The sequence below is a fragment of the Erpetoichthys calabaricus genome, chromosome 3, assembly GCF_900747795.2.
Source record: "Erpetoichthys calabaricus chromosome 3, fErpCal1.3, whole genome shotgun sequence".
Lineage (NCBI taxonomy): Eukaryota > Metazoa > Chordata > Cladistia > Polypteriformes > Polypteridae > Erpetoichthys > Erpetoichthys calabaricus.
The window spans coordinates 84,556,396-84,628,484 of NC_041396.2; the positions used below are offsets into that span (position 1 = coordinate 84,556,396).

Consider the following 72,089-nt stretch of genomic DNA (forward strand, 5'->3'; position numbering starts at 1 on the left):
CATCACATTATTTTCAAGTGTCTTTTCATGTTTATTGTACATGAGTTATTAAGATCCTGACATGAAACATGCAGGCATATAGCATTCAAACTCATGGTTCATATTGTTAGTCAGAAAAAGAAAAATTGAATAACATTGTAGTTATGTTAAGTTGTATAGGCTAAGGATCTACACTGGTGTCTGGAAGGATGGCGGTTCAAATCCCATTACTGCCAGAAGAGGTCCTACTCTCAAATCATTGGCGTGACTATAATTTGAGGAACCCTAGTGCAAAAAATAAATTTGGGCCCCCCCCCCCCCCCATGTGAAATTAATTTAAATCCATTTTAAAATGACCACCATCAATGGAACATGTCAAGTATATAAACTGCATAATAAGTCAATAGTTATAAAATTTTATGGAGTTGTGGGAATGATAACTCCATTAACTCTCTCCTTCTAATTTCAAATAGACAAGCATGATAATACATTAAGGCTTAGAGAATAACAGCCATGCAGTCACCATGGGTCGCCTCAGCCTCCTGGGTCCCCCTGCTTAATAGGCCCCCAGCCTCCTCATAGGATCACAATACTGAGAAAATTGTTCCTGGGGTGCTGCACAATGGCTGACCTGGCACTCTGGCCCCCAAATGTCATACAATAAGACAATTTCCCCTCAGGGATTATTACAGTGCACCAAATACCAAAAAAAGTATTGACCAGGAGCAGGTGCCATTGCATAGTTGTGTTCCATTGAGAAGGTTCCTGCTCTACCATTTTCTGTCTGCACAGATCCTCACACGTTAACTCCGATAAAGGCATTTGGCCCTTTCAAAGCCGATTTCTGTGTCAGAGCAACACTAAAGTTTCTCCAATTTAAAAAGGCACAGCATCAGTCTAAAGGCAGAACGTAAACTTTATGAACTAAACAGATTTTAAAGTGCTGGCTACAAACAAAAGTGCTGCAAGGGCATATAAAAATTTGATCTTTTATCTCTTCTGGTACTTTGGATCTATTGTCTCTACTATGTTTGATCAGTGGGAAGGCTGTTGAAAAAGTCAGATAAGGATTTTTATGTTTAGAATTTGGACACCAAGAATACTACACAGGCTCTTCTTCTACGCTTCTATCATTGACTAGGTTAACTGGAAGAGAGTGTACTCGGTAATGACACCCTGAAGATAAAGTGTGGAAGTGTGAAAAGGCCAAATTCAGAAAGTATTCAGAGCTTTTCAAATTCTGCACACTTTATTGAGTTAGAGATTAAATTTAAATAGATACATTTTCCATTTTTGCCTAATTGTCTACATTCAATAATTCATAATGGCAAAGTGAAGACATGTTTTCTGAAAGTTTAGCAAATTTCTTTAAATTCAAAAACTGAAATCTCTCATTCCTGAAAGTATTCAGATCCTTAATTCAGTACTTTATAGAAGCTCCTTTGGCACCAATTACATCATTGAGTCTTCTTGGGTAAGTCTTTGCACATCTGGATTTGTGTAATTTATCCTGTTCTTCCTGGCAGATCCTCTGAAGCTCAATTAGACTGGAAGAGAATATTCAGGAGGCCCCATAGATGTTCTATGGGCTTTGACTGGGGAGTGTGAGAGTCTCATCTGTGATTATACTCCAGCTTTGTCTTGGCCGTATGCTTCGGGTCATTGTAATGAACTGTTGTCCCAGTCTGAGGTAGCATGCAATCTGGAGCAGGTTTTCTTCAAGGATCTTTCCGTATTTGGCTGCATTCATCTGTCACAGGTGTCTGGTCACACTTATAGGTAATCTAACTTAGACACCATTAAAATATCCGACTACGCCACCCAGTTTTATTAAGAGACTGGGAACTCCTGAAATTTACCAATAATAGCACACAGGTTTCTTTAAATTGGGCGGTGAGTAAACACACAATGAAAGACACAACAGTAATTTTAGAAAAAAAACAACAGTAAGTTCTATTACACAAGACAATATAAGGTACATTAAAAAGATAAACGAACATAACAAAAACTAAACATATCAGGAATCAATTTCCCTTTTTTTAAAAAAAGGAAAATACACAGTCCACCCACTAAAAGTCAGTTAAAAACAAGAATTTGAGGATACAACCTTTAGTGGTGCAGAGTCCAGTTTGTGCACTGTGTTACCCCAACACTTAATTGTTCAACTGTCCATGGATGCACTCTGTTCCCCCGGACACTCGTTCCCCTACAGAAGCTGTGTCAAATTGTTGAATCCCTGTCAGCGTCTCTTCGTTGTTCCTTTTTCTTCCACTCTGGGCTCCTTGTGTGGCTGAAAACCTAGGGACACCTCATTCCTCGTCTGTCAGCTTTGCTTGGTCCTTTCATGCGGATTCCCTCTCTCGCTGAACCCACATCCGGCGTCTCTTTGTGGAACTGTCTCTTCCTCCCTGGAAGTGTTTGCCGTCCTTGTACCTCACGTCGTGCCAGCCAGGTACCTTTGTCTGCCTGCAAGCCCCTGTGCTCTGTCCGAGTGCCTTGGTAGCGTTTTCTGTGGACTGTCCCCCTCTGACACATCCTTCCCTCAATTCTAACCATTCATCCTGTCCAAGCCACTGAGAACCATCCCCATGGCATGATGCTGCCATCACCATGCTTCGCCATGAAGAGTAGTACCTGGTCTTCACCAGACATGGTGCTTGGAGTTCTGCTCAAAGAATTCAATTATTTTTGTCTCATCAGACCAGAGAATCTTTTTCCCCATGCTCTCATATACAAATAAACTGTCGTGTGCCTTTTACTCAAGAGTGGCTTCTGTCTAAATGCCTGAGTGATGTAGTGCTGCTGAAATTGTTGTCCTTCTGACAGGTTCTCCAATTTCAGCAGAGGACTTCTGAAACTCTGTTAAGTCACCATTCGGTTCTTGGTCACTTCTCTGACCAAGGCCCTTCTTGCCTGGTTATTCAGTTTGGCTGGAGGGCCAACTTCAAGAAGAGATCTTTGTGGTTCCAAACTTCATATTTCAATTGAGGAGGTCTATAGAGAGTTCCTTGGACTTCATGACTTGGTTTTTGTCCCTGAAATGTGGCATTAATTGTGGGACATCATATACACAGGCATATGCCTTTCTAAACAATGGCATAACAATTGAATTTGGCACATGAGGACGCCAATCAAGATCTAGAAACATCTCAAGGACAATTAAAGCCAACAGGATGCCCTCTGACCACAATTTGGAGTGTCACAGCAAAGATTCTAATACTAATATAAATGAGAGTTTTTACTTTTTAATTAATTTGCAGACCTTTCAGAAAACATGTTTTCACTTTATTATTATGGGATATCGAGTGTAGATTGATAGGCATATAAGGTAAATTCATCCATTTAAAAATAAATCTACAACACAGTAAAACTGTGGAGGAAAGTGAAGAGATTTGAACACTTTCTGAACCCACTATTCTGAGGATGATGATAATGGCACTTTATGACTTCTTTGTCAGGACCACAGGGTATTAAAACTAGAACAAAGCCAGGACAGAAGGCCCAGACACATTCACCTTATTTATATGGCACCAGTTTAGAGTAATCAGTTTCCGAAATGTTACACATGAACCATAAAGGACATGGAAATAACATAGACAGTTTTTGACTTCCCTTATTGAATTATTTTATTTAATAAAGGATCATTTTTACCTTTCATCCTGCAATTCATTTTTCATTACAATGTCATAAAGTGTCACTGGATGGCCATGCTCACTTGTACAGAGTGCCACCTAACATGTACTGTACATTAGGGTGGAAAACCATTGCAGATAGGAAGATAATGAGCATATTGCACACAGAGAACATTTGGCCTGGATTTGAAGCCCACTTTGGAATCAGTTATTTTAACACCTGTAATTCAGAGTAAGTAATCTAGCCTGAAGCTATGCATATTTGGGCCTGACCAGTACTTGGATGTGAGACCATCTAGGAAAAGCTTAGGTTGCTGCTAAGATGTTGGTGAGGCCATCAGTGAGAGCTTACCCTGTGGTCTGAAAGAGGATTTCAATGCCCCAGTGAAGTGACAGGGACTCTGTGCTGTAAAAATGACGCTGTCCTTCAGATAAAATGTAAAACCAAGGTCCTGACTAAATGTGGTCATTAAAGATCCTGGGCATCTTTTGAAAACAATAATGTGTTTTCTGGTGTCCTAGCTAATTTGCCCACCATTGCTTGGTTATTCTGCCCCCCATAATCACCACCCTGTCCGTTACTAGCTAGCTATCTCTCTCACCCCTTCATCACTTGATGGTGTACTGGCGAATAAATGGCTGCCATCACATCATGGTGGTTGAAGTGGCTCTCCACTTCACTTGGAGTAGGTTAGAAATGTGCTATATACAGTAAATATAATTCATTATTTTTTATCTGTTTTTTTATGTTAAAGTTTTACCAGTTTTCTTTGCAATGATCAATGATTAAAAAAGAAGATACATGGATTAATTATTGTAACAATAATAAGTCCGTGATGGTTGAGTGATTTGTATAAGTAGAAAAGATTTGGTGGAAATGTGGACCTCTGTGGTTTAGTTATGTTTTATTTTATGTGTAATACAGTATTGGTTAAGCTTAGAAGTAACTGCATATAAATGCAAATAAAAACCATTACATCAAGAAAGAGATGCATTATGGTGTAGTTTTTCATTTCTAGAGTTCTTAACAGCCTTCTACTTTTGTCAGTCTGCACTGGTTCACCAGACTAGACTTTTTTTTACTTACGTTGAAGGTCTTGAGTACACTTCCTTAACATGTATACAGCCCTCATGTCATCTGTGCTGTCTTAAGATATTATTATTAAATGCTTTTTGAGAAAATGCTTCCATCAGAGCATGCTTCTCACTGTTGGTGACGCCTACTCTCTGTATATGCTTACTGTTGACCTCTTGGGTTTATTCCACTGCACCTCCTAATATTCTGCTTCCTAATTCCAAAATTCAAAAAGTGAAACACTTTTACACCATGTCTTATGTTGAGGGGGCTACTTGTGTTCCCACATATTCTCACACAGGTCCCCCTCTGACATACAATTTGTGTCTCTTTGGACCCCTGAACTTGCCAGTGGTGTTCAGGGAATGTTGGTCTGTTTTTGTGATGTTTCAGAGCTGTAGAAAAAGTGAAGCAAGTGAGTCATCCTTCTTCATGCACTACAGAAGACACGGGTGCACCATCTGTAACTTTGAAAGGCGTCTCCATGGCAGTGTACCCATTCACAGTGGTGGCATGCAGTCAGCAGACATTCTGACCATCCCCCTTGCTCCATTTCCTTTTTCTGTTTTTTTAAGTGTATTTATGCACAACACTATACTTGAAACAAACAATACATCCCTCTGGAGCCGAAAACACCAGGGGTAGGAGACAGATGAGGTAAAGCAAAGCAAAGAAATATAACAAAGACATTTTAGGCAGCAAAAAATTGTTCAATTTTTTTTCTCAAAAACTACAATGCATTTTCTTTTTTTTTTAAATATATACATTTTAACAAACAAAACAAAGATCACAACATTATAACAGGATTCATAAACCTTGAGTACAGGGCAGTGGAATCTTCATGGCAAACACTTCAATAATTGTACAAAATTCAGGCACACTTAATGTTAGAGGTCGTCTGTGGGGACTTGTTTTGAAGACGTTTAGACAGTTTAAGAGCAGACTGCAGTGGAGAAGACTTGGCAGTGACAGATGGCATAATGGCACATGATCGATAGGAAATGCTACCTGCTCTTCGAATGAGTGAGTTAGACCACCCCAATTTTCTCCTAGAGCGTCATTCATCATACGCACCACCACAAGGCCGCTACACTTGAAGAGGCCAACAGGGTTTACACATTCCCAGTTCCCCCAAAATCTACCACAGAATTGTAAGAGCTGAGAGTTCAAATTGTAACGATGACAGAAATGCCAGCATGCTGTTGTTTTAGTTGCTGCAGTAGATGGCAATGTTGAACTGATTTTTGATATTATGGCCCCGTAATGCACTTAAAAGATATTGTCTAGCTTGATCCAATTTCTGCTCTCATCAAAACTGACATATTCACTCATGATTCATTGAATGATTTTAAAGAACTAATTAACCAACACACGTCTTTAGAATTTGTGTGGAAACCAGAGAATTTGGGGAAAAAATCTACATTAACAGAGGAAGAACGCAGAAAACCTGACACAGACAGACCCGGCTGGATTGAAATCCTGAACATCAGATGACGCCATCCACATTTACTCTTGTTTGGGTATATTTATATTGTGATGATCCTTGGTCTTCTCATCAGATACAAATCACGAAGCAATGTTATCCATATTCGTTTTATGCTTTATTGGGCAAGGGTACTCGGAAGATAATTCTGTGTTTGGAACTGTTTGCTGATTGTGGTATGCAAGTTGTTTCCGTATTTTGTTTTATTATTCCTCTCTAATGTTAGTGTCAGGGAAAGCTGTTCAAAACAAAAAAAATGGTGGTGGGGAAGCTTTGTTCATTTTTGGCAATTTTTTCAGATTTATTTTACAAACAGGTACTGAAAGAAATATGAACTATGGGACACTTAGCTGATTTATTATTTCTGATTCAACATTCTTAAACACAACATTAATTGCAGCTAGTCTTAATTTAAATTTGAATTGCAATTTTTCTGTACAGTATTTTTGCAATTTAACACAGCCATGTACTGATAATTAAATTTCAGGGTTCGATGATAAGGGTCACGTTAGTTTTTGACCCATGCATTTGATTATGTCTTCCATTTTATGTGCTAGGGTTCTTTTTATGTTATGCCATTTCTTATCCCTGGTGGGTACATTTGGAAAAATTCGGAGCAGGTGCTTGAACTAATCTTGCAGGGTTACAAGAGTGAAGCAGGCTCACTTTAAGACCACTATGATCTGGCATTCATTTTTATATTTTTACAGTTTCTCCTTGCTCCCTTCATTTGCGGCGGGGGGGTTTAGAGGTCAATGAATCTGGTCTTAACATTGGTTATGGAATCAGAAGGATTTTTAATAGTGTTGCATGGTAAATACGTTCTTCTGCAGGGGCCATCTTGTTTCTATATAGTGTTTGTTATTTTGAGTACCTGTAATTTGGGACATGTTCACAAGCTGCCCAGTGACTTCTTACACAGACATCATCAGTGCAATGACTTACTAGAGGGATACCAAAAAATTCCCAGAATTGTTAAAAAATATATATATTCTACAACATACAGCATTCTATTTTAGTCAACGTCATCGTCAAAATACTCCCTTCAGATACAATACACTTTGTTCCGGTGCTTCTTCCATTCCTAGAAACATTTCCTGTACTCATCTTTTATTACTGTGTCTACAGTCCCTTGCGACTTTTTTCTACGGTAGCAAATTGTCTTCCCTCCAGTCTCAATTTAATTACAGGAACAAAAAGAGTGAAGTCCCGGTGAATGGGGTGTGGTTGCACATTGTTTTTGGTATTTGATTGACAGTGTGATGTGTGCTATCATGGTGCTGCGGAAGGTGAAGGTGCAGTTTTCCTCACATCACTGCTCCAGATAATATTTTCCTGATGCTTTCCCACAGACGCCTCAGCAGTTCAGTGTATTGTTGCTGATTAACAGTCTGTTCACAGGGAAACTCTTTATTGACAAATCTGTCAATTTGCAAATACATGATAATCAATGTTGTGATGACCCTGATGTGCTTTTTTTTGGCTTGGTGAAAAAAACCACAAAAGTCCCACACACGATTGCAGAATAAATGTCAGAGGTATGCAGGCACCAATGCCACTTGGAGAACTGATTAACAAGACTGTAGGTGTACGATACGTAGCAGCATAGTCGATGACAGCAGTATACTACTTATGTGCTATTGACCGATTGATCCCCCTCGTATAAAACACAAGTGCTCATCATCTAAGTTTGTGGATTACAAACTAATATGTTATTGTTGGAGCATTTAAAACAATCGATGGTTTTGAACTTTTTTCCACCCCTTGACTAAGCAGTTTTTTCATCGTTCTGGTTTCTGACATTCTTTGTAACAATTCTCTATGTACAATTCTAGTTTCTTGTTCTGGGCTGGGATTACTTAATCTTAACTGGTCTTTCCAGTTTTGACTTTTGGCTAGTTATTTTTTTTAATGATCTATCTTCTCATTCCATCTCTATCCAAAATGAATGCTTCACTGTGCAGTCGGCATAAAGATTGTTGGTTTGTCTCATTAGAGTTTTTCATACTGGTACTTGTTTGGTCACCCTCTCACTCCTAGAATTTCCACGGTAAGTTGCACATTCTGCCCGCCTTTTGTTTTTGCACCATACCTGCTGTGCATTCAAGCTGAGGAAGAAAATAGTGTTGAAACGTTTTGGGATGTGCATTGAGATAGTGAGACGATACAGTCAGATTATAAAGAGGATGAAAACATTCTGGCAGTGATGGCTCTTTTGGACACCACTTCTCCATCCTGAAATACTGTCCCAGTGCTATCAAACCACAAATTTAACAGTTCAGCCCTTACAAATGTGAAGCACATGAATCCTTCTATATGGCCAGACCAGTACTGTTTGGATTTGACGTATAAAAGTGTGTGATTGAGTTTGTGAACCTCACGTCCAGCATGTCAGCCACTTCCCCCTTCCTGTGCTATGCTGCATGAATGGGTTTTTCAGATGTTGACAATGACAGGCCACTATAAGAATAGCAACATCCTTCTTGTCCAAAGTCGCACCTCTGACTGTCGGGGCTGCTTTGAATAGACTGCCAGTTGAAACGTCAGTATGTTAGGCAGGCTGTACCCACACAACCCCAATAGGGCGGTCACACAAACTCTCAAGTTGTAGTGTTGGCAAAACAAGAAGACGGATTAAGTTCAATGAGTGCCGAGGGCTTGTTTTGCCATATTCCCCACACATAGTTAAAAGGACACTTCTGTTTATTTTAGCAAAGCTGTGTCTATTTCCAGCGTTAGCCAGTGAAAAGAAAACAAGTGCTGTCAAAAAAATCAAAACTAACAAAAACACAAACCTGGCCTGTTTTCTTTAAAGGTTGCCTACCGCTGAATAAAGTGCATGAAACCAAAAGCTGTATTTCTAATGTACTTTCACGCTTGAGTGAAAAGCCCCAAAGGCCCCCATTGTAACAAAATAGTGACAAGTCCCCACGGCCCGGGTCTCAGAAACACACGCTCCATTAAAGTCACTTGGGAAGAACTGGATGACGAGGTTCACTGGCCACCCTGTGGACTACGGGGGTCTTGTATACGACACAAGAGATCCAATTCCTTCATCTCAATGGAGACGCCTCTCCTATCCTTTCCTAAAGAGTTCCTTGAACATGAGTAAAGGGAGGAGTAGAGGATCAGGAGGCTGCATGGCAGGATTCAGCAAGCTTCTTCAGTTTCCACTTCTTGTCTCATCTTGTCTTTTGGTTTTAAAGACAGCCAAAGGAGCTTCAAAACTTCATTGGTAACAAAAAAGAAAACAGTCAACAAAACTGGCAGTAAAAAATTTGAAAATATTGAACAATACAAAAACAGTCATTTTTCCTGATGTTCCAAAACTTATACTGAAAAGTCTTGCTTTTGAGTTGGAATGGGGTTGGGGGGGTTTAACCCCTGGCTAGCTGAGAAGTTGTGGCAGTCTGTCACATTCTACCAGCCCTGCCTGGTCCATGTGCAGGGCATGCTCTCTTAGTTCCTATGCTTTCCCTGTGTTTTCATACGGGATGGACAGAACTGGTAGACCAGCCTCTGAGAGACATCGGGCTTGCGGATGATGCCCTTCTTATAGTACTGCCGGATGGAGCGGCTCAGCTTGTCATAGTTCATGGACGGACGGTTCTTACGGATCTCCCCAGAGACGGGCCACTTGAGCAGAGTCCTCAAATTTGAAGATTCCTGAAAAGAAGAGAATAATGAATGTGTGAGGGACAATATTTTGACTGGTTGCTAGTTTTCACTGATCACTGATAAAAAAAGATGGCAGCCTTAAACTCACTGCCCACTTACTAAGATATCAATGCAAGCAGTCATGCTGACATACAAGCAAACTGTAGTTTATACATTGCTTCCTCCTCAAGATTATTAGCAGGTGATTCAGAGTAGAGTTGTCTCCAGATGAGAGGTATCACTGGAACTTAACTGCCTAATTTGTGCTTTTCAGTTCACCACTGGCTGCAATGAATTTCACAAGAACTTCTACAGTATGTCATCCTACATGGTGTGGAGTCTCATTCTCTGTGGTAATTTTGACAGTTTGGTGCATGATACAAGCAAGCAATCAGTTTTTCAAGCAAGTTTGATATTATTTAGAACTTGTTTTGCCAATCTTACACTTGCACAAGTTTTTCCTGGAGGTACTTTGGTTTTCTTCTATCCTGAAGATGTGTGTGTTCAATAAACTGATGAGTCCAAACTGGACTTGTGTGAGTGTGTGCACCGAGGCGAGGAAACTGAGGGACTGGCACAAGGCTGGAACCAATCCTAGCTGGGACACGAGTCAAGTGCTTGGTCCTGTTGTCATCTGTACCTATATTAAATTTTTATGGGATTTCCTGGATGGATTTATCCAAACTACGTATCCACTGATCTAGGGGTTATACAGTTAGGTCCCATAAATATTTGGACAGAGACAACTTTTTTCTAATTTTGGTTCTGTACGTTACCACAATGAATTTTAATGAAACAACTCAGATGCTTACTCTCCAAGGATCATTTGTTCATTTTTTTTTCTGCAGCTCTAGGGATCTGTAGTACATATTATAATTGTTCCACCTTCAGGTGGGAAAAGTATCTTGAGGAGTGGTACGGCATCAGGTCTTGGGGGGGCTATCCACCAAATTTGTACAATTAGAAGCCATTACTGCTACCGAACAAATGATTGCTCAAACAACAGTTTTGTGCTTCATTTTACTTGAAGAAATACTTCACAGCAAATGATCATTTTTGCATCTATTACTCACCCCATGTCATTTATAGTGATGGCTGAGAAAAATGTTTAATCATGTCCTCATGGAGGACAGAGATGATAAAATTCCTGAAACAATGAGCTTGAACGGGGGACTCAGGTTAAAAAACTGTCTAAATGTAAATGAAAGTTGCTAGTATACCACAATTCAAATACCTGGTATCCAGTCATATGCTCAAATGTGTAACTTTGCTAAAGTATTATTAAATAAACCATTTCTGGAAAGCCCTTGAACTGAAGACCCTCCTCCCATCTCAATTATTGATCAAGAGGCTTATACATTGCCTCCTATCCCTGATTCTTCATGTGCTCCACAGTTTCTGGCTTTTTTCATCAGCAATTTGTGAAAACTGCAACAGTGACTTGGCCTTCTGCTTCTTGAGTCACCTTGGATGTGTTCAAATACAAGGAATTCCTTTTAACTTTTAATCTCTCCTCAGACGTCATTCAGTAATAATGATGTCATGTGGAGGGCGAATGAGTGAGCTGTTACTGAATGAGGGGGAGGCAGCTCATCAATTTAAAAGTTCAAGCCTGTGTGAATGTACTTTGTTGTGTATGACAGCATTTCCTGGAAGAGGTTTATCTCTGAAGAGGTTTATTTAACAATATCTTAGGTAAATACTGTATTTGCATACTTGGATACCTGACAATTGGGTTTCCCTGTTGTAATTTTAGATTTTAAGTACAGTTTTCAAAGTTTCAAGCTGGGTAATTATCTGACTGCATTGTATCAGCGACTTTGACCTCTCTGCTCTCCATGAAAACGCGAGATTAAAAAATTCTCTCCATTATCAGTAAAAATAACATGGAGTGAGGGGACCGATACAAGATTTATCACTTAGGGATGGGGGTTTATTTAACTCACTTCCTAAAATTCTGAACCTGTATTTGGTTCTTTTAGCTGTAAACATCTACACCCACATAAGGGTTTCTATTAATAAAATATTTGGAAAGAAATGAAAGAGAAAAAGTGAAGGACTGAGAATTACCAATCTGCTCAGTGCTCCACAAATCTTTTGGATGACATCCTCAGAAAGGGAAAATCTATAATATAAGAAAGTCCTGAGGTGGCAGAATGAAGACACTAACAAGCCATAAAATTAGCTAACAAGTTCTATTATTGGAAAGGATCGACTTCTAATAATGCAATTGGGCAGGGATTCAAACATGAAGCCACCATGGCCATCCAGAACTGAATTTGGGAACCCCGATTTAGAGTCACAATTTAACCTCAAAAGCATTTCCTTTCACTGTGGGAGACTGGAGTCACAGTTTTCACACGTGACATCTACTGACAAAATAAAGGAAATACCTGATTATACAAGGAATACAAGCTCTGCTTTAAAGCAGGTGTGTCTCCACTGGCATGGCCATTGGAATAATTAAGCAATGTCCTGTCATGCTTAATACTGGACTGACTCAGGTTTACATTAAGTTGGGCACCATGGTTTGACAAAGGAGTCTCAGTGACTGGTGCAGATACTTCATTAATGGAATTTGCACATCGGGGTAGAACAGATGCCAAAATTATGTTGATGTTGAAGTCAGGTAGGGGAAGTATAGACAAAAGAACTTGCTCCTAGAATGGGATGTCCATGTATCAACTTGTAGTTCAAGAAATTCTAGATCATTTACCTGAAACTGTCAATCTAAAGTGTAATCGGGAAGTTTCCATTAAGTAGTGGAAAAAACATCCCACCCAGGGTTTGTTATTGTCTTGTACCAGATGTCTCACAATTAAGCTGAGTGAAAGTCAGTCAGTCAGTCATTGTCCAACCCGCTATATCCTAACTCAGGGTCATGGGGGTCTGCTGGAGCCAATCCCAGCCAACACAGGGCACAAGGCAGGAACAAACCTGGGCAGGGCGCCAGCCCCACTGCAGGTTGCACACACCACACCAACACATCAAGCACACACTAGGGACAATTTAGGATCGCCAATGCACCCTAACCTGCATGTCTTTGGACTGTGGGAGGAAACCAGAGGAAACCCACGGTGACACGGGGGAGAACATGCAAACTCCAACGCAGGGAGGACCCGGGAAGCGAACCCAGGGTCTCCTAACTGCGAGGCAAGCAGTGCTACCACAGCGCCACCGTGCTGCCCGCTGAGTGACAGTGAGTATGCAAGATGCATGAATGAATCTTGCCTTAGTTGTTAGGTTTCTCCCCCCCCCCCCCCCACCAAAAAAGTAGTACAATGATTTGATGACCTTCACACTAAAGTCTTGCACCCTTAGCCATCCTACTATAAAGAGACATGAGTCATAACCAAAGACATAAAAAATGATTCATGTGTTTTAATTCAACTTTGATTGCCCTTACAGGCAATAACAATTTGATGTTTTAAGGACTAGCACAGCGTTGACCGTGATCCTGAAATTAGATTTGTAGAATGTACTGGGACTCACCTTTCTCCTTATTCAGCCAACGAATGCATCGGCCATAACTGTGTGGCTTCAAAAGCAGCTCCTTCAGGAACTGCCACAAGTGAATCGGCTGCCCCGAACAGGAGGAATCTGCTTCTGTTGATGCCCACACCTCATCAATAGCTGAAAAAGATCACAAGAATAGTCTGATGACCCTTTGTTACTTAAGTTTGTTTAGAGGAGTGTAAACCATGCTATTGTATGAGCAGAAGATTCCAATGCATTGCTTGTGCAAGAACTTCTGCATTTATGAGGCAAACAAAGAGTGAGTTGGGGGAATGTACGTGATGTGCCCTCTCCCCATAGATGGTTACTGCCCTCCACCAAGTATTGCCAGGATAGAGAATGGTTCTCCATAACTGATACGTGATACTGATAGTAGATGAGTGGATGGATGTAATTTCTTGTAGGAAACAGTGACTGCTGCAGGCAGAAAAATGTGCATAACAAGAACTTGCCACCCAGTTGGGGTTGGACAGACAAACCACATCAAGTAGCCACTTGTCCTTCAACTACACAACCATTATGTATCACATCTGGGCTTTCTTGTGTTTTTAAGTGCATTATTTTTAAATTAACATCACCACCTGCTGGCAACTTAAAGGAATGACATTTGAGGCCCAGAGACAGTTCCAAAACCCTCAACTCACCATTGTACTTGATGTCTCCTGGTGATGTCCTTTCTTTCATCCACGCAGCTGGAAGATAAATTTAAAAAACAAAAATGAAGTTGAGGAGAGAAGTAATTAGAGCATAGAGGCCTTCTGTATCTTCTTTGATCTCATCTTGTTTTACAAGACAGATGGGCACATCACATTTAAGCATACAAAATAGTCTAAATAGAGTTAAAATGTAGTCTGCTATTGGAATTTTAATGGTTTTACACAATTTTGTACTTTTATTTGTGCCTGCATAGTGCGTGAAGGTGACATGATATCATCACCACCTTCATGGTCACCTGCCAGGTGCTAGACCTGGTTGCTGTCTGAGTAGAATCTGCATGTTCTCCCCATGTCGCTGTGAGCTTCCCTTCTACTTCCACCAATTTCTGCAGACTAGGTTGATTGGCACCTCTAAACTACAGTAAACTCTGGAATGGAGTAGTATCCCATAGTATCCCATTGACAGTTAATTTCCAACTAGTTACCCAGTCTTGCAAGCATAGGCTATACTTCTTGTCAACCCTAAATTGCACTACAAGAGTTTCTGAATATTAGATTATTATCTTATGGACATACTTTGATAAAATCACTGTTAAAATCCATGCATGCCATAAAGTGATTTCATCTATCTATCTATCTATCTATCTATCTATCTATCTATCTATCTATCTATCTATCTATCTATCTATCTATCTATCTATCTATCTATACAGTATATATATATATATATATATATATATTTGAAATGCAAGTATTGTCAGTTGGAGAACCATGTCATTGAATGACCACTGTTAAAAACTGGGAACTCCTGATCATGCAAAATCAATTAGTTAAAAATTGCAGAGAGAGATGGAACCTTCTTTTAGGGTGTGAGTAGACTCTCTTATGATAATGGATGGGACCTGTCAGTGCCATGTAACAATTCTGAGATACTTGAGGGACCTCCTAGTATCACAAAGTCTACAAAGAGGAGAAGAGTCTTGTACACAAATTTCTATGATGGACAATGCTAAATTGCTTAAATCACAATGTGCCAAAAGCTTAATCTAAACACTAGGTGAGATGCCCCTAAGGTAGAGTAGTTCAAAGATCTGTATGCTTACCTGACTTCCATATGTCAAGATGGGCATACAACACATCTCCAGAGAGCAGGGACCTTTGTCTGAACTCATCCTCTGTCATGGCACAGATATCCTTGCCACTCAAATCCTGGAAGAACTTGCCCACCTGTGGAAGTCTATAGAGGTGCTCTGTCCACAGCACCCACTTCTGAACATTGCCAGGATTCCAGTCCATTGGATCTGGAGAGAGAGAGCGAGAGAGAGAAAAGGAGAGCTTGTGAGTACTTCTGGTATTACAAGAGTAGTCTGTACCATTTATGCATTTATTTGCAGTTGAACTAGACCAAGCAGCAAGGGCAGGGTACCCAATTGTATATGCGCCCATATTAATATTAATAGCCTCTGGCAAATCCCTATATAGACTCAGCAGAGAACAAAGTCATGTTAGGAACCAAAGATGTCAGCTGCCGATGCTACTAGTATAAGGTAGGTAGGTCATCCTTATTCTGAAATATGGCACCTTGTCTTACTTTCTCTTTGAGTAAGCAAATCATACAAGGTATGCTTTTCTAAATTTTTACACATGATGTTTCTTATTTATTAATTGCTGCAAGTCTTTCCTTCCAGGCCAGTGATGAATGGCTCTTTGGAAGCTGACAAAATAAAAGAAGAGCATTTCAATCTCTCTATTGTGCTACCACCCCAAGTAACTTGGTGTTAAATAAGCCCAACATTTTTAAAGCTCAGTTGACCCCATTGTTTTATTCTTACCTAGTTTTTCATTCATAGTCAAGAAGTTCTAATTATTTCAAATTCTTATATTAATGGTGATGAGTATCCCAATGTAAAGTTGGTAATTCTATTGTAACTGGCTTTTCAACATGTGGAAAAGTCACTACATAAAAATCCAGTACACTAAGGCATTTACTGTAGATGGAGCCTCTTCAGAAATAGTGTGATCACACCCATTGCGGTGTTCGTGTGTAACTTGTAAGTGTGCTCTATGATGGACCTGCATTGAGCCCCATGCAGCAGAGAACTGGCACCAGCCATCTGTGGCCTGAAGTGCACAGGCAGGTCAGAATATGAATGGGAGGGTTCACTTATGCTACAAAATGACATTCAGCTCCTTCCTCATCTTTCCAGGACCTGGAGTCTGTTTCCTGGTTAGGCTAGGACTGGCTTACTAAAATGATTTTCACATACAGTGCGTAGTTTCTATAAACATTTAGCCACCAGATGGAGCTGTTCTGCCAAGGAAGCTGCTCTTCACAGGGGCTTTGGAATGACGTGTCCTGGAAGGCGAAGCACACAACAGCATACTCTTACAAGTCAATGAGACTCTTGGATTTTTTTTCCAGTAAATACAGGAAAGTAATTCTTTTAAATAGGTGGGAAAAGTCCTTTCATGAAATGAGTGCCACAGTATACATTGACAAAAGGCACCTGTCATCTCTGTTGTTACTATGTGTCTAATGTATTCTGCACCCATGAAGTAAGGGCCTCTCACCTCCACCCCCTTCCCTTAGGACCTTTAAAATTATTTAAACAAACACTCCATATTTATGTGGAAAGAAGTCATTAAGTTTCTTTACTTAAGGTGGAGTGCTTCACTTGCTTTAAATACATGTTGTTTGAAAATATTCTCACACAGATATATGTAAGGTAGGAATTCCACAGAGAAAGCTATACAAATATATGCAAATATTGCTTTAATAAAACAAATGCAAGGAGGAGAGAAAGTAATGTGACAAACACATAAAGTATCAAAACAAAGTCACCATGTGTCACAATGCCAGGCTGTACAGTTAGTCCATTTCTAACTCAAATGACAGCATTGCTCCCTAAACACCACTTGCCTTCTGTCCTCTCCCCCCAGTTCACCGATTAACTCTGCTTTCTCTCTTTCACCCCTTGCTCCAGGTCACATTGTAACAGGAGGCACTCTTTAGACAACACCTCAGATTAATTAGCCATCCCCACAATTACATCCAAGATCAGAGACACGCTGCAAAATGTTAGAGCTTACCAGGTCACAGTACTCTCTGGTGGCTCCTGCAATCATTTCACCCAATTGCCTGCTCTGATTCTTAAATAGATGGGTCAACTGCCTTCCACTTAATTAAACTATCTTTGAACACAACAACTAGAATATTCAAACAATATTGACAAGGACATGCTATTTGGCCCGTAAAATCTTTTCAGTCCTATCCACCTAATTACTCCAAAACAACATCAAGTCAATTGTTGAAGATCCCCAGAGTCCTAATGTCTGCCACACTAATTTATTCCATTTGTCTATAGTTCTCTGACTAAAGAAGCACATTCTAACATTTGTGTGAAATCTACCCTTGACCAGTTTCCAACTTTATCCTTGCTTTCTTGTTGAAGAACGTAATTAATGAAATAACTGCTCATCTACTATGCTAATTCCCTTTATAATTTTAAAATCTTGACTCTTGTAATTTCTTTTTTTTCAATTTCTTTATCTCCATTTGCATAAACCTGAAATGTTTGGTTCCTTCAACCTTTCTTCCTAGCTCAAACCTTAGTCCATAGTGTCAGGTTGGGACCACTGCTGTAGCTTACTTCAAAGATTTACAGAAATGATGCAGTAGGGTCGTAGACTATTGGGAAGCTGGAAATTATGTCAAAGGGAATCAGTTAACCAGAGTTTTTGGGTGGACAAAGATTGTGAAGAGGAAGGAAAACAAGAAGAAAGGAAATCTAAACCCAGAGTCAAGGTAAGGTTGTTAATGAAAATAAGGAAGATTAAAGAATCATGCTGATTAGCACACACAAGTAAGAATTACACTGTAATCAGTACACATGACAATAATGACCCTATAAACCTTTAAATAAAACACAGCTGGCATATGCTAGAGTACATAAAGAACACAACTATTGAAAATTAAGATTCAAAATATGAGAGTTGCCAAAAGAGTCTGAAGATCACGTCAAAGCAGCGATGCATTCTGATGTTTCTTTCCTTTTACAATTGATTCTGATCTCACTAAATGGAATGGACCAAACATCCTAGGCAGTACCCATAAAAACTCATCTTGCTCAATGAACCTGCAAGCTGACATCAGGGGACTGACCACCCCAGTATGATACTGTAAAGGGACCCATCAATCCCACCTTTCTCTCGTCACGGTGCTCCCAGAGATTTCCCCTACAGGACTGACTTTACATTTCCCAAGCACAATGCCTGAGCCATGCTAGAATTTGACTAGGTTTGGACCTACCTTGTGGTTATCATTTTTCATTATTTTTATGCATTTATTATTTAATACAATTTCTATTTCAAGCTTTACAAATGATTGCCTATTGTTATTATGAGGGGTAGAGCACATAACAGTATGTGATGTTATAGTTCTTGTTTACCATCTCAACATTCTTTTGGATCAGAAAGGCTTTCAAATGAAATATAATAGCTAAATAGAGTTCCAAAAGAAATTAGCATTAGGGATTTTTCAAGAAGTGCCTGATAATGCTCAAACGCTCAGTATCATAACTGGTAGGACAAGAGGTTATCTGAAACCTTAATTAAAAATGGTGTTACCTGACTCGTTCAAGTGTTCATACTTGAGTTAGAGAAAGTTATTTCATCAGTGTGCGGTGACTGAATTTCTTGGAAGTATTTTGATTTATATTTTCCTTAATCTTATGAATTTTGTGAGTGTTTTCATTACTGTTTGGTATTTAATTATTTCCATGTATTTAATCAGTTAAAATATTTTCACATTCCTTCATGTCACCATATTGTTTTTTTAATGGGTGCCGCCACTTTGACTATGTAACCACAGCATTGCTGGTTAGGATGAGTGGCATGTGACATCATCAATGCGATGTGTCATCCATTTCCTGGTCATCTAAGATTATAGACAGAGTCTAAAAACTTTGTTGTCTCAGTTATTAATTCCTCAGTAATAAGACCATGAGGCAAAAATTATTGTTTGCCTTTGATTTTTGACTTCTATTTTAGGTTTAGTAAAACACGGATCTGACTTCCCATTAATGAACTTGGCATAAACGTTGACTAGCCTCATCTTCTGGTTCTCAATCATTAAAACGTTGTTTCCTTCTCTGAGTCAGAATGCAAAGTAAGAAAGCAGCATGACTGACATTCACACACAACTTCAACCGTATATGGAGATGCTTGTGTGTCAGAATCAAAAGAGAGGACCACCAACATCACCATTCAGCGATATACTGTTCACTCCGGAAATTAAAAATAAAAAATTGATGAGGTCATCAGAAGAACTGCCACGTAGCAATCAGACAAATGAGAGAGTCTACAGAGCAATCCATGGCAGTTTCCAGACAGTTAGTATGGAATTCAGCTACATGGAGAACCACCAAGCATGAGAAAACTGGCAAAATGCAACAATCAAGACTAAAATTTGGGAGAAAATGATTTTAAAAGTGCTTAGAATTGATTGTTATGTAATAATTTTCTTTTTGTATCTTTATTGATTTGCAAAATTAATATGTTCAATACTTTTGGTATAACTCTCAGTATAGGATTGACTTTTAAATTCAAATTAACTTCAAGATTTTTGTATCCTCTGTGTTATAACTGCACAGTTTTCTAATTCTCCACCTGTAGACTAAAGTCTGCTCTTTACAACACTATGTTTGCTCTGTGGTCTAAATGTTTGTTGCCACTCAAAACCAAAATGTCTACAATCTTTATGAACAGTTTGTGATATAAATGAACAGGAGATATCAAAGGTTTTGGGCAGCCACCTGAATATTATGTCCTGGCTGCAAATGGATAAATTTGTTTGAGTTGTTTTCAGCTCAGAGTCCAAAACAGAACTGTCTCATAGGGGTAAAGATGGTGGTTTTAAAGGTTGGAACCGGAAGTGATTTCATCATAGGTGTCGGAAAACGGAAGTGACCTCATCATGGGTGGGATTTCCCATGAATAGTCTGCAGAGGATTGAGAGAGAAAATCAGTGTACCTCGCCACCTGCTGGTCTGGCGTGGAACTATCACTATTCAGGCCCATTAGCTGCCTCCCATTCGCACGTGTGTGACAAGATGAATAAGACTATGACTGGCTGTGCCCATCCTCATGCACTGATATGTAAAGGGGCACACCCATTGCCAGTTTGGTCCTTCTTACCATATCTTGGCCTTCTAATCTCCTGTGCTAAATTAACTCCCCTTTTATCCCTAACTTTCCGTACCAGTCAAGACATGCCCACTGTGTATATGAGAGGCGGAAAAAACTCCTTTAGAATGACACAAGGCATTAAAATGAACTTTAGAAGTCTGCATTTAGAGAGTGGAGAGTCATTCTAGAGAGCATCTTCCTGAGGAGCTAACATAATTTGTAGAGACCCCAAAGGTGATTATATTCAGGTCTAGAAGTAAAGAGAGTAAGAATGCAGTGCTGCAAATGTGAAGGGAGGCTTTCGGCATGGTGTAATAAAGGCCAGGCTAGCATCATCTGGCAGGCTTCTGCCTTTTGATTAGCCATACATCCTCTCAAGAGTCAGGGTAGTGTGTGGCCAGCAAGTCACAGTAATTTATACGTGAGAAGGGCAACATTAGTTTGGAGCGGCTCTACAGCTAAATTGCCAGTGTTAAATAAACTCTTACAGTGTTAAAATATGTGCTGGCAAAAAAAGAAAAGAAATGCAGTGTCTTCATTGCTGAAGTAACAATAAACAAATGTGAATACTTGACAAATAAAAGAGTACAACAGGAAAACAATGTGAAATGTGAGCATTAAAAACACCTTGCAGTCCTTCTGTGTGACCACCTTTTGCAGCCACCACTGCTCAACATGTCTGCCATGCAGAGCCAATGAGCCTCTAAATCTGTAGTAGTCAGATATCATGACATTCCTACAAGGCTTGACAAATTTGATGGCTGTTGGCAGACAGAAGGTCACATCTGATACAATCAAGGGCACCCCAAAGGTGCTCTATGGAGTTAGGTAGGAGTGAGGAGAGCTTAGGAGAGGGAGAATGGACTGGCCATCCCTAATTCTGCAGTTCCTTTACTATTTTACATTTAATCCACTGGGGAAAGCTAAGTTTAAATTTTATCAAGTTCCTTTCATTCATTCTTGTCAGCTTCCGACCGCCTGTCATGTCTTTGTCCACCTGTACTATGCAGCTGTTGCAGGGAGTGCATTATAAAGTGAGCTATGAGGGAGTTTTGAGTGTTTTTGTAGATCCTGATGTTGCACATGTGAACTAACAGCTTAATTCTAGTGGTGCTTCTAGTCTTCCTGATATAGATATTGTTGTACAGTATATTGCGTATACAAAATATAGTTCTGCATGTTTTCTGCTCACTTTTGTTTAATGCGGTACATTGACTTAGTGGTATTATTTTTTAATGCACCTTTACAATGAAAATATCTCTCTGCTTTCCTCCCCAATATGCCAAGACTCTACTATTAAGAAAATAAAATTGATCTGTCACTAAATTTTTAGTTGAAAAAGCAAAAGAGACACTTAATATGAAGACTTCATACTGTAAGTGGTGTAAGTGTTTAAGATCCCAGCACTAACCTAAACAAAATGAACTAAATCAGTTGGCTTTTTGAAAATCCCACAAGGATTTGCTTCACTCACTAGTCTCTCTGTGCTTGTTGTGAGTACCTATTTACAAAACCAGGGAGAACAAAAGAATGCCACAATTCTAAAAAACAACAAAAAAAAAAAACATATATCATCAATTAAAGATAATTGTATTTTAATAAGTATTAGATGTCATGCAGTACAGTGATCCCTCGCTATATCGCGCTTCGCCTTTCGCGGCTTCGCTCTATCGCGGATTTTATATGTAAGCATATTTAAATATATATCGCGGATTTTTTGCTGGTTCGCGGATTTCTGCGGACAATGGGTCTTTTAATTTCTGGTACATGCTTCCTCAGTTGGTTTGCCCAGTTGATTTCATACAAGGGACGCTATTGGCAAATGGCTGAGAAGCTACCCAGCTTACTTTTCTCTCTCTCTCTCTCTCTTGCGCTGACTTTTTCTGATCCTGACGTAGGGGGATTGAGCAGGGGGGCTGTTCGCACACCTAGACGATACGGACGCTCGTCTAAAAATGCTGAAAGATTATCTTCACGTTGGCTACCTTCTGTGCAGCTGCTTCGTGAAGCGACATGCAGCAAGGTGCTTCGCATACTTAAAAGCACGAAGGGCACGTATTGATTTTTTTATCTCTCTCTCTCTCTGCTCCTGACGGCGGGGGTGTGAGCTGCCGCCTTCAACAGCTTTGTGCCGCGGTGCTTCGCATACTTAAAAGCAAAACAGCCCTATTGATTTGTTTGCTCCTTTGAAGAGGAAGATATGTTTGCATTCTTTTAATTGTGAGACTGAACTGTCATCCGGGATCTGTCTTGTCATGGAGCACAGTTTAAACTTTTGAAAAAGAGACAAATGTTTGTTTGCAGTGTTTGAATGACGTTCCTGTCTCTCTACAACCTCCTGTGTTTTTGCTCAAATCTGTGACCCAAGCATGACAATATAAAAATAACCATATAAACATATGGTTTCTACTTCGCGGATTTTCTTATTTCGCGGGTGGCTCTGGAACGCAACCCCCGCGAATGGAGGAGGGATTACTGTACTCCCTGGAAATATACTTGGAAATTATCTGCTATGAGTTTTATCAGTATATCAGTTATGGCCCTTTAAATTTTTTAATCACTACTATTATGTTAATCACTTTCAAAAATTTCATGACACACCTCACATAAATTAAAAAGAGGAAGAGCACAAAAACAAAACCCTGTCCAAAACGTATGCACAAAATGCTTAACCAAAGACACATTGTGAAATAAAAATATCTGGGAGAATGTCATGAAGATGCTGTCTGGTTCAGCAATGTAGATTAGAAAAGCTGATTTTGCAGAGTGTCGAGGAGGTGTAGTGGTTAGGGTCACTGCCTCACATTTCTAGAGCTTTCAGTTCCACACCCTGTCACTGACTGTGTCAAGCTTGCTTGTTCTCCTTATGTGTGTGTGTACACAAGTTTTTCACTGGCTATTTTGGCTTTCCCTCCCATATCCCAAAGTAGTGCATGTTATTTTAACTGGTGGTCTTAAATCAGTTGAATGTCAGTGTGTGCATGAAAATGAAAGAAGCTGCTGTGAGATTAGTGTTGAAGCCAAGAAGAAAACTTGCAGGTCAAAAGGCTTGAAAAAAGAATCAGCAAACAGATCAGGAGTTGAGAGGATAAAATGAGTAAGTTTACCTCACTCAACAAAAAGATTAAGATTACTACTCCAATCAAAATGCAAGGCAAAAAGTTGTAGCCAAAAGGTCAAAACAAAAATCTCACATTTCCTTTAACTAGTAAGCAGATCCTTCACAAAATAAATCACAAACAGGCAGCCTTATTGCATGTATCCAAAGGCCTGAATGCTGCCAGTAGTGTGCCGCCATCTTATATAGGAAATACACAATGAAGTCATGATCACAACTACATGATCACATGCTCGGTTATGAGAGCTGGAGCTGAAACAAGACTGATGCAGCCAGGAAAATCGCCATTACTGTGAGAGAAAAATGCAACATAAAATGTAATACTGAAAAATAACATTCGGAAATAGTCTCAAAAGTAGGCTCACAATAGTTTGTTTTATACACCTAACACTAACAGGAAGAGCTTAGATTGGATAAAATGTATAATGAGATTAAAATGTTTTGTGCTTGAGACTTACTTTACCTCAATAGCATCTTGAATTTTGATGGGATCGACTAGTTTGTGTTTCTTTAGTGTGTCGTTGCCATGACAGCTTCTTCTTGTTGTGTGATGTTTATTACACATGGTGGTCAGTATCCAGATATTGGGATAAAACCAACTGTTTCTTTGTCATTATTTTACTTATTCATTGAGCTTCAAACTTTTGCTGAGCCTTTGGAGTGTGATTTTTGACTCTCATCTTGGCTTGCTGTTTTGCTGCTATAGCCATTCCCGTATTTGACTATTCTTTTGTCTAGCCCGTTCATCTCCTGGTCATTTTTAACTGTCCTTTTAAGAGTATGATTTTTTTCCTTTCAAGCCCCGCACTGTTGATTAAGTGTCCTTCTGTTTATCCATCGCAGGACTAACAAAGTAAATGAATGGAAAGGTAAACAGTGTCACTCATTGTTTGTGAATGTGTTTAATTTCTTTGCATTTATAATGTGCATTATTGGCAGGAGTTTAAAATGTAACATCATGTAATTGAGTCACATCTGGTTTTAATTGCACTTCACTTCACATTCATTATGGTGATTGCAGTTACACCCTTATGAAGTGTTTTGTGTTATTGGTTGTTCTGTTAACATCCTCTGTACTCATTCTGCCATTTGGGGTTGGGCAACGAATTAACTTATTTACACCAAAACCTGACTTTGACTTTTTTACGGGCCCTCAGAGGTTTAGTTCTCTTAAAAATTGCAATTACTAGTATTGTATTTATTTGCCTTTGCTTTGTTAAAAACTCCATGTATTTTAAGAATTACTATACATCTACATTGCTATTAACAATCCATGTTGGGGTTTATTACAAAGGAGCAAGAACATTGTTTTTACTTAGATTTTTGCAGTCAAATGTCATGAAGTTATTATTTCATCCCTGCAACTCTAAACTTCAGGAAATAGGTCTGATAATTATATACTGCAGATGGATTATTTTTTCATGAAGATCAAATAGAGGTCAAGTTATGTGTCATCTTACAATGAAATAGTAAGTATTACCCTCCCCTAATTGCATAGTAAAACTATGGACCAGCAGTTTTAAGGGCTTACTACGGTGCATCCGTTAGTCACTTATTGCTGAGTAACACAAATACAGCCTTTGTTAAGCTCTTGTTACACAGCACTAAGTGACTCATAGATGCACTGTAGGTAGCCAATATTTTAAAGTCTCTTTATTGGTGCTTTGTAACTCTTATTAACAGCAAATCCGCATTTATTATGGTCTTGTTACAGTACATGCTAAGAACTGACTTATTGAGGCACTTATGTAGTCATTCATTCATCCATTTTCTAAGACTCAGGGTCACAATGAAGTTGGAGCCTATCCCAGCATACACCAGACACAAAGCATACACTTCAAAATAATGTTGCCAGAGTGGTTCTTCAGAGTGATACCATAGGGGAACCATTTTTGTTTCCCAAAACACCCCTTCACATGAAGGTTCCAGAAAGAACCTCTACTTATTTAGATCTGTAACCGGCTCCATACAGTGAATATCCATACATACTGTAGATGGTGTCCTGCAGCCCACCATACAATATTTTTTTTCCTACCTGTTAGGAAGTTTTTTAAAGCACAAAGAACCAACTTCATATACAAAGAACCCTTCCCAGAATGAAACAGTGCTTGGTCAGTCATTGAAGTTACGAGGAACCACACAACCCAGTAAAGAACCATATAGTGCCATTAAAGAAAACAGGAGCCATCCCTCTCATAGCACTCTCCTATTCTAAATGTTACTGATTATATTTGCTTTCGCTTATGTTTCATTTAGAATGACATGTGCACTTAAGGTTGGTTTTCTTTTAAACTGCCTTAGAATTTTGTTACAGCCTAACAGGCGATTCTAGGGGCCACCGTGTTTTTATGAATGATACATTTTTTCAGAAATGACAAATGTAAAATTTTAAACTATCAGGCTGTAACAAAAGTGAGAACGTTTGACTGTGAATTCAATGATTTTAAGTGTGCCCTTAGAAAGTGAAATAAAGATAAAATGCTGTAGGCTATTGCCGTCATTATTGAATGCTTATTTAATTGTTCCAACTTAAATTATCGAAAAAGGTATGGCATATCAGAATGTTAAACTCCACTTGTGTGGAGTTTGCATGTTCGTCTAGTGTCAGCTAGGCTTTTTTGTATGTTTGTCCTGTGCCAACTAGGCTTTTCCTATCCCCTCCCAGAGACATGTCATGTAGGCCAGTTGACAACTCTAAATTGTCCCTGTGTGAGTTTGTGCTGCTACGCTTTGATTCTGCATGCCTTGCAACTTGTTGGTTGCCTCATGCAGGATTTCCTACCTTGCCCCCAGTGATGATGGAATAGGCTCCTGTCTTACTGTGAGTCTACATGGGATAAGAAAGGAATAGATGGATGGAAATTGAGTGGGCAATTTCTTAGGCACACTTGCTCTTCTTATGTAACTGCTCAGTCAGTGGCAACTTCCTATGAGTACACAAACCTGCTTAAAGTACCAACAGATCAGATGTGGGGACAAAATTAAGAAGAAAAAAATGCTAAAGTTAGATGGCTCTGAACCCAAAACACCATGGGGTAAAAAGTCCCTCCAGGGCTTCAGGAGTATCCGCTCTATTGGAGTTCTCACACAAAACAGATATATTAGAAATGGGTCTCAGTTTTAAAAACACTCTGCTAGTGCCGAGGGGGAACACAGATAAAAAGTTGGAAAGAAACAGAGCAACCATGTAGAACGCAACCAGATTTCACTCTGGTTATTCAACAAAAAATAAAACAAAACAAGTGGGTTTGTGGAAACATAGGGAAAATGAACACTGTACAGTGGAGAACTGGAAAAAAATGATGATATAATTAATTCACTACCTGCTACTTTACAAGAAATGTGAGTGTGCCCATTCAACATTGGGAATCTGTCTGAGATATGAACAACTCATCAACAGCAAGTCAATTTAGCACTCTTTAACAGTCTGGAAAACATCTGAACCACATTGATCACCTTGAATAAACTCATTCTGTTGTAACCTACAGTTTGCTAAATACATTTTCCATTTTTAGTGAAATGACTCTGAACATTCATTATAGGAAAATGATGTTTCAGATAAAAAATTACAAAAATCAAAAAGCCTACTCATTCTTGTTGCATTCAATCATTTCTGACCTGACATTATTTTATGCTTATCATACAGAAAGATTTTGGTGCCTATGGCAATGTGATTTACTACACAAAAGATTTGAACAATGGTGGCTTAAATGTGCAGTATTTGTTTATAATATGTTTTAAAGTCTTAATCATTTTTGAGAAATCCTAAACCTCATCCCACCCCAGCTACTTCCATCTCTTACACTTCATGGGCTTTGCTGCTGTGCTTACTTCTGTCATGTGAGCACTGATGTTGGCTTCATTATGTTTAAAGGTGTGCCATGAAGCATAGGATGTGATAAGAAAGAAGAGTGGCGTGACTCTCAAACCAGAATTTCTGTTTTGTTGATATACTGTATGATTACCATCAACTCACAGAGTGTACAGAACAATTATGTATGGATATAAAATGGATGGTCACTTCAAGAAACCTTTGTGAATTAAATAAATGGCAATTCTGTGTAAAGTGTAACAGGCAATGGCATCAGTGGGCCATTAATCTGCAGTTCTGCTTACTGTGTCATAAACAGACAAATCTGCACTGGAAGTTGTTATGAGACATTAGAAGGTATGGCCTAGTCCAGCAGCCTAGTAGATACCCAGCTTTGAAAGGAACATGTCCATCTTCTCACCCACTTAATGCAATTTTAATGCAAGCACTTGGTAAAACGTAGGAATGAGCTCCAGTTGCGTAAGTGCTTAAAATCATGAAAACAATGCAAAGCCATCATGATTCTTTATCGAATGTCATAAAAGTGACCATCAAGTTGAACTTGAAGTTAACACAGGGGAAGGGTTTGGCAGGCGATCACGTCTGTCTACTTCCTCCTCTACTTCCTGGAAGAGGAATAATGACTCTGTACTTCCTGGAGCCTGGGGATATTAAAGGACAGACTAGCTCTACCCATCATCTTGTATGGATCTCAAGGAGCCTGTTGCTAAAAGGAAGACTGGCGAACATCCATGCAGGTGAGATTGTGTTGGTTTGGACATGTGCAAAGGAGAGATGCTGAGTATATTGGGAGAAGGATGCTAAGGATAGAGCTGCCAGAGGAAAAGAGGAAGGCCTAAGAGAAGGTTTATGGATGTGGTGAGAGAGGACATGCAGGTGATGGGTGTAACAGAACAAGATGCAGAGGACAGAAAGATATGGAAGAAGATGATCCGCTGTGGCAACCCCTAATGGGAGCAGCTGAAAAAGAACAACAACAGAAGAAGTATCAACCAATAACATCATGCCTACAATTAAAGGGTTTTCTCTGCCCCACACAACACTTTATTTGCATTTACTATTGTTAAACCTACTGTCACACACGTGCACACTGGAGACAGTTTACAGACTCAAATAATGTTATTTCTCATCCAGATCAGGAAGTTGGCGCTGTCATCTGATCTTTTCTCCTGTTGTCTCTCTGCAGACCAGCTGAAGACTGTACTTCTAAATGACATCACCACCGGTCCACCCACTGATGATGTCACTTCAGGAATCTTTTGACAACATCACTTCCGATACCCAGAACCCCTCCACCTGCCATATCACTTCCTGTTCCGGCCTCCCTGACTCCACCTCTTCGTCTATTCCACTATATTTATAGCCCAAACTCTATAGCCTGTTAGTTAATGTGGTATTGAACTCTGCCTTGTAAATATGTGTTTTCTTTATTTTCTGATTCTTCTGTATATGGGGTGGCCATCCCCAAACCTTTTCCTGTCTGCTGCCTATTTTTTACCACACTGTTGAATACAGCTCATGGTTACAATGGTTGGAAACTTTAGGGGTGCCTGTCAATTGTAGGGTATATTAGAAATTGTAGAGTATCAGGATCGCATAAACCATTGGGATGTAATTTAATATAATATTTAAGTGAGCTACATTCATCCAAATTGGCATGCTTTAAAAGATCATTGCTCCAATCATATGTGAATCACAAGCAGTATCACAGTATCAACACAGAGGTGGACATGGACACAAGACCTTATTGTAGTAACCAGCATACTGCCCTGATGATAAGTGGGCTGGATGGGTAACTGACAGTGAAGTGTCACACAGGTACACTGAGCTCAGCATTCCAAGAAATCCTGGAATATTCACTTTACTCTTTACAAGCCCAGATAGGTTCAAGAAGTCAGGTTGAGGATGTTAGATAAAAAAGAGTCTTGGAGAAGTTAAGAGGGGATCACGGAGAGGGACATGATGATCAGGAACACAACTTATAGCCATGGCTAATTTCAGTAGCTATCACTTTGCGAGGCATTTCAGGTAGCCATAACAGCAGGAACATAATTCTACTGAAAGCACAACTGTGAATCACCCATTGTTAAATAAATGTGCCTATTATTGGGCTTTACTCAAATTTAAGTGTGTGCTTTGGTCTTTCTGTCTCAGTGATCATTACATTATTATGATTTATGTTGTTGTGAATTCCCAACAATTACGTGCAGCTTAGCGCAATATCTTACCTCATTATCCATCCATCCATCCATTTTCCAACCCGCTGAATCTGAACACAGGGTCACGGGGGTCTGCTGGAGCCAATCCCAGCCAAAACAGGGCACGAGGCAGGAACTAATCCCGGGCAGGGTGCCAACCCACCGCAGTACCTCATTATGTTCTTCTTCTTCTCCTCCTCCTCCGACTACTTTCAATATTTTTATCTTTGTGATAAAACCTTGCATTAGTATCAGAAAACTTCAAAATGTCATCATGAGTGCCAGTTTTGCAGTAAGGGGTGCCATAAACTTGTAACGTCATTCATTGTCAAACTTAGCCACCTACTCCAATCTGGAAGTGGGAGTGGGACACTTGGTATCTTCTTCTCATATATGACTCAGAAGTAGGACATATTCTTATCCTAGTCAAACTTTTAGTGCAATTACTAGGACTAATTCTAAGATGCTTTGATAAATATGGACAGAGGTCTCTTGAACCTGAAGCAGCAGAATAAATCAATATCTAACTAAAGAATATGAATGAATTTCTTTTATATGAATACTTCAACACAAATGGTATGTAGAGTATTTTACATAGTCATTGGTGAAGCAGGGCGGCATGGTGGCGCAGTGGGTAGTGCTGCTGCCTCGCAGTTAGGAGACCCGGGTCCGCCCTGGGTGGAGTTTGCATGTTCTCCCTGTTTCTGCGTGGGTTTCCTCTGGGTGCTCTGGTTTCCTCCCACAGTCCAAAGACATGCAGGCTAGGTGCATTGGCGATTCTAAATTGTCCTGTGTGTGTGGCGCTCTGCCTTGCACCCTGTGTTGGCTGGGATTGGCTCCAGCAGACCCCCGTGACCCTGTAGATAGAATATAGTGGGTTGGATAATGGATGGATGGATTGTTGAAACAGACATGCTTCTGTCACTTCAGAAGCCTATGGATGAGGTATAAGGACAGCTCACTCAACTGAGACACCACAAAAACGTTCAATTTTAAATGTCCTACTACTAATCTAATGATAATAATAATAAATTAGGCCAGGAATCCATCATTCTAATCACAAATACAGCTCTAAGATAAAACATTTCAATTTGGTCCACCTCTTGGAGATGTGGTGTTTTCCAAGGAAGGTTCTTTGAAAGACAGATTGATGAATTCTATACTGGCTGAGTGATATTGTTGACCTGAGGTAATTGTGAAAAATTGTCAAGAGTGCATCAGCATTAGATGTCCAATGTAAAGCAATTCAGAGCTCAAGTAATAATCAACTGTCGCAATAGTAACAGTGCTCAATCTATTTATTGTGTCTCTTATGGAGACACTGAGGTTCTTTGCCAGCCTTTCTGCCAACACAAAGACATGTATGTCTGGAGACTCCAGACTGACCCAATATGACTAAATTTGCCTATGTGGGTTATTTTCTACAATGCCGCCAAGATTGTTTAGGGATGAATGGATGTTTGCTAAACTATGGCAGAACATCATCCTTAATACATCTGGTTTTGAGAATGACAACAAAAAAAATAATTTCTGCTTCTGATCATGAAGAAGGACTGAAGAATCATCTTAAAATGTTAATCTGACCTGGCGTGATGTTCAGCAGCTTGCATGCCGTTTCGATGTCCTTGAGCACCTCGCCCACAACCAGGCTCTGCACCTGCTCCAAAGAGCGTTCCTCAATCTGGCAGTCCAGCTCCGGGCTGAGGCACAGTCCCTGACTGTCAATGACAGGACACTGATCAGGCTCCTTACTGGGGGGTGCTGCACGGAGAAGCCAGCCGTGAGGGTCTTCACTGTAAACCACATCATAGCAAGAAGGCTCAGCCGCGCCACTGCTGTCCGCCAACTCCCAGGCTCCCCCATCTTGTTTCTCAAGCAAGGTCAGTGAGCTCAGGCTGTTCCGACTTGGATGCAGGGCACTGCTGCTCTCCAGGGTGCCCATGCTCTGCAAAAGAGGAGATGGAGAGATGCAGATTAACTTTAATGTGTGTGTGCAGTAGATGTACTATATGTACATCATCAACAAAGAAATGGCTACCTATGAAGTCACTGGGCTAAAAATTGATTTCAAATCATGTTTAAATTTATACTTGAAAACCGATTGAAATACTTTTGATGACTATTTGCGCTTTAGTTAGAAATGTAGGTAAAAAATAGGAACGTTATTGTTTATTTCCTGAGACAGGACTGCCCTAGGTAAAACAAGAAAATGAGAAAATTTAAGCTAAACTAATATAGTAAACTAATTAGATTCCAGTGTACAAAACAACTCTCAGAAAGTGAAGAAGGAGAATTTCAAAGTGTTTGAACACTTGGAGGAAATTAACAACTTTATTTTTTTCTTCTTTATTTCACCTTATACCATTTCTTGTATTAGGACTTTGTTAGTTTTCGCATATCCCTTGGGGTCAGAGCACAGGGTCAGCCATTGCACAGCACCTCTAGAGCAATTACAGGTTAAGGGCCTTGCTCAAGAACCCAGAAGAGTAGGATCCCTTTTGGCAATAATGGGGATTCAAACCGGCAACCTTCCAGATACCAGCGCATATCCTTAGCCTCAGAGCCACCACTGTTTCAATACCAACATTACAGAAATGGAGGTAAGGAGTTAAAAAAATGAAGTCATTGAATTAGACAATCTGATCACCCTTCCTAATATTTGCATTATGCAGAACCCAAATCAGGTGTTGTTCACTGTTTAGCATTGGCCGTCTTCAATTCCTGGTCATAAGCTAAACCATACTGAGCCTTAAAAACTAAAAAAAATGACTGGACAATCCATTTTAAAATTCTTGGGAAACTGTAGCAATTTCAGAAAAAATTAGTTATATGCTGCCTTTTATTTAACCTTCTTAATAGTAATGCAGGTTAGTTCTAGACAATCTGTGCATTATTAGGTAGTCCAACCAGAATGAGGAACATAGCAATAATCAGTTCCACACACAACAAAAGTGCATGTTTTTGGCATTTGGAGATGATAATAAGGGTGTGTTGGTAAATCAGTAGCTCACATGCAAAGAAGGCCAATTTACCTATCAAAATTGGAGGAGACTGCAATATTTGAGAAAGCCCACTGTAACCCAAGGAGAACATGCAAAATCCACATGGACAAGTGGACAAGCTGGAAATGGAACCCAAGTCTCTAGAGTTAACCACCATGCCAACTATTTTATCACAGCATAACTAAAACCATTTCTTCTTATCACATTTGAGGTTGCTTTTAGTTATCCTATGCACACCTTTATACATACATTCTCATACACCTTTAATCCAGTTCAAGATTGTTGGACACATATACAGCTCTATAAAATGATCATGACATGTTCTGAAGAAAACCAGAACTGAAATGAGGTTCAGATTTTTTTGATCCCCTAATAATTATATTGATGCAAACCTTTGGATGAGCTTCTAGCAGTATGGACTACTTGACCGAATTCAAGCACAGCTTTGAGAATAAAAGACAACATTGTTACAATTCTAAAAAAGGATCAGCACACTCTCAATTCAATTCACAGAAGTCCTTGAAGATTTCAAATGAATGATGGCTTTATTCATTTAGAAATTAATTCAACACATTTCAAATTATGGAAAAAAATCAAACAGAGTAAAGTGTTTGCCAATATTGTTCAACCTTTTTTATTCATAGGATAGAACATAAAGGTCAGGCACTCTAATGGCTGGTGTGTATCTTACCATGTGCAGTTGTGGTCAGTACACTACAAAAAGACACAAAACCACTAGAAGGTGTGCAGAGGGGAACACAGAGCAGGGTCTGCCATGATGGGCTCAGGGAAGTAAACCTCTTGAGCCTTCTGTGGGTCCTAGTCTAAATTTGTAAAGTTCACCAAGATATCGATAAAGGTGTTTTAGCCCGAACCCTTTGGTTTAATAGTTAATCTTTGAGGACACTGGTGGAGCATTAATGAGGAAGTGCTATTTGACAGAAAGGCCTGCGGGAATCTGGGACCAGTTGTGCAGCTGAGCGGTTTGAAAGTCCCAAGGATTTTCAAAAGATGGACTAAGAGCAAACAACACAGGCTGGACAACTGCATTGATACCACCATCTAAAACATGTATCAGGTCCTCATATAATTCAATCATTTTCAACAATTCTCGATCTACTCTGCCAAATAATATAATATTGAATCATCAGATTCATTGCCCATTCCGACCCCAGTGTTCATTCACACTTACAGTCCAAAACATATTAAACATACCAAGAGTGCCATTACATTAATCTGTGGGTGGTTATGCCATTTTCGTACTGTAACAGGCTCACACTGTAACAGGATGCGTCCATTAGCACTCTAAGTGTAAGGTTACTTTTGTTATTTAAAGTCTTGTTTTGTTAAACTGATAAAAGTATTGACAATCACAAATGCAATGTTGACTAACCTGTTACATTGTAATGTGTAAAAAATAGTCTATAAAGTTAAGCAGTTCAAGATCAGAGAGGATATGTAAGAGGAAGCAAGATTGTTCTTGCTTTTGTTTGGCCTCACCATGCAGCTGCTGACATTACAGAGCTTTTCAAGCAGAAATCTGCCTCCATCTAGTCTTCTTATTCATAAACGGGATTCCAGCCACCCTAGAAAGGAATCCCTTTGACATAAGCACTGACTTGAGGTCAGGGCCAGATTGGAGAAAGAGTTCATGTGCCTTAAATAGTCAGTTACTGCTATGTAATAGGACCTTAACAAAGCCTTTTGACTGATCTTTATACTGGTGACACCCCATCGCAAAAGGACTGTCTATAGTGCGTCTGTTAGTCACTTACTGCAGCATAAGGGGACCATAACAAACACTTAAGAAAGACCTACACATCACAGTGACACCGCTTTCTGTAACATCCTACCCACAATGCATCTATTAGACACTTTGTGCAGTGCTGGGGGTGCGTAAAAAACACTTTGCTCAGTCTTAGTAAGACCCACACATCTCAATGACAACACTTTTGAGAAGGTTCTACCCATAATCAATTAGTCATTTACTGTTGTGTTCAACATAGGCTGTGATTGGTCTTATCTGCTCCAATGACAGTTTAGAATGGGGGGCAGGGTCTGTCGGCCACTTACTGCAGTGTAACAGGACCATAACACTTTGGCGGGAAGTTAATAAGAGCTACGCATCGTCAATGACACCACTTCTACCTGTAGTGTATGTGTTAATCACTCACTGCAATGCAACAAAACCTTAACAAATGTTTTGTTTGTATCATATAACAATGAGAGACTAAAACAAGGCATTTAAGCTGCTTGTCTAAAGAATAATTGTTTTCTTCACACTCATATAACTCTCATGTTAAACAGCACTCCATATAATAATGTCATTGATGGCATAAGACAAACAGGCAATGAAACAAAAGACGTTTATAAAGACAGACATGATGATTGCCTTAGAAGCCCTAAAGGCCATTTTGATTTTACCTTCTTGTTGTTTCGAGGCATGCACCTTGACTACTGAGTCAGTTCATAAACTGTCAGTGGATCGAGTGCCTTCTTACTACGCTAAGTTTGAAAAGCAGCAGCACATGGATTGAGGGTGGGCAGCATTTTCAAAACGTCACTCAACTTATGCATTTAGAAGAAAGAAATGAAAGGTCTGAAGTGAACAGTTAGAGAGAAGTTTATGAGGCAAACCTAGACGTTGTCTGTTCAACAGCTACTCACAGCTTACAAGCAACCTCTGAGGACTGACATTCAATTCACTTCAAGCTGGCATCTTTGTGTTTGGGAGCTTCAAGGAGCGTTGAGCTCTAGAATCTTAGGCTTAAATCCACTATGGGTGCTCTCGGTGTGGGGTGTGCTTGTTCTCCCTATGTGCAGGTTCATTTATCCCTAGTTACTCTGCTTTATTACAATGACAGACTTTTAAACTGCCCCAGTAGTGGGTGTTTCCTTCAGTGGACTGGCACATCATCCAGGGTTATTTCCCACCCTGCACTTGATGCTGCTAACCTAAACATTGGCTACTTGCAACCTACAAATGTCAGGCTAAGAAAATGAATTGATTATTTAATTATTTACAATGTTTTTTGTGGGTGCAATATGGGAATCAACACCAGATTGGACACCAGTACATTACTAGGCAGAATTGCTCTTGCTTAGTCAGTCGTCTATTAACTTCACACATGTGCATCTTCAGGATGTGGGAGGTAAAGCCTTAGGAGATAAGGTACTGGACTGTAAACCATATGGTCATGGGTTCAATCCTCAGCAGTGTTAGGTAGGGATGGCATATCTCAGAGCTCAGATTCAACTCAAGGCCATGATCCTGTCAATGTAGAATTTAAACATTCTCCCCACAAATGTGGGGATTTTTCTTCCACTATTCAAAGACATTACCTGATGTTGTGTCACTAAAGAAGTCAAGTAGGGTGTGTGCACTGCAATGTGACCTACGTTACACCTGGTCAGACTTCCTACTGCCCCTACAGCAGAATGCGTGATAAGGGAAAATAAATAAATTCTGTTATGTACCAACTGCAAACCCACTTTGCCCATTCATTACTTTTCTTAGGTTTGACCAGGATATACAAGTCATTTTTTACATGTAATTCAACCTTGGAGCCCCTGAGGACTACTTTGAAGGCTATGAACCCTGGAGAACATCCATTGACAGTAAGGAAACTTGTTTTTCTAGTAAATTGTATTCTCCTTTCTTCATCCTAAACTTCTCAGCCATTTCAAACAAACTTCAATAAGCTTTTAAAGCCAAGCTGAACGAAACATGCTTTTAGGAAAGCGGTGGGAGCTCCTGACTAAACGGATTTAGCATTTCTTTTATTTGTGGGTCAGCACCCATCAATGGACAGAGGACACTGGGCGGCAGAACGCTTGCCTCCCAACTTTTGCCTCTTGAAATGAAGCATCGGCCATTCAAATCAAACATTTTATTAGTCCGGGCCAGCTGTCACACAGACTGGAGGGTGCTGGAGGGTTCAATAAAACCGTTCAAATGTGACTTTGAAACTTTGAAAAACAAGACGTGACAAGAGTGACGTTTGATTTGAACATCTCCTGGACTTCAAAAGAGAGATTTACTTTTTATTTCTTTTCATGACTTACCAAATTAAGCAGTCAAAACTTTTTTTTTTGTAAAACTTTAAACTGGAAAAGCAATCCATGGACTACAATCAGGGGAGCTTATGAAATTTAGGAATTCAGACCTTAAAAGAAAAGTCCCCATAATACTTTTAGGGAATTTCAAGGTCTTCTACTAGGTGGTAAATACAAAAAAAGTATTCAGTCAGAAGTGGATGTTGATGAAAACAGAAACTAAGAAGTTCTGAACAATGGCCATGAAGGTCGAGGAACTCTCTTCAGTCAGCTTTACATCCATGAAGTGGAACCCCGAGTGGTCTGCACACACGTTTCTTCAACTGGAAAAGGCTGGAAAATGAATAAACTCAATTCAGCCAGGGTTATGGGACAGCTCTGCAGAGCACAAGTCAGAACCTTTAGGTCCGGAGGGGTGGGAAATTTGTTCTGATTCTGTGTGATGAAGCCCAGTGGCAAAGGGCCTGGACTGTTAACCACAAGGGTGTCAATTGAAGATGGTGGGCTGTTTAGCTGTGCATAAGCAGTTAACATGATATGTAGACAAATGCTCTGTTGTTCTGTACTGGAGTTGGCTAGGTGTTATCTGCAGCAGCAGCATGGTCAGTCTATTGGACATCTCTGCCCAGATGCCATGCAACATACCTGTCCAGCATCAAAACTGCCTTCTGGTTCTTCTGCACTGAAATTTTTGAGCTCAGCTGTGTGAATGATTGAAAGACAGCTAGGCCATACTTAACCAGCTCATGTAATAGAGGGACAACACACAGGCTTCCCGATTATAAGGAATCCCAGCCATCCAATATCAAACTCATCCATTGCAGTTCAGGCCCTCATAAATGGCCAGAATCTTTTCTGGCAGCAAAAGACCCATAGAATGCAGCAAGACTGGATAGGAAGCTATTCCATCATAGGCCTCACTCACACATACAGCCAATAGAGAGTTTTAAATTAAAATAACATGTTTGTCTTTGGGATGTGGATAGAAATCTGGTGAATATGCACAGACTAGGAGAGAATTCTCAAACTATGGACAGAGAGTGACCAGGCCAAAATTTGTCTCAAGTCTGCTAAGGTAGCAGGGTTGCCTACTTTGCAATTAAGTCACCCAGTTGCATAGTATAGAGGAAAGAAACCTCCTCCCATGGACACTTCTGCTGGACTGATCCATGAAAATAGGAAGACCAAAGACAGCTCAACCAATTTCTCTCAACTACAACATTTGGAGAAAGGAGGGGGAAAATGGCCTTTACATAACTTTGCATATTGTCTATAGATGACATGACTCATTATCATTCTGCTAAAATCTATATGAATTGCCTTTTCTATTTAAAAACTTTGGCAAATAATTATTAAAACTAAAACAACACTAAGAAACGATTAAGTAAAATCCATCACTACTCCCAGTTTCCATGGAAGTGAAGTGTGCAAAGCCACCCAAGAGTAGCCCCGGGGAGGAAATGAAGTTATCGTCTATAAAGACTTTGTCTGATCTTTTAACATTGCCTTTGAGTTCCAAATCAAATCCTTTCTTTCATCTTGACGGCTAAGAAGAGCATCCCATTTCCCCGGATTATTCCTTTCTCCATGTCTACAGCCAATGAGATTAAACCCTTTTTTGTAATTGCAGCTAACCTGCTGGTTTCACTCAGCCCAGCAGTAGCAACAGCTTGCATGGAGATGTTGAATATGGCAAACACTGAAGGCAAAGGGTATGGGAGCTGGGGGAGGGACAGCGTCAGACAGATGGACACACTCCACTGGCTTAACAGTTTAAACAAGTCCCTGTCTGAAACGAGTAGCATCTCTTGGCTCTGAAAATGTGGAAGCGACAATTCCCTGGGCCTTTTAGGAAGGACGCAGTTCAGGCTGACCAGTAAATAACAGCAGGCTAGCATGGAACACCCCTGCAGCTTCCTATTAGCCATAATAACAGTAAAGGGCCAGAACAACAACCAAAAGAGTGTGTGTTTGTTTAAATCACACTATGCGAGAGAGGGATAACCATAGGGAGTAAAACAAAGTGCAAATAAACTGAAGCAAAACAAAATCCTAGCTATCCCAGTGGAGTGCATCTACTATGGGGATTGTACCTCTTTTATGTAATAGGGTGGCTATCCCAACTGCCCAGTTTTATGTTCTATACGAAGCACTCACTGCCTTCCTCACCTCCCACTTCCCTTCATCCCAGCCCAACAGACTGAATCTGGAAAATCCCAGAAAACTAGTGAGATACCAGTAGTACCTGCAATCTCCAGTCACATGATTCCACACTCAGCTAGTCTTTGATATTAAGTTACCTTTAGTATTGAGGCCAACGGGTAGAAAAATGGCCTATGAGAAGTAGAAGGACTGGGAGACAAATATGAAGTGGCTTAGCAAGAGAATAGGCATTAAATCAAGCAAGAGTCTGAGCCAAAAAGTTCAAATAAGCCATAAAATATAGCCAAGATGTTAATCAAAAATCAAGTCTAAGATGTTGTGGTAGAGATTTAAACCATCAATGAATTTCTCTTTCCTTAAATATACTAAGATGGTGATCTTTTACCAAAGAGTTTTTTTATCCAAAAGCTTGGACGCTGCTTGCTGTGCTCTGCCTTCTTAAATAAAGTGAACAGAATGAACATCACACGCAATGCTGGCATCTGGTCATGTGACGAGCAGCAGATATCACTACCAACATGGACATGGTAGTATCATTTGTACACAACTTATAATCGCTTGGAATTTCCACCACACAATGGCACTTGGTCAGTTAATACAAGTACTGACCTAGAATGACTGCATGGGATCAGAAAAAAACAAATTGTGACACTTGGTGACTCCTACCTACACCACTCTGGCAGCCATTTGAGATCACCGCACCTATGCACCATTCACATCCTTGCAAGAGCCATGTCACATAGGCAATCATCAGGCTGCCCATTTTTACAAGATGTGGCACAGCTCCACATATCACCACCTAGAAGTCAGACGGTGTCACCATTGACACCCTATAGAGTCCTGATGAAGCATCACACATGTCCATCCAGGTCTTTCCTTCTTGCTTCCTCTCACGCTTTCCGTTTCTCCAGATGGCATCTGTTTACTTCTCTCCTGTACAGCACAGCCCTTTTCTGCTGTCATTTTGTGGCACACTCCTAAGGTTATTTTGCCCGTCTGCTCAACCCTGATTGTCATTCGTGCTTCAGTTACTGGGGATTAATTAACCTGACTCTCTATCTCTATTTTATTTTTGACTTTTGTTATTATTTGGCTTTTCTTCATGTTCAGATCATTTGAAAGTTCACCATGAAGACTACATCCGTGCTGATCACTTGCATTTATTTAATCTTTATTGGTCAGCTATTGCTATTTGTTAAGCTCTTAGGCTTTTTATTACAAATCTCTCCATTAATTAGTTAGACACTGACTCCTGTCACCCTCTTAGGACCTGCCAAGTCATTTATGTTCTTAAATGGTCCCAGTCCCAAATTGGGCTTATCTCTGAGTAGCAAGGAGCATGACTTATTGTGCAGTGACACGACACACTGCTGCCTTACTAAATTACCATCTGGTCAGTTTAAAGTTCATGTAATTAAAGGGAGAAAATGAAAAAGTAACATCCCTCAAGATGTGGAAGTAATGTGGTGATGATGCCCAACTTTCAGCAATCAAGTCCATAATGGTAGCTTGGCAGAAGAACAAACACATTTTAAAATTAATCATGGCTGCTCTACGATCATTATTTATACTACTACATCTGGACTTGAAAGATTACACTTCCATGAAGAGCCAAGGGTGGCTTTGGTGGTGAAAGCTGGTGTTTGTGACGCAGGCCTTAGCAACTGATCACCCCAAACATCAATTGGCATGAGTGACAGTCACTGAAGGATCATCATTCTGCACCCATGCTTCCCCTTTTTGACACCTTATTTTTTTTTTTTCTACTTTATAATATTGACAATAATTTTTGTTACCTCCCTTATAAATTTCTGGACCTTCAAAGATGAAGAAGAAGGTAAAGTAGAAGAGAGGAAGTCTCCTTAACTTAATTGTTATCTGTTTGGATTTCTTTGAGATTGACATTTGCCTAGTAGGTGTTTATACTGCCAGCAGGGGTCAGTAGCATTGATCTGGAAAACTATACGGATAAGTGTAAAACTGCTGGGCTGTCCAGAGCTATCTGTCACACCTAGCTGGTGTAGCAGTGATGCGAAATGGAAATAGGTGATTGCCAAAGTGACTTGTGAGTCAGAACCAGAAAGACTCGTTCATGTGGCCTCTCTTGCTTTTGTGTGTTGCATAGCTCTGGAATGAACACATTCACACTCTTTACAAAAGGCTTCCTTAAAAAGCTAATTTTGTAACAGTTTAAGCTTCCCACAGGTTGCGTGAGGTGTGTGGGTGGGCAGGCAGAGGAAGATTGACGGGGTCATCATTTGGCCAATTGTAGAGGAACTACAAGAGCTACAGAACTGTGAGATTGGCACCCTGCGTGCCACACTAAGGGTGTAATGGCCTACAACAATTAAATGCCTCTGCTTGTCAGCTTCGCAACAACTTTCTTCAGAAATTCACTGTAAATAAAATGGGATGTTACATCTCATGGCAAGTCATGGACATAGCAGGTGCTTTGACATTTTGGATAATGCAGTGGACCACCTGCAGATGGTCTGCTTAAATAACAATAATCTATTTACAGTCGGATGACAGCCATTCAGGATTGTGCCCAGTCCCACAGGATAGGCAATTTTTTTTGGAGTCATGTAGGGGGGATAACGCTCCATTCTCTTACAGATTATTGAGTGTGCAGCACAGCGTTTTGCTGTTAACCGTGTTACGCATATGAGAAGATTTGTACAGAGACAAATGATGTTAAGGGAGGAATTGCAGCTTTTAATGCCAAATTAAATTCACATTCATCTGTAAGGTGAGGATAAAAACCTCTTTTTAACTCAAATGGTATCGAATGACGTGGTGTTGCATCATTGTTATCATGCCTGTGTTCTGTGCTTGGGTACGTTTAGCAAACACACTGTTCCCGAATCATACTGAACTGTGCCTGGGCCTACCTCTTCCAAGCCGGCCAGGGCATGGAACAGTTGGCACAGCATGATATGATCACACTAGTCAAAAAAACTAGACTTTTTGGGGGGTGGGGGTGAGGGGGGGTTACATGAGGACAAATGTGCTTGGGCACGGAAAAAAACTGCAACTGTGAGTACACCCTAAAATGACACTAAACCCTATTATAACTTAAATAGTAACCTAAGGATGTTTGTAGTTTTCATTTCAAATACCTGCTTTTCTGTGCATTCTGGCCTTCAAGTCAGAGGTCCACTATGGTAGCACCTTGCTGCTTCCAGGAGATAGATAGATAGATAGATAGATAGATAGATAGATAGATAGATAGATAGATAGATAGATAGATAGATAGATAGATAGATAGATAGATAGATAGATAGATAGATAGATAGATAGATAGATAGATAGATAGATAGATAGATAGATAGATAGATAGACTTTATTTGCCCATAGAGGAATAAAAACTTTACAGAAGCTCAAGGAAAATCTAAATATTATAATAAACAATAACCCTCAAACTACACAAAAGAACTTCTGCCTTGGATAATAAGAGAGCTGCTGCCTTGTAGGTGGTAGTAAGATGTGGTCAGACCTATCCAGTTGTACCCCAGGTTTACATTTACAGGCATTGACATTTGAATAGAGTTGGTCCAGCTTGCTGTGTCCACAAAAGGAACATGTTTATAGAAGTTTGTTCCTTTGGTTAAAGTCACTAGCATTCTAGGGTCAAAATGATTCATCATTAAAATATTAGTAACAGAGGGAATACTTTGTTGCTCAGTTAACAAACAATAACCAGGATGATGACCCTTATCTCCCTAGGCAGTAATGTCAACTAATTCAGTCAGCATTTCAACGTCTTTATCACACATTTTAGTTTTGATTATAATGGGATTGTTTTTTAATCATTGCTCATTCACTTACACACTGTGTTTTACACATTATTTGATTGTATTTGATGAAACCTCTCCAGTATTAAAATAGCATCTGAAATAAGAAGACCAAGCAGGTCATTTGTAGTACCCAATATGCCACAGTATCTGATCTCATTGTCACTTTCCATAAGATGTAACCGTTCATCTACCAGTAACTTATTTATGGTGCATTTCAGAAGAAAGCTGTTGGGAATCTTTGGAAGTGATGGAAAGAAGGAGTGGAGGAGAGGGGATGGTTAAAGAATACATCTGCCACCATATCTGAATTGAGATACAGATGCAGAACCCTCAGCAGATTGGTCTATCCTTGATTGAGTGGCCTGTCACTGCACAAGGAGTAACATTTTGGGGTCATATGGAGTTCACTTGAGTGATAAACTCAAACCGTTTCTTATAAACTCATATGTGTATATTTCATGCTGGATTATACCAGAGTTTGCCCTGTTTTGGTCAATATTTTTAGAGCACAGTACATTAAAACTGTTCTGCTATCTGAAATGAGGTGAAAGTAATTGTGTTTCGTAGTGATTGCCATTGGTTTAGAAGTCATAGGCTTCATGGGATTGGTGTCTTGTCTGGGCCCGTGCCTCCTGTCTGATGCTGGTGGGATAAACTTGGACTCCAGTGACCCTGAAATGTACTCATTGAGTGTGATAATGTGTGAAACTTGCCTAAATTCTGAGTTCATCAAGACATGCCTCACAGTAAGGAGATCATGGGCTCACGTCCAGGGTCTGTCCTGTGTGGAGTTTGTAAAGCATTTTGAGTAGCAAGAAAAGCGCTATATACAGTAGATGTAAAGAACTATTATTATTATTAATAATAATCTGAACTTTTGATTCATCTGATTTGTAAAATGTTCAAAATGTTAAAGATGATATGCACTATAAAATGCCAAAACTGAAAAATGACTTTTTTATTAAGTGTTAAGTGTAGGGAAGCTTAATGTTCTGTAACCCTGACAAAGAGACACACTTATTGGTAAATTAAATTTCATTTTCATTTTACATAGCATGAGTTCAGTAGATGGTTCTACTGTTTCATGGATCTGATGTCCTGGGTTTGAATCCTACAGCTGGTCACTGTCTGTGTAAAGTCTACACTTTCTCTCAGTGTCTGTGTGACTTTTCCTTTGAGTTTTTTTGTGAATATTAATTAAACTGGTGATTCTAAACTGGTCCCACTGTGACTGTGTATGCGAGTGTGCTCTATAAAGGACTGGCACTCCACCCATGTTACACTCTTCCTTGCACACAGTAATGATAGGATGAGTTCTGGACCCCTTAAAATCCTGATCTGGATTAAGTGGGCTAGTGAATCTTATATGTTTGTATCTGGTGTCCACATGGCATAGTATCCCAGTGGTGAGCATCACAGATCCAGAGGCATTGGTTCATTTCTCAAACCGGTCAGTATCTGTGCGGAGTTTGCATGTTTTCCCAATGGCTTCTCTCTGTTTTTCTCATAGTGTGAAATGCAGGTTTTGATAGCCTTATGCATTCGTGTGCCCATCCAGGACTTGCTTTTGCCTAATGCCTAAAGGAAAGTGGGTTGATGGCTTGTGCTCTTCAGAAAATACTTGCCCAAAAAGCTTTTCAGAACAAAAGTGCACCCAGAAATCTGAATCGTGTTCTACTTCCCATTGACTGGCTTCCAGCAAAGCTTTATTTGGTAACAGCTCCATGGGCAGTACCCCAAAGATCCTCTCAGATGTGTCCCCATAAATCAAGCAGGAACGACTCACATATTCACATGGACAGGTGATTGTGACGTAACCAACTGCCAGTGGCTTGTGGGCTCAGGTAAGTGTGTGCCAGCAGATTCAGCATGGCAGCAGTACTTCGCTGTACAGCAAATTTAATGGTGCTGGCATTGTGTCAATGTCAAAATTGTGATGGTTGCTAATAGTATGCGCCCATATGGCTGCTCATAAATTTCTTCAAGGTATGCATCAGCTATATGAATTTAATTGTAACTGGGTTCTCTTCACTCCCACTGGATTCCTGGAATGGGAGCTTAGGTCCACATCTCCACCAGACAGAGTAAGGCAACCATCTTAGCAAGTTGATCCAAAGGAGACGTTCTTCAGCTCAAGTGTCTAATTGGGCGTCTTTTCTTTTTTATTTGAGCCCCACAACACATGTCACACCAAAAGTGTGAGAATGAAGGTCAACACAAACACATTTAATCACATGAAAATTCTGTTCTGGAAGTACTGGGGACAAAGCAGGCTGCACTCATGCATGCACTCAAACTGAACTTATTTAGAGTCTAACATGCATGACATTGGGATGTGAGGGGAAAACGGGAGTACCCAAGAAAAATCCTCATAAACACAGGAAGAACCTGCAAACTCCACTTAAACAGACCAGGAATCCAACCCAGGATCTGGGAATCTGCAACTATGAACACCGCACCACGTTAAACTATTACCTATAAAATCTCAACTCTGATGTATTTCCTGTCCACTGCGCAAGACCTGGAAAAATCCCCAAATGGCGTGCCTCAGTACAGCATGTTAAAGATTAAGTGCCTGAGTAAAAAGTGCTATGTTATTTCATAGGAAAAAATTTCCTTGATGCAGATAATTAGGAATTTGAGTTTAGTGAAACATTAATCAAGTCTACTTATAGACTACAGACAGAGTCAAATGAGGCCGACCTTTACAGCAGGCACAGTATGTGAATGACAGATATTTCCTCATTTCACTGAGAATATTCTTAAAGTAAAGCAGCTCCATTAACACATGCCAACATTAAGCAAAAGACAAGAATGAGATAAGCTGGCAAAGCATGTTATGGTACATTTTTGTTTTTCCTCATTCTTCAGCTATCTGTCAAAAAAACACACATCTCTCAACTGAAACCCCAAGACAAACACGAAAGGCTGTGTGTCAAGCCATGTAGCCGAGCACAGATACAAATAAACAAATCTGTGACAAAAGGACGTCTCCCAGTAAGTAATGATTCCTGATCTTAGCCAACTGTGACAGGGTCTGCTTGTGCTGCGCTCTGCAAGAAAGTGCAATACAGTATTATGACAGGCTAAACAATATCTATCTATCTATCTATCTATCTATCTATCTATCTATCTATCTATCTATCTATCTATCTATCTATCTATCTATCTATCTATCTATCTATCTATCTATCTATCTATCTATTAATAGTGATTTTTATCTATCTATCTATCTATCTATCTATCTATCTATCTATCTATCTATCTATCTATCTATCTATCTATCTATCTATCTATCTATCTATTATATAGTGCCTTTTATCTATCTATCTATCTATCTATCTATCTATCTATCTATCTATCTATCTATCTATCTATCTATCTATCTATCTATCTATCTATCTATCTATATCACACTATGCACTATGCACAGGGTCTGCTTGTGCTGCGCTCTGCGACAAAGTGCAATACAGTATCATGACAGGCTGAACAATATCTATCTATCTATCTATCTATCTATCTATCTATCTATCTATCTATCTATCTATCTATCTATCTATTATATAGTGCCTTTTATCTATCTATCTATCTATCTATCTATCTATCTATCTATCTATCTATCTATCTATCTATCTATCTATCTATCTATCCATTATATAGTGCCTTTTATCTATCTATCTATCTATTATATAGTGCCTTTTATCTATCTATATATCTATCTATTAATAGTGATTTTTATCTATCTATCTATCTATCTATCTATCTATCTATCTATCTATCTATCTATCTATTATATAGTGCCTTTTATCTATCTATCTATCTATCTATCTATCTATCTATCTATCTATCTATCTATCTATCTATCTATCTATCTATCTATCTATCTATCTATCTATCTATCTATCTATCTATATGACACTATGCACTATGGCTTGCTAACAAATTTGCAGTTACCGTCAGGATCTCATCTTCCTAAGGCCCGTGGCTTGTTTTCACTTATCCTTACACTTGGGAATCACCCTCCTTTAGTGCTTGTTCATGCACTGTGAATGCGGAACTGTATTAATGTGTTTTGAATATTATTTCTTTGATGTTTCACTTAGGTGATTTCCTTTCCTTCTTTTTATGTTACCCTCATTGACATAATGTGAATTGATAAATGAATGACTGACAAGGAGAACAGCTGCCATTAACTCGGACTTATGTAAGCAGGGCAGGATCCTTAATTGACAACAAGTTTATGGAAGACCCCCAACCTTTTGAAAGATGGTGGGGGCAATTTCAGTATTTTCAAGCCTAAATAGGGTGTAGTTGTTGGTGAGTATACTGCAGAAGAAGTCTCTAAAGAGTAGGAAGGTTCGTTTTTATTATTTCGCTCTCATAAAGGTGCGCCAGTTGGGAATCACAGACTAAATCACAACACTGGTGTGCTTGACATCTTTCAACATTTTATTGTCTCATGGGAGTACAGCAGACTAGCAAACATAAATATATCCATCCATCCATTTTCCAACGAATGAATGAATCCGAACACAGGGTCACGGGGGTCTGCTGGAGCCAATCCCAGCCAACACAGGGCACAAGGCAGGAACCAATCCCGGGCAGGGTGCCAACCCACCGCAGGACACACACAAACACACCCACACACCAAGCACACACTAGGGCCAATTTAGAATCGCCAATCCACCTAACCTGCATGTCTTTGGACTGTGGGAGGAAACCGGAGCGCCTGGAGGAAACCCACGCAGACACGGGGAGAACATGCAAACTCCACGCAGGGAGGACCCAGGAAGTGAACCCGGGTCTCCTAACTGCGAGGCAGCAGCACTACCACTGTGCCACCGTGCCGCCCCAAACATAAATATATTGCAAATATAATTAAAAATTAAATAAACCTTCTTGAATCTTAAAATTATCCTCATCTTTCCTCTTAGCTGAAGACTTCTCTGTAAATATACAAATGTTGCTCATTTAATGTGGACTCATTAATGGTAATTTTAAAGAAGAGCACAATGGAAGTGCAGTAAAGAGAACGTATATGGCTGTAAGTACCCTACTAGACACCACTGAGTGTGTGGGCCCACTTACAACTTGTCTAGTAAGGGGGAGCTCACTGAATGAATATTTATTCTTCTTGCCTCAGTATTATTATAACTTACAGTTTTGATTTGATATACTTTGTTAATCTCCAAGGGGAAATTGTCTTTTCACATAAACTTTGTGGTTCTGAGTTATTGTACAGTGCAGTAACTGGATTTGAACAGGCAACCTTTTAGATACCAGCACAGGTCCTTAGCCAGAGAGCCACCACTTTGCCCCGGACTTTACCATAAATTAATCAAACATTCCTAATGTTTAACACTGTTAGAGGCATGCCATCCCATTACATATAAGTTGATTGAAGTAACAATAATGACAGAAACTAAACAGGAAGCACTTTCAAGAAAGATAAACAAATGTCTTCTTTTGCCACATAAGTTAAACTGCATGATATGGAATGCTCTGAAAGAAGCACAGACGAAAGTAAAACTGCTTCACATAGACATGTCACCAGTTCAAAAGTCCTTATTATTTATGTCACTTAAAACTGAAAACAATTTAGTATGGCAGAGATGAAGGAGTTCCTACAATTTTTCTTGTAAACATACCTTAACATTACATGCTTTTACATTATTCATGATTCGGATGAATAATTCATATGAATATACATAATAAGGAAGTCATTTTACCTGCAAGCTAAAGTACCTAAAGACCGGGGTAATTTTATAGTTACATAACAACTAATCTGATCTTTCATCAAATTGGAAACTGAAAAACAAACACACCTATAAAATGTGTGGTACAGTATAAGAAAAGTAACCCTTAAGAATGTGCTAATAAAAATCTATCTATCTATCTATCTATCTATCTATCTATCTATCTATCTATCTATCTATCTATCTATCTATCTATCTATCTATCATTTTATATGTAGTAACCTTCCTGTCTCTCTGCCTAGTGAAGAATGTCTCATATGTAAAATTCTGCCTGCTACACTCATTTACACTCAAACCTCCTGAAAGCCTTTTTGAGCTGAGAGCCAATACAGCATCAGACACAAAGCAGGAATGCGCATTCAGTTTAGATTACTTCTTGGAAAAGTCAAGGTCTGGAGAATTGACATCAGTTACTCGCGATCTAAAAGAATCTCATTCAGTAAAACAAGCGGAGGGAAAACTTGCACGAAAGCTTTCCAACTTTGGCTGTTCGTTCCCTTAGAAGAAATAAGTGTGGAAGAACTGCTGCAGCGCGCAGCTGGCGTCCGTCCTGAACTTGATGTCAACCGGCTGCACCTTCTCACTCAAAATAAAATAAAACGAGATAAAATAAAATAGTTTTGTCTTAAAACCAGGTGACAGAGTCGAAACGGGTACCTCAAACCACATGTGCATTACATTTGATTAAAACTTACGCTAAAAAATGTACGGATTGATTAATGATATTTGCAGCACTACTATAATTGCGAAACTTTAAAATATCGCGTGCCTTTAATTTTACTAGAAGTCGTTCCTTGGTCTAAGTATAGTATGCTTCTTAACTAAAAGCGTCCTCTTATTAATCCATCCTTCCGTTCATCTTCTGGATGAACAAGGATCGTAGATGTGCGAAGTCATCCTTGGGGCATCGGGTGTAAGGAAGGAGACAACTGTGGGCATCACTGTGGGCATCACTGGGCACTGAGTGAGTTTAGAGTGGCCAATTAACTTACTTAGCAGGAATCTCAGATGTGGTACGATGATTAGTCGGTGATTGCACGAAAGATAATAGTGTTAATTATTAATGTTGATCTCTTCAGTTTAAAACGGTTCAACAGGTAACAGGACGTCTTAAGCTTTCAGTTCTAATGTGATATAGCACCTCACGTAAATTACAAAAAGATGCTTTTGCTGTTTAACTTCTGCTACTAGGTATACGTTACTGAAATTGACACAGACGTACAACAATTCTGCAAGTTACTGTATAGATAGATAGATAGATAGATAGATAGATAGATAGATAGATAGATAGATAGATAGATAAATGGATAGATAGATAGATAGATAGATAGATAGATAGATAGATAGATAGATAGATAGATAGATAGATAGATAGATAGATAGATAGAAGGCACTATATGATAGATAGATAGATAGATAGATAGATAGATAGATAGATAGATAGATAGATAGATAGATAGATAAATAGATAGATAGATAGATAGATCATACTGTTTATTTTTTCAGCTAGAACAAGCTCCAAGCTCCAACCAGGAACTTACTCTGGACTGGTTGCCAGTTCATGACAGGCTAGACTGAGATCCAGAGAAAGGTTTGAATGACTACAGATGTGTGAAGCAGTAATATGTAAATTGGATGGCACGGTGGCACAGTGGGTAGTGCTGACACTTTAAAGATCCTATGTCGAGGGTTTCATTCCCTCTGTCTGTAGTTTTCGCATTCTCCATGTGTCTTGTCATCCTCTCATATTCCAAAACTTGCGGGCTAGGTTAACTGGCCACTTCAGTTATGCCCCTGTTGGAGTGCGGGTGGGTGACTGGACCCCACGAAGGACAGGCACCCTGTCTAAGGCTGTTTTCTGCCTTGCACGCAGTGCTGCCTCAACAGGTTACAACTATACCACAACCCGTGCATTCAGCATGTTGGATAATGCTGTAGTAATAAGTAAATTCATTTTCCAAAATCTTTATTTTTCCTGTCGTTTTATTTATTTATTTTATCAATAGAGGATCTTGAGTAGTTGAAGCCTGTCCCGGAATCCTGAAATGAAGGATGTATGTATTGTATATCTACTTATGGATACAATAGAGTTTATATATATATATATATATATATATATATATATATATATATATATATATATATATATATATATATATATATATATATATATATGATTTCAAGTTCAACATATTGTATATAGACAGTGGTCACGCAGATAAGCTCTTACAGACAAGGACTTGTGAATGTGACTTGTTCATTTTCTTCTTTAATGAGTTGTTTACACCTGCCTTTTGCTGGAGTCTTCAGCGCCGCTTCGTACGTTCCTATGTGGCGCTGCTCAGTCAGCAGCCTACTTCCCAGTGAACTTGTTACCGTTTCGTTTTTGCTTCGTCCAAACTTGAACCCTGACGGCAGCACGCAGACTCAGATGTTCCACCTGCTCGTTCTTCGCGTTCACTAAGCTACTCAAGCGGAGCCTTTCTCCCCACCCCATCAGGAGCGTCACGGAAGATCGAGGTGCTCTTTCTTACCTTAGCGCTGACAGGATCTCCTTGGTGTCCTTAGAGGGATGTAGTGACAGAAGCGTTCCTGCGCCCCCCACCCTGCAGACTGTGAATTGTTGGGAGCACGTGGAGCTCCAGCAGATGTGCCCAGTCAGCTCCACCATCAGCAGCCGCAGAATAGGAGGTCTGAAGGAATTACCTTCAGGGCAGCGCGGAGGAGTTACCTCTCGGATTTCCTTCTTTCTTTCGTAGCGATGCACAGTTCAAAACAGCATGCCGTAAGAGATTAGGCTGTCACCTTTGTGCACTGAAGAGATTTCTGTTGTGTTTTTCCCAGGTTTCAGGATGTATGCCGCGGCACGCACCTGTACACCAGGTAAGGAGTCCTCGGGTAGACGTGCCAGGGAGAGCCAGCCTCTGTCAAACTTTGATGCATCAGTGAGGTGACCAGTGGAGTAGCCGTCCCTGTGTGAGCAGCAGCAGCAACAGCAGCCGTCAGCAAGCGTGGAGGTGCACGGACTTCTGGAGGAGAGAGGCCCGCAAGAAATATCTGCGGCACTGACTTCCACCCATACTTATAAGCACTCCTTTTGTACCTGAGCAAACACAGTGTGTGCTTATCTCAGCCGGAGGTGTTTAAAGATCCCAGCCAAGCCTCTTGTGTCTCAGCCCCCACCACTTTACAAGGAAGAAATGAAACCGTTTAACCCTTTGATCACTGCCAAGCTGTTACAACAAAATAAAAATGCAAACAGCACGCATGGGCAGTTCCAACCTCATTTGTAATTCTCAAGCAACCCCTACTTATTTTTTTCAAAGACCAGCTAAAATACTTACAGCCAGGCATAATCCCACACCACAATCCACTCCCCCACGCCACCTTCCTAAATGGACCACATCACTAAGTTGTTTAAATTATAAATATCAAAACTGAGCTGGACATAAAATATTAGGAAAATAGGGTGAAGGGGTCGGCGTAGAAACCCCAAACTTTCAGGTTCAGTGCCCCGCTATGTGTTCCAGAGAGAGTCATTTCACCTTTGCATGCTCATGTTTGTAAAAACTGAGTTGTTCATCATGGTGGTTAGAATGCAGGCTGTGTGGAGTCTGTTCATTCTCCTTTTTCTCTTGGTGCTACAGTATAGTCCTTTTGGGTTACTTGGTAGCTCAAACCTAGCCCTGCATCAGTAAGTGTGGGTGTGTGAGAGGGTGCCCAGTAATGAACTGGCACACAGACCGGGGCAGGCTATTGCCTTGTACCCCATGCTGCTGGGAACCTAAACTGGACAAGTCACACGAAGAAAGTGGAAATGGTCAATGTGCCCCTTAAACCTCTGTGAGTTTTCCTCTCTTTGCTCCGGTCTTCCCTCACCATTAACTGGTTACTTGTGTATGGATGTGTGAGAGTGTGAGTGTACACTGTGAATGGATTTGCACCCCATCTTAGCCTGTAAAAGTCCCAGTGCTGCCAGCCCTGATCACCTTGAATTAAATTATGAGGGTTCAATAATGGATGAAGGTAATGAAATGCACTTTGGGATGCCATTTCATATGAAGGATGCTTAATAAAATAAATCTTGATTGGATCGTACTTCTCCATGTTGGACTGTGCTGTACAGAAGTGCAAAATAACTTCAGAGTGGCACAGACCCTTCACAGGTTTACATTTGCACCACATGCTTCAATAAGGCCATTGAAACTAAAGGCACTATATAAAAGTAAAATTAGTTCATTTTTGGCGGCATGGTGGTACAGCTTTGGCATTGCTGCCTCGCAATAAGGAGACCAGGGTTTGCACCCTGGGTGCTCCCTGATTGGAATTTCCATGTTCTCCTCAAGTCTGTGTGGATTTCTTCTCACAGTCCAAAGACATGAATGTTAGGTAAACTGATGCTGCTCAAGTTGGTGTGTGTGTGTGTCTCTGTGTATGTTTTCAAACGTCTGGTGTTGTTCTTACCTTGTGTCCTGTGATAGCTGGGATGGGCTCCACCTGCCCAGCAACCCCATTCAGGATTAATCGGGATTGGAAGATGGATGGATGCTCTGCACTGTAGGGGGCGCTAATAAGCAGATCTCAAAACACAAACACGGGTGACCAAAGTAGCATGGAAAACAGGATTTAATAATTAAAAAATCGGGAGTGTTATCCCCTAGACTTTGTCATATACTCAGATATGGGGATAGATATTTGAGGAGTAAACCACAACACAATGATTATATTTTTATATTATGTACATTAAAGAACTATCAACAACAAATCAAACCAAATCTATAATATATTGAACAATTACTATAAACCTAAAGTTGAATAAATCGGCTGTATGAATAAAATAGTACCACTTCCGTTCAGCACAAATAGCTCAAAAGTTGATAGAAATGTACGTTTTGTACCTAATACTTGTTGACCTACGTGAAAGTGTACTCAAGTTATCATGTTTACACACACACACAGACACATAGACATAATTCCAAAATGTTATTTTCAAACTCAGGGAGGTCTAAAATGTCGAGATTCATCAAAATCTCAAAATCAAATTTTTGGACGATAAAGTGACAGTTACTTAATGTCATAAAATTATGGTCTGTCCATTTCATGAGCTTAAATTACATTTTAACTTTATATTGCTTATTTTCACACCATTTAGCATTATTTTAACAAGGCTGCAGTCATGTTGTTTACTGTTGCCATTGCAAAAATCACATGATGTTATAACCCTGATGTTATTTGAGAGTGTGGCACTGTCTTGGGGCAAAAACTGCTTGATTTTTCTTTTCTGGTGTTTTGATCTTCCTGTTAAGTTATTTTGAGTGACATTTTGATTAGTAGCTGCTAGTATTTTTCTTCTTCAATAACAAATTTAGTCCTTTATGGATTTTGTACCTGTACCTTTTCTTTCTTGATTCATTCATTTTATAATTTAAACAACTTAGTGATGTGGTCCATCTTACACACCCTGGACTAATTCATTTCCAAGGCCTACCATCACTAAACACACTTCCGCCCTGACCTTCCTTCCATCCTTCCTTCCTTCACTCCCCCTCTCACTATTTGAACCCTTGTCACCAGCTACTTCCAAGCTCACTTGCCCAATTGGGAGGAAGAGTTTTATATCATGATTAACAGTCACTTCCAGGCATCCTACAGTAAGTACTTCTGAGGTCCTGGGGGTCCATTCCCTCACCACAGAGGTGTACTGCTGAGTGCCAGACTGACTCTCACACCAGCACACTTGCAGAATGATAATAAACTGCACTCGAGTGGTTTAGGAGATGTGACAATTAGTATATTGATATATTTGAAGGAGTTAGGGAGTGTATTTTTAGGATTTAAATTAAAGGAATACTCCAAAAAATTATATTTTTATGTTGCTTACTCCATGTAGGTTGTAGTGGTGGGTGAGAAAAATGTTTACTCTCATGTGCAGAATGGAGAGAAAAACATTTTTGATGTAATACATTCCAATTTTAACCAATGCTGTACAGCAGCATACAATATGATAAATTTCGTGGAAAAAGAAAAAAAACAATGTCATGTTACTTGTGTCAGATAATTCATACATCAGATATCTAGTGTTATGCTCAAAATGGAGAAAACACATGCTTTTGTGCTAACATATTGTTAAATAGTTACTTCTGGAATACTTAGTACACATCCTAAATAGTAAACTAAAGCCTCATGGGATTGACTTTTTCAATTGTAGACAGGATTCCTGACCAACGAATGAGAGGGGAGGCGGGCCTTGACCAATGAATGAGAAGAGGTGGGTCTTCAATTCAAAAAGTCAATCCCATGAAGCATTAGTTTCCTGTTTATAATGTGCACTGATTATTCAGGAAATATGTATTTAGTGATAATTTAGCATTTGTTTTGCAATTTTGTCAAGCACAGGACTGGATACCTCACATGTGGATTATGTGACACAAGAAGCACAAGATTTTCTTTTTCTTTTTTCCATGCACATTTTTTCACTTCATTTGCCACTATCAGCTACTATTATATCATACACTTTTTTTCCCAGTTCTGCATGAAAAACACAAGATTAAAATTACAATCACAACAAACTACACGGGATAAGTAACATTTAAAAAATATATCATGTTTGTGTGGAATATTCCTTTACGGTCTTGTGTGACCCACCTGTGCCACGGTAGTGCCTCCTGCTGGACAGATATGGTGTTGCTACATTCCTCCTGGGAAAGAAAAACAAAAGTAACTAGAAGTGAATGGAAAAAGAAAGCATTCACTCAATAATAAATGAAAGACATAGCTGATAAGAGAATGGGCAACAATTTGGCCTTACTCCAAAGAAGCATGCAAAGGAATGCAATAAAGAAATAAAAAAAAAACTAATTAGAAGTTCATTGAATAAAATATATGGAGTTTTTTTAAACAAGTTTTTATACAAGTGCTGACAAAACACACTGTCTACATGAACTGTCAGAAGAGGATCACTAAAATAACTGGAAATTCACCATTCCAGCATTGCCCTGGGTGACTCCTGCTCGACTCATCTTGCTGAATTTAAATTATATTTTTTGGCTGTTTATCTCAGTGCATTTCCATTACTTGTTGTGTACAGAACACATTCAACACTGAAATACCTTAAAATGGCAATTGCTTGCAATTTCTTTTTCTCCAGCGATTGCTACAGTATAATTTTTATCATTTAAAATAGCTCAATAATGATATGTTTTAGTGTTTTTGACCATCAGAGTTGATTCAAAATCAAGCAGTCCCATTAAAAGCATGTCTATATCAATACAATATTACATTTAACAATACTAAGGGTTTACATGTACATAGCAGGCTCTAGATATGCATCAGCTGTAAAAAACATATAATATTTTGTGGTGTAGCAGTTCTGGGGTCAAGTGTCACTCCACAAAATTTGCATTGCAACCCTAAAGAAACTGTTCAGGTCTGGATGGGCTAATCACATCAAGTCAAGTCAGTTTATTTTCATGTAGCACTGTTCAGCTTTTGAGCATTGTAACAAGATGACTACAAAAATACAAACTACACACTTTACAAACTATTTGGGTTAGTATAAACACACAATATGGTCAGTCAGGTCAGGTCAGACATGCAGTACTTTATACTGGAAGGGTTAAATTGGTAGATAAGTTAAAAAGCTGAGAGACATTTTGTCAAGGGTACTGGCTGTTGTCTTGTTGGCCTTTACCTAAATGACCGTCTTCAGGGAGTCCACATGCTGGGATTCAAAGAGTCCACCTGTCTGGTAAGGTAGGCAGTGTATTATGCTGCTGTTGCTTAGATGTTGGCATAGCGTTTGTGCAGACAGAGTAAGGACAGATGGAGACTTTACTACTACTATTAAAGAAACCCTACAGAAATTCATCAGACAGCACTCTTGTTATTCACAGCTGATTGATGTTTAAACTTCCATAATAATAATTAATTGCATTTATATAGCTCTTTTCACGCTCCTCAAAGCACTACAGATAGACAGAGAGGAACGACTTCAACCACCACCAATGTGTAGCACCCACCTGGATGATGCTATAGCAGCCATTGTGCCAGTACGCTCACCACTCATTAGCTATTAGGTGGTGAAGTGGTGAAAGAGATAGTTGGCTAATAAAGGGACAGGGCATGATAAGGGGGCCAGAATGACTAGGCAGTGATAGACAGGTTAGCCAGGACATTGTGGTACATCCTACTCAAATGATGCAGAGGGATCATTTATAACCATAGAGGCAGGACCTCGGCTTTATGTCTCATCCAAAGGATGATGCCATTTTTAAAGCACAGTGTCCCTGTCGCTGCACTGGGGCAATGGTATCCACGCACAGACTACATGGTAAGCATCCCCTGCTGGATGACCAACACCTCCTCCAGCAGCAACCCTAGTGTTTCCTAGATGGACTCACATCCAAGTACTGGCCAGGCTTGAACATGCTAAGCTTCAAGTGGCTGACCTGTTCTTAAGCGCATAACAAGCTAGCCTTCTTAGACTGTGAAATTTCCATCGTCAACGGGGGACATTTGAAAGTGGATGTGTACCGTAATCCCACACATACGGACCAGTATCTAAGGTTTGACTCTCACCATCCACTAGAGCACAAACTAGGTGTCATTAGGACTCTACAACACAGAGCTAACACCATTCCCACAGACTCAGAGGCCAGGGAAGCAGAAGAACACCACGTTAAAAAGGCCCTGAGTAAATGTGGATATCCCAGCTGGTCCTTTGTCAAAGCAGGGAGGACACCTAAAGAACGCTCCAAGCGATTCATGAGAGAGGAAGGACATCCACTGCCTAAGCGAAAACCCTTAGTGATCCCGTATGTGTCAGGAGTATCGGAACAGCTGAGGCGCATTTTCTCGAAACACCGGGTCTCAGTGGCTTTCAAACCCCAAAACACGCTACGCCAAAGATTGGTCCATCCCAAGGATCGGGTCCCACGGCACAAACAGAGTAACATAGTTTACGCAGTTAAGTGCCAGGAGGAGTGCCGTGAATTGTACATCGGGGAAACCAAGCAGCCACTGGCTAAGCGCATGTCACAACACAGAAGAGCTTCCTCGTCAGGCCAGGACTCCGCAGTCTATTTACATCTACAGGATAGTGGTCACTCCTTTAAAGATGAAGAGGTGCACATCCTGGACAGGGAGGAGCGCTGGTTTGAGAGATGAATCAAGGAGGCCATTTACGTGAAAAAGGAACGACCATCTCTGAACAGAGGAGGGGGCCTAAGGGTACATCTGTCGCCATCTTACAATGCTGTGATTGCAGCCATTCCTCAACCCTCTATGAATGGTTCACACGTCTACTAATCAGTGGACAATTTGCATATCACTGATCAACTGGCCCTTTGTCAATGGTGCTAGTCTCTGTGATTAAGCAAAGGTACTGTTTATAAGGTTGGGGGAAACCTGCAGTCAATTGAGACTGAGGAAGAGACTTGGATAAGTCTCGAAATATTTCTCCCACTTAAAAACTTTGTCCAGATGAACAGAATCAAATTTCTAGGATTTCCTTACCTGGATTATTGAGCATGCATCGAGACATTAAGCGCAGATGGTTTGGCTCCAACTAATTTTTTTACACAAACTTCCATTCATTTATCCATTTTCATTCCCAATAGCATGATGGAGGTTCTCTTCACAGTTGAATGAAGTTTTTCGGTATTGTACAATGTTCAAAAATGGCTTTTAGAACAATGGCCAAGAAGCAATACTTTGGTCATATCAGATCATAGAACCTTCTTCTACCTGACGCAGAGTTTCCCATGTGACTTCTGGTGAATGCTAGCCAAGATGCCATTTGTGTTTTTTTTTGTCTTTACTACTCTCACATAAAGCTGTACTTGACGAAGCTCTCAGGAAACAGTTTCTCCAGTCCGAATCACTGTAGCTCATGACTCCTTCAGAGTTATCACAGGTCACCCTTGCATGATCACTCCATGTTTGTGGACAGCCTGGTCTTTTATTATTGCTTGATTTAACTGGAATCCAAGAGATATTCTGTGACTTGGATATTTTGTTGTTTTATTCTCTTGGCTTGTGCTTTTCAATTACCTTTTAACTGAGCTGCTTGGAGTGTTCATTTATCTTCATTGTGTAGGTTAGGTTTTTTTAGAGGTATACTCTGTTCTCAAAGTCACTCTGGAATACACAGTAGATTCCCTGGGAAGAGAGAAAGCACTCTCCAACCAAACTTGGAGCCTTTGTCCCTTATCCCAGTAGGTGTTTTTTGGTATTATTGTATGGGTCATATCAGGTTACAAATGGTGGATAGAGTTCTTAGAGTTATCAACTTGTTTACTGTCTTTCTCCAGCCTCCCCTTTGGCCTTGTTGACTTTGGAGTTTGATTAGGCCCTGGGGAAGTGATGTTTGATCCTTGTCCTCCTGGCTCACCTGTCGGCTTTGATGTAGGGTTAAGTTCTTGGAAGTAACTTCATTGGCTTCTCCCTTGGCCTTGTATGCTGTTATTATGTGGGCCATATCTGGGTACAGATGGTGGATAGGGTCCTTAGAGTTATCGGTTTGTTGTCTCTCTAGCCTCCCCTTTGGCCTTGTAGGCTTTGAGCTGCGGTATGAGTCTGGCCAAGGATTCACTGGTCCTCATCATCCAGGTTCCCTGATGGGGTTTAGCATTGGCCACGGAGTCGTATGGCCCTCTGTCATTAACCCTCATCATTCAGGTTCCCCTGGTAGGTTAGGCTACCATACTGACTCATCACAAGTTGGACCATCCAGATAAGGTGCAGTTAGACTACAATAAATTGAAACCTCGTGACTACAGACGGGTGATCTCCACTGAACTAACAATGGGACATCAAAAGCTAATAGGCTGCTCCAGTAATGATTTAGGTGTGTCATATTATAAAGGGATGAATACTTGTGCAATCGATTTTTGTATTTAATATTTGTAATTCATTTTGACCACTTTACAGTTAAGAATCTTTTCTTGTTCATCAATGTAGAAAGGCTCATTAAATCCATTTTAATTCAATGTTGTCTAACAATAAAATGTGAAAACTTCCAAAAAACCTTTTATAAACTCTATATAGACCAGCTAGTAGCTATACACCAATAAGATTAACATGCATCGCAGGTAAATTAATGAAACCAATTATTATAGGAAAGATCAAGCAACATATGGCAAGCACACGTGTTATTAGTCAGCATGAATTTTGAGTAATATGTTAATATTAATAATTCTATAAGGAATGAACAAAGGCATATGATCATATATATATATATGGATTTTTGAAAAGCTATTAGTGAGGTGTGACATGAAAGGCTTGTGATCAAAATAAAAGAAGTGGGATTTCAAGGTAAAGTGTGTAGACAGATGCAAAATTGGCTTAAACACATAAAGCAAAAGATAATGGAATAAGAAACCTTTTTAGAACATGAAGATGTTAAAAGTGATGTCTATCAAGGATCAGTGTTGAGGGTGTTGCAGTTTTTAGTATACATAAAAGATCTAAATCAGGAGTGTCCAACTCCAATCCTGGAGGGCCACAGTGCCTGGAGGTTTTCATTCTAACCCTTTACCTAATCAGTGACTAGTTTTCACTTCTAATTATCTTCTTTTCCCTTCATTTTAAGCTATATTTTTAAGAATTCAGTACTCTGAACTGATTTTTTTCTTCATTAAATAGCAGCCAAACAGAAATGAGATGTGCAGTGAGCCAATAGATGATGAGCTAAATCGGAGCTTCAAACTCCAACCCATTTCTTAATCAGAAGCAAAATGTTGATGTTAATTCAACCAGTTATTTAATTCTAGGGCCTGTTGCTGTCACAGCAGACATTTCCAAAACTGTTGATTTTCTGTTTTTTTTCTAAGAATACCATCAAAACATTTTGGTGACCAGGGAGATCAGCCTTACTGAGACCTTCATCTGATGTGACGTGATGGGCACAGGAAGCTGGTCATGTGGCAGCTTGTTTGTGTCTCATTATTGTTTGACTGCTAATAAAGGAAAAAGAAACAACCAAGGGGTCTGAGTCAAGTTAATTAAAACTGAGACAAAACAAGTTAATTAACAACAAAACCTGGTCACTAATTAAGAAGATGGTTAGAATGAAAACCTGCAGCCACTGTGGCGCTCCAGGACCAGAGCTGGGAATCCCTGATCCAAATAAATAACAAGCTAGATCATTTTGCAGATGATACCAAACTAAGTAGAATGGCAGATAATCTAAAACCTATCAAATTATTACAGAATTTAGACTTGGACAAATTTGTAGTTGGTGAAATTTAATTTAAGTAAATGCAAGGCAGAAATAAAAATGGTTAATTTGAACACACAATTGGGGTTTGAAATTTGAAAGTACACATTTTGAGGAGGAGCTAGGCATCATGGTGGACTACTTCCATACAGTGAGTGTGCAGAAGCTATCAAGAAAACAAATAGCATGTTAAGTTATATATCATAAAGTGTGGAGTACAAGTCAAGAGAGGTTATGCTGAAATCATATAACACACTGGTGATGTCTCACCTGCAGTACTCTCTGTGGTTTTGGTCTCCATAATACAAAAACAATGTTACAGTTCTAGAGAGAGTCAGAGTAGAGTGGCTAGGCTGATTCCAGGACTGAGAGGTTTGAGCTGGGAGAAGAGCTGAAATGTTTCAGTTTAAGCAAAGGGCAAATAAGAGATGACATGATGAAAGTATTTAAAATGAAGATGGGAATTAGTACAGTGGATGTCAGCTCTTATTTCAAAAGTGAGATCTTTAACAAAAAAAGATGGAAACTTGTTAAGGGTAAATTTCACATAAATAATAGAAAGTTTGTTTTTTTTTTACACTGGTAGTCATAGACACTTGAAATAAATGATCAAATCGTGTGGTTTACAGAAGGAGGAACCGTTACAACTCAACTTGATATTATTTTTGGAAAATTACGTAAATAGAATTCCCAAGAGTTGTGAGGCTGAATGGCCTGTTCTCATCAAAATTGGTTTAATGTTCTGTGTGGCGTTCACACAATCTCCAACTGTCTGTTTAGATTTTGCTCTAGCTACTTCAGATTTTCTGTCATATCCAAGAGACAATCCTGTTATGTTATTTGTAGATTCTAAATTGGGCCTGTGTACATGTGGTTCCTAAAATGGAATGATGGCCATCTGGGGTATTATTCCCTGCATTGAAACAAAGTCACTGGAATATTCTCTGGCACCCTGAGCTGGAATAAATAGGTTTGTGCTTGAGTGTGCTTGTGTATGTGACTTTGCCTGAGATGGACTCAATGCAGGAAATACATAGTTTAATAAATCGTAGTGTACATTCCTTAGGGCACAGGTATGAGCTATAGAGAAATGCATTCAAAATCCAGTAAGCATTTCCTTCTCAGGAAACGCCATGGCAATGTGTAATTGACCATAAATCACTTATAAAAATGTGTGAATGACTCATGAAGAATATATACAATACCTAGTTAACTAAACAAGCTTGATGAACTGCTTGGTCTGCTCTCGTCTCTGATAATGTATGTTATTATATTTTCCACTAAACAATCCAGCTTTCTCTATACAACTAGCTGAAGGACTCCACCTTAACTGGTAATCTATTTTCAAATGTCTAAGACACTGCGCTTTAAACTAGTAGCTGGTTCAGTCCTTGATTATTAATTTACTATGAACATTTCAATTAATCTGCCTACATTCCAGCTGAAAACAATATTCATAGTGTGTAAAAAATTACTTGTAAAGAGTCTTGGAATGGAAGACTTCCATTCTTGAATACAATTGAAGTGAAGGTTGTTTTTAGATCTTTTGCTATTGGTAAATGTGTTGGAGTGAAGAAGAAGTTATTTCAGGAGGATGTGATTAGATTCATAGTGGACATCAGGTATACTCCCACTCCATGAGATATATTAATTTTGCAATAAGAAAAAGTCTACAGGCAAAAAAAAGATGTTTCATTTTAGGAAATAACATAGGAAATGTTTAGAGCTAATCATGTAGTCCAAATGTGATTAGACACTGAGAACGAGTGCAGATTACAAAATGGCACTGAATGGTAGAACAGAAAAGAAACCACTGCTGATGATTACTTCATCTAGCTGGCTCAGGGCAGCTCTGTAGTATGTCTGACTTGTCACATCTGCCTAACTACAGAAGAGTGAAAGTAATAACTATTCAGTTGCTTTACATTTGACATGTGGTGTGCTCCAGCCATCTTCCAACTCATTTTGGGGCGGATCACTTGACATGTTTCCTTGTGGACTTCATTATTATAATGGAAACTTCAGGAAAGAAATTAAAATATATATGAGACATTCATTGGATCCAGAGCATCTGCCATCTGAAAAAAGTTAGATGCAAATCTGATTGCTCCCATGGATACTTTTTTTCAAAACTTTCAGCCATCATTGAACTAGTAAAGATCAACAACTCAGAAAAAGCAAGAAAAGTTTATGGATAATCAATACACTAGTCATCTTGTTACAAAACATTTGCTCTTCTTAGTTGACATTGTTTCTGCCTATATAATGGTTGCTATGTTGTCTCATGCAGTTGAAAATGGCGAAGAAAGATATATTCCATTGTCTACAGAAGCCTATGCTAAAGTGAGAAAAGCTAAACACAGACTGGAAATAAGCCTGTACTTTAATATTCACTCACCTAACTTTGCAGGTAGATAAAGAACTTGAAATGTGCACTGTATACCAGTCACAAACACTCAGTTATGTATTTTATGATTAAGATCAATAACCTTAGAAGCAGTCTGACTGCACAGGTGGGCTATAGTTTTGTAAGTATATACAATAGATACAATAGTGAAAACTGTGGTGCTGCTGACCATGGACATGCAGATTATCATTTAAACATAATGAATCTTTAGCAGGCATTCTTTCCTTTATAAGAACAGAACCACAGACAATTTAGCTATGCAAGAAAAAACATTTTGATGAAAGCAGAGAGAAATCAAGCATTTCTGTGTGCACTGGTTTTAATAATAATAATAATAATACATTTTATTTATATAGCGCCTTTCCCATGCTCAAGGCACTTACAGAATATAATAAAGAACGGCAGAATATACAGTATATAGCATTGTACAAACCAGATAAATAAATAAAGAAGATTAAGACAGTAAATTCTGAAAAAAAACAGACAACATAATTGATGGTCTAGCACACACATACAGGTTACATTGGCATCTTGACAGAGATGTAAACTGAGAGAAAGGTAATAAAGTCAAGTAGAGCTAAAAGCCTTCCTGAACAGATGAGTTTTGAGTTGTTTTTTAAAGGAATTCATGGAGTCAGCTGACCTGATTAATTTTGGTAGGTCATTCCAGAGTCTGGGCACTATACAGCTGAAGGCCCTGTCACCCATGGAGTGTAGATTAGTGAGGGGCACAACAAGATTACCAGAATCAGAGGACCTTAGTGGGCGGGCAGGCACATAGTGATGGAGGAGGTCACTGATGTAGTTTGGTGCGAGGTTATTTAAAGCTTTGTAGGTTATTAGTAGGATTTTATATTCGATTCTGTAGGACACAGGGAGCCAGTGAAGGCGGAGCAGGATGGGTGTGATGTGCTCGCTGCTGCTGGTTCGAGTAAGGACTCTTGCAGCTGAGTTTTGAATAAGCTGGAGCTGTGATATAAGATTAGAAGGGGCACCTGCCAGTAGGGAATTACAATAATCGATGCGGGATGTGATAAAAGCATGGACAAGTTTCTCAGCATTAGAGAAGGAGAGGAAGGAGAAAACACGGGATATGTTACGGAGGTGAAAGTAAGAAAGTTTCTTAATGTGATTTATGTGGGTGGAATAAGTGAGGGAGGAATCAAAAATGACACCAAGATTTTTTACATCCTGTATGGCTGACATGCCTACAGTACTGTATATGGAGAACTGGGAGTTACTTGAGTTCTACATTTACAGATGGCAAAATTAGACTGAGAGTGGAAACACAATGAATTTATTCTCCACCATGATGATGCAAGACCTTTATGAAATTTGTACAAGTATATCTAGTATGAAAACGTCAGTGCAAAACTCCATATGGTGCCCGGGTATGTGTATCTGAAAGAACTCCACCAACTATTGTATGTTTACTCTGATTGAGATGTGTATGTCATCTATGGTGGTGTGTACATACAATTTTGCAGATAAAAAAGTTCAAATAGCCATTGAAAATGATATGAAGCAACCCCCCTAACAAATACCATCATCTGTATTGAGGTGTTTTGCTGATTACGCTATTTCAAAATTGCTGTGTTCAGAAACTGTGTCTTGGCTCTCTTCTGCAGAGCAGAAGCAAAAACAATATTTCACAATCAGACTCAAACGAGGCAAACATTAGTGCTCATGTTTTGACAAAAAAATCTTTTAAATTTTTAATAAATCTACTCTCAAGTCAAGAATTTTGTTACAACTTACATTAATGTAATTTTTAAGTAGCATCCGCTATTTGGATGCCTCAGAAACCAAAGGCTTTCTTAAATTATATGTGCAATAGGCTGGCTATCTATCTATCTATCTATCTATCTATCTATCTATCTATCTATCTATCTATCTATCTATCTATCTATCTATCTATTGTTGCAAAGTCTGCAACAGAAGAAAAAAAAATAGTTTATTCTTATATAGCATTCTTCATTTAGCGTGGGCTCAAGACATTTATGTACAATTTCAAATTTAACAACAATAAAGTACATAACCTTGGAGCTTGAACATCCATAAGCACACATATCTAGTTAAATCAGCAATAATACAGAAGTAAATATCACTATTTAAAATGTAAATAACAGAATACATAGGCATTTCATAGTGGAGGAGAGGCAAACAGATGACAACATCCCAAAAGACAATAGAACTTGGAGGCCCTTGGTCAGACTTGGGTCAACTGGCTGCCATCCCTGTTTCTGGGCATTCTACAATTACAAATGACATATATTGTATTTCAAAACTTTCAAAACTGTGCAACAATAGATTAGTCATAGATAAGCTGACTGATCGATATCATTATAAAAACTGAACCGCCTATATTGCAATCGTCTTTTAATTACATTTTAAATCCTGCAAGGTTTCCTTTAGCTCTCTGTCGCTAGCGTTGGTGTCAAATTGAATAGAAGACACAATTTTTGGCTGAAGAAAAACTTTCACTCCTAAATTTAAGAACCAGTGCTATTGTTTGTATATTTTCTGTCACCTATGTGTCAATACTCCCGATATTTCCATATCATATCTAATTCACTTTTTAATGGTTCGCATGCAGAATATATTTCCAAATTGTGGCCAGTGTCCTGATTTGGACTAAAACTATTAACATTTAAAGTCACAAAAAATAGGCAGAGAATCTTTGTCCATTACCTACTTAGTACAAAGATACAAATGTCTACAAAATGCTTTCTCTTCTTACTCCATGTAAATCTATGAGACACCTGAGACCATCTGATGCCAGTCTTCTACTAATCCCAAAGCCCAATTACACACCCTTCAGTGAATGGTTGTTCATGTTTGTGGTTCCTCCTCTGTACATATTTATTTGAGTCTCCATTGAACATAACATTCAAATCATCCTTGAAACCTAACCTTTTATTACCGTTTCTTTAACACCTACAATAGTGGTTCTGTTCAGGCTGTGTTTTCTGTCACTTTCAAAGACATTAAAGCAATCTAATTTGTCCACCCAGTATCTTGTTGAATCCATATCACAGAACACCTTCACTTTCTAAGGTACTTGAGCAAATGTAGGAAGTGTTTCTGCTGACACCTACTCAGAAAGAATTAAAGAACAAAAATAGAGCAATTCCCAAAAACTAGGGAATCAAAAATTGGCTGAACGACAAACAGAAAGCTGATACCCCAAAAATAATTTTGAGGCATCTCATATCTTAAATAGGTTATGAGTGGCCCCACAGCTTCAGTTTCAGGGGGATCCACCCCCTTAGGTTTAACATACAGAGTGCAAGGTAGACCACTAGTAGAATTAACATAAATTACAAAAGAATCAAGATTACACTAAACTCAAAATCTAAGAAAAAATAATAACAAGCTTAACAAAAACATTCACATAGAAAAAAGGCCACAAACATACTAAGAGTCGCAAAATAAGCCAATTTAACCGCAGAAATTGATGGAGACCTGGCTAAATATTAACAAATGCTGACTGACACTGTTTCACAATTTGATTTCCAATAGTCAAGGAAGGAGAAGACCCAAAATGTCTTTTCAAATTTAGCAGACTTTCACTTTATCAAGAACAAGCTACTCCACCTGTCAAAGAGAGGTAATAGAATATGTTTTAAAAAAAAAAAAATTTTATCTCTTTTTACTCTGAGCTATTCCTCCTACGTCCTTCTTCTGTATCCTTGTATGTCTCAGCCTCTCTTGCCCACCGCTTCCTCTCTCGATCATGTTCCTGTAAAGCCTGCTTCTCAAATATTTTCATTTCAAAGCACCCTGCTTGCCTCCTCTCCGCTATTTGACTACCACCCATGGTATACATGGACCCCATTACCCACCGTGAAAACATCACTCATAATCTTCACAAATACTTCATTTCTTTGAAGATGACTCTCAGCATTCCTTCTGTGGGTTTTATTCAAAGAGCATCAGCGAGATTAAAAACCTACATGGGTCATTAGCCCTTTCCAGGGCACCCCTACTCAATTCCCTCTTTTCTTTTGACTGTGTCCCCATACATTGGATCTAACACAATCATTAAGTTCACTGATGACACCTTGATAGTAGGGATCATCAGTAACAATGATGTGTGAGCCTAAAGAGAAGCAGTCCAGTAATCAACAGCATCCAACAATAACTTGGCCTTGAACATCAGGAAGACTAAGGAGCAAATTGTGGACTACAGCAAGCCCAAAAGTTTTCATCAACAGGAATGTGTCAGCTTTAAGTTCCAAGCCATTCACATTTAAGAGGATCTTTCATGGTCACTTGACCCCTCTGCCCCAGTCAAGAAGGTACAGAAATGTCTTTACTTTCTGAGGAGGCTCAGGAAAGACCAGCGATCTCGTCAGATTCTAGAAAATTTCTACCAATGCACCATCATTTTTCATTTTGATTCTGATCAACTGTGTCACAGTTTGGTATGGTAACTGTTGGTCCTTAAATCAGAAGTGGTAGTGAAAATTGCCCAGTACATCATTGTTATCTCATTACCAGCCATTAAGGGCCTCCAGTTCAAACAGTGCAAGCAGAGCGTGCATAGTATCTTTGAGGACCCCTCTCACCTAAGCCATGGTCTGTTTACCCTTTTACCTTCTGTGAGGCAATATGGGAGCCTATGTACCAGCACCAGTAGGCTCAGAAAGAGCTCCTACCTTGTAACTATCACAAGTGCTAGGCCACCTTCATCCCGCCTATCTTATCTTAAAACTATACATGTACACCCTTGGACTCTGTTGATTTGTATTCATATTTTAACTCTCACTAATCTTTCTGTGTATACTGCTAACTTACACTTGTCTATACAAGTCTCTCAGTGCTATATATATTTATATGCATCTGATTACTTGCAATGAGCTATCATTTACATTTCTGGTTAGATACAAAACTGCATTTCATTGCCATGGTAGTTTTACTGTGTTTCAATGACAATAAAGTTGAATCTAATCTACTCTATTTTAATCCACACTTCTACCAAACCAACTGTAAGTCACCTAACATGCACATATTAGGGATATGGGAAAAATCTGAAGCAGACTGTAAAGAACTCCATGTAACAGGCTGCAAATTGAACCCAAGTTCCAGGAGGTGAAAGACCACAAGGCTAAATACTACACCACCACAGTCTTTAAAATAAAAATTCTTTGATAAATTAGAGTGTAAACTTGACATTACCAGTGGATGTTGTAATTACTTCCAACTCAGTTTGAAGTGCCATTGTGAAAGAGGTTCATAACTGTTGTCTCACAGAGGTGCTATTGTGTCCAAAAGGAGACCTGCCTATCCTCTATGGTGTCTGCTCTTAATCTGTAACTTTAGAATATCTAGGATTAATGTAATTGGCTTTGCTTATAAATGGGCTCCTACACGATTTGCATTTATTTAAAGTGGATGACTAGCCTGTGGGAGAGATGTAAGTAAAAATCTCATTGTATACACATGACAATAGAGCTGAGCTTTAAAAATGACACCTCCCAATGATAACAAACAGCAGCCTGTGAATCACCAAAGCTGCCTCAACAAACATAAATTGTAACGTTAGCCACAGTGATCCGGTTCACTGAGCTGGACCTCCCTGCAAAGAAGGAGAATGACAATGACAGTGACAGATGAAGACTCTGAGGGTGCAGTACACCTGTTGTATTATAATACAGGTGTCCTAATGAGAGCTCATATAGGCCAAGAACCTCCTGTGGAGGATGAGGAGGAGGGCACAGGCTCACCTGATCTTGCTTTTCAGTATGAATATACATCATGAAAGCAGGACTCTCATGATCATTCCAGAATTTGAGATTTTAAGTATGAAGTATCAGAAGAATTATCAGAAGGATAATTAGGTTTTGATAATCAAGCAGTTATAACTTCATTTGTTATTGTCAGCTCTTTGTATCATTGTTAAGCATAATTCAGTAGGTGTTGGTGAGTGTGTGAAAGTGAAAATGTGGAATGATCTGCCTGCTAATATAAGAGATGACTCTATGGTCTCAGCTTTTATATCCAGGCTGAAGACTCACTACTTTAGTCTAGCATACCCTGACTAGAGCTGCTGATTAGCTGTACATACTGCACTTCTGTTTGTTAGTCATTTGTGCAAAAATATAAGCATCACAATATTTTTAAACCCTCACTAACCCTCCTCTATTCTGTATCTCTTCTTGGTATTCGTGGTGCCCCTGCTCTCCTGCATATGGAAAATCATCTTGGATAAAGGAGCATTGAAATCATCAGATGAAAAGATTGCTTCATCAGATGGCCAGCACAAATTTCTCTAAGGAAAACCCAAGAGCGGATAGGTGGCCAGTTGGCCAAGGTCTCCAGGACTGTAACTTTTTTTTTTGATTTTCTCTTTTATGATTCTAATCTTCACCGTTGTCAACTGGCCACAGTTCATCAATTAATTAACAGACAGATATTGTTGTTTTCCACTTTTGTTTAATCACTTTTTACCTTATCCTTTTTGTGTTTTAACAAATCTGTATTTAAATGCGTATTGGTTCTGTATTTAGTAATTCATACCATATATACTTGTATTTTAACTGAGAATTTTTTGCAGCTCTCTACACCTGTAATCAGTGAAGAGCGCTATACAAAAACTAAGTTGCATTGCATTGTATTGTATTGTATTGTAAGCTTTTGGATTGATCTTCTCTTAATAGAAAACGTGGGCTGGGTTTAGTTTTGCTGTACTGATGATGTGTTGTCACAATCCTTTTCAGTATAAGAGTAACTACAAGTTTAGATATTTGCGTACCATCTGAGCAATGATAACCAAATTCTTGTAAGTCGGAATCTCTCCTTAAAGTGGTAATACATTTGAGCCATGGAGCTTTGATGGGTCTAGCATTGTTAGTGGCCAGCTTCCCCTAGTCACTGAGAATCATTTGGCCAGATGACTGGTCACTTTGTCTTCCTCTGCTAGTTGCATATTTGTAGAGAACCCGGCTCTAAATCTTTGGCGGAAACCTAGTAGGATATTGGCTTTCTGGCAGACCAGAACACTTGTGTAATGTGGCTGGGTGAGGCATCTAAATAATTTTCAGCTTACTGTAGAGTTCACTCATCCTGTAGTGAATAGGAGTATAGAATCAAATGACTACCACAACAACCCGTGTTCCCAGAGTGTGAGGAGGTGGAGTCTATCGGGACAGTATTAAGCACAGGAACCACATCTTTTTTAAGGCAGGAACCACATCTGACCAGGACACCTTTTCATTACAGGGCACATTCTCACATTTGTTCACATGGGGCAATTTAGAGGCACCCACTGACCATTTTGAAATATTTCAATAAACCAGAGTACCAGAAGAAAGCCTTTGCCATCACTTCACATTGTTGACAAGTGTCAAACAGTGTTAACTGCTGATACCTTACCTACTGGCCATTTATCCATCAACTTTGGAAACTCAAACACAATCAGATTAACCAAAAATTGCTAAGTAATATTTTCAAAACGTTACCTAGCCGCACAGCTACAGTGGCTTAGCCTTGGGTGATTTGTATGGAAAACACCGTCATTCAGAATGTTCATGATAGAGAGAGGCATTGCCTACAACATAAAGAACAGCAAAAGAATCTGGGAAACATCTTATAATAATTTTCTTTATTAAGTCATTAACATACATTATACAGTTTTTACTGATTTATGTACGTTCAGATAGTTGCAAATGTCATTAAATGATTGTTTATATATTGGGAGCATTTTATTGACACACATTACTTAATGCTTCTTAAATGTTTACAAATCACTTATTTATCAGTTGTAGGTCTGTTTTCATGTTCTAATCGAAAGGTGAAACTCTTCATCCATTGTAAATGTTCATTAATGAAAGTTATTAAAAGTGTTACCAGAGTCTGCTCTGGCCAAATCAGCTAAGAGGTTAATTTCTAAAGATGGACACTGGGGGTCATCTGGTGTGTCACTGTGCACCCAGGATTCCCAAAGCTTTCCTTTTTGTCACAAAAGGCCATCCCACTGTGCTCTGATTCTTTTCCACCCACGCAGTACAAAAAGAAATACTTCAGCAGCAGAGTTTAATTACAGTTCATACCCAGAAGAAGCGTGCTGGGTTTCACTTTAAATAGTGTTTTTTTTCACATTTTCCTAATACCTCCAACTGTCAATTTTACCTTGCAACAAGTACAATGAATCTAATTGATATTGGAAATGGATTTTGTGCTGAATTGAATGGTACTGCAACAGACGCAGAACCAGGAAATGAAACAAATAAAAGGATTTGGTTACCAGGATTGGCCTTTCCACACCCTTACTTCTTATGTGTTTTAGGATAATCTGTTTACACGGAACCTTTATTTTCTTATGATTATTATTATTACATCTTTTCAACATAAAAAACAGCATTTGCTCATTTACTTTATTCAAAGGTAGAAATTGTTTGTTCCTAACAAAGGATACATTTTTCATTTCATAAGACTCTTACTAATAAAAGATGACACATTTGTAGACCTGCCATTCTAGCTGTAGCAATCAATACATTTGGTAAAGAAGTAAATAAAACATATAAAATGACCAACCTCAAAATTGGTATCACGTTTTATTTGACTTGTAACCCGAAACATGAACATCAATTTTCAAGTTCAGTTCAGGGTACCACACAAAATGAGTCAGGACATTCAAACTCCACGTAGACAGGGATTTGACCTCAGGAGCTATGAGGTAGCAGCACTCAACAAGGTGCCATTGATTTCCTCCCTTATGATTTCTATTGTTATACTGTGATTTGAGTTGATTTGTCCCTAGGTATTCTGCTTTTCACTCCATATCCCAAAAATGTAAACTTAGTTGAGTTTCACGGTATATTTTTTATGTGAGTATGTCTAGATTAGAGCTGGTATACAATCCATGGTTTGTTCTTGCAAACTTTATTCACATTTTTTTCTGTTGCAGTTTTATGCTAAAATTGTTTCAATTAATTTTTTTCAGATTTATTCTTTTCCTGGTCAAGCAACACTCAATACCCTAGAATGACAAAAAAATTTTCTGAATTTTTGCATATTCATTAAAAATAAAAAAATATATAATATCACACTGGCATACAGTAAGTAATTGACCCTTTGCTATGACACTTGAAATTTGGCTTATGTGGATTTCATTCTCTTGATTAGCGTTGAGATGTTTCTACACCTTGTTTGAGGTCCACCAGTGGACAATTCAGTTGATTGGGTATGATTAGGAAAGGCTCACAACTGACTGTGGAATGTCCCGCAGTTGATAGTGTATATGAACAAAACCAAGCATTGGGAGTGAAACAATTTCCTACAGAGCTTAGAGGCAGCTTTGTGTTGAGGCACAGATCTGGGGAAGGCTACAAAAAAATCTGCATCATTAAAAGTCC

The 72,089-nt window shown here is 39.3% G+C and overlaps 1 protein-coding gene across 1 annotated transcript; it reads right to left on the reverse strand.

The window, feature by feature from the left end:
• Positions 1-9,122: 9,122 nt before the first annotated feature.
• LOC114648150 (SAM pointed domain-containing Ets transcription factor) lies at positions 9,123-51,452 on the reverse strand. Its single transcript, XM_028797009.2, is given in 7 exon segments — positions 9,123-9,787; positions 9,789-9,835; positions 13,319-13,459; positions 13,987-14,034; positions 15,102-15,299; positions 30,917-31,277; positions 50,641-51,452. Coding segments are annotated over 6 exon segments (951 nt in total). The 5' UTR covers positions 31,275-31,277; positions 50,641-51,452; the 3' UTR covers positions 9,123-9,628.
• Positions 51,453-72,089: the final 20,637 nt, after the last annotated feature.